The following is a 72,089-nucleotide window of genomic DNA, read 5'->3' as shown; positions in this document are numbered from 1 at the left end:
CGATAGGTCTGTAACCACTCTGATAGGTTTCCCTTTGTATGTGAGGGCCCTTTTCTCCCTAGCTGCTTTCAGAATTCTCTCTTTATCTTTATATTTTGCCAGGTTCACTATGATGTGTCATGCTGAAGGTCGATTCAAATTACATCTTAAGGGGGTTCTTTGTGTTTCTTGAATTTGAATGTCTATTTCTTTCCCCAGATTTGGGAAATTCTCAGTTATAATTTGGTCTAGCATCCTTCAGGACCTTTCTCTCTTTCTTCCTCTTCAGGAATTCCTATGATACGAATGTTGTTCCGTTTGATTGTATCACTCACTTTCCTGCTCCTGGATCAATTTCTCTCTTTTTTTTTTTCAGCTTCCTCTTTTGCTATAACTATGTCTTCTAATTCACCTATTCTTCTCTGTGCCTCTTCAATCCTTGAGGTGGCTGCCTCCATTTTATTATTCACCTCATTTATAGCCTCTTTTAACTCATCACACCTATTATCAAAGTTCCTAGTCATTGTCTCAGTTGCTTCTCCGATGCTTTTTTCAACCCCAGTGATAAATTTTAATAGACAAGTTTTTTAAAACTTCTTGTTCAGGTATGTTGTTTAGATCTGTTTTGAGCAGTTCTGTGGCTGTGACTTCTTCCTGGAGATTCTTCAGGGGAGATTTCCTTCATTTTGTCATTTTGGCTAGTTTTCTATCTCTTGTCAGTTTTAAAAAGCTCGTTGTGCACTGTGCACATGTGAGTATTGCTCTGTTAAAGGAGACTTATTGACTGTCCAGGGTCTGTTGTTTCAGGAAATATCCTTTTAATGGTGTCTCTCAGTTTCTCTTGTTGTGCCTTTGATTATTTTATTTCCCTACTCAGCAATATTTGGGACACACCATCATGTGCACTTTGGCTTGTTTCTTGGGGTAGCCCTGAGAAGGAAAACAGACAAGCACAGAGGGAACAGAAGCATGCAAACACACTGACAAATGAAACAAACAAACACATTAAAAGGGAGAAAGGAAGAAAAGAAAAGGGAGAGGGAAGAGAAGAAAAGAGAAGAAAAAAAATAAAGGGGGGGGCAGAGACAACAAAGGACAATGGACAGTCTAAAAATGTATAACCAGTTGAGGGGAGAGATAAGGATGAGATAAGGGAGAATATATCTGGATGGCAAGAGAAAAGAAAAAAAAAGGGGGAGAAAGGAAAAAGGAAAATAAGGAGTAAAAATTAAAAATATTTTTTAAAGTACAAAAGGTAATAATAATAAAATATAAGTACAAAAAAAAAAGAAGCAGCAACTCCCCCTCACAGATAGGCGTGGTTTGGTGTATGTAGGTCTTGGGGGATGCTCTTAGAGGCCCTGCTGTGGGGGTTGCAGAGGATGAATGGAGGCACCCCAAGCTCCACTGGAACTAAGCGCTGCAGGCCACTCTAATGAGTCTGATCTCCTTGTGCTGCAGCTGAGCCAAGCTGTGTTTTCCAGGCCCACCTCATTTCAAAATCCTAGTCCATGCACTTTTATGCTACCACAGATGAGATGTACTTGCTTTGGCAGCTGGCTTCTTAGCCCAATCTCATAGGGGGAGGAAGCAGTTTCTCTTGGCGTGGCAGAGATTTGTGCTACCCCTGCAGGAGGTGAAGTGCGCACCCCCACAGACACCGCCACCAACTCCCATCCCCCAGCAGTGTCAACAATAGCCAAATCATGGAAATAGCCTAAATGTCCATCACCTGATGAATGGATCAAGAAGATGTGGTATATATATACAATGGAGTATTACATGGCAATGAGAAAGAATGAAATATGGCCATTTGTAGCAAAGTGGATGGACCTTGAGGGTGTCATGCTAAGTGAAATAAGTCAGGTGGAGAAGGACAGATATCATATGTTTGCACTCATAGGTCTAACAGGAGAATAGGAGAAACCTAATGGAGGACCAGGGGAAGGGGAAGAGGGAAAGAGAGTTGGGGAGAGAGAGGGACGCAAAACCTGAGAGACTATTGAATTCTGAAAACGAACTGAGGGTTGAAGTGGGAGGGGGAGGGGGAAAAGATGTGGTGGTAATGGAGGAGGGCACTTGTGGGGAAGAGCACTGGGTGTTATATGGAAACCAGTTTGACAATAAACTATTTAAAAAAAAAAAAGAACACAGGAGTTTGAAAAAAGCCATTAGGAACTTCCCAAAGTGAAATGCAAAGACAAAAACAGTGAAAAAAAATCAGAACAGATTATTCAAGAACTACGAAACAATTTTAAAAAGTATAATATGAGCATAAGAGAAGAAATAGAGAGCAGAGAAGAAATATTTAAAGTAACAATGTGTGAGAACATTCCAAAATTAATGACAAATATCAAATCACAGAAAACAACAACAAAAAGTTATACCAGGAGTATCATATTCAATCTGTAGAAAACCAAAGAGAAAATCTTGAAAAAAGCCAGATGGGAAAAAAAAACCCACTTTATTTGTAAAGGAATAGGATAAGAAGTAAAATATGTACATCAGAAATATATAAGTAAGAAGAGAATTAAACAAAATAAAGTATTAAAAGAAAACTACCAATCTAGCATTCTATATCCAGATTAGAATTATCCTTCAACAGTAAAAGATATGATAAAAATATGAAATTGTTCCTCAAAAGTAAAGGAAAAATAAATACTTTTTTCAGACAAAGAAAAACTGAGGAATTTCATTTCAGTCAATCTGTTCTATAAAAAAAGTTAAAAGAAGCACTTCAAGAAGAAGGAAAGCACATTAAATCAGAAACTCAGATCTACATAAATAAAAAAAGGACATCAGAGAAAGAATAAAGGCAAAAGAAAATATTTTTTTCTTATATTTAGTTGATCTAAGAGATAACTGTTCCAAGTAATGATAGATTAATTGTAAATGTGTGTTGACATTTCTAGTGCAATCACCTATCAAAAAAAGACATAATTAGTACTCTTAACACACACACACACACAGTTGTAAATGTGTGTTGAAATTTCTAGTGCAACCACCTATCAAAAAAAGACATAATTAGTACTCTTAACACACACACACACACACACACACACACACACACACACACACACACACAGGAAGCCTGGGTGGCTTAGTCTGTTAGGCATCTGACTTCAGCCTATGATTTTGTAATCCACTGTTGGTTTAAGCCTTGTGTTGGGCTCTGTGCTGACAACTCAGTGCCTGGAGCCTGCTTTGGATTCTTTGTCTCCCTCTCTGTGCCCCTTCTCCATGCTCTCTGTCTCAAAATAATATATAAATATAAAAAAAAATTTAGTACAGAAAATGAAATCATATAAAATTCTCAATTAAATTCAGGAAAGGCAAATAAAGAAGGGAATAAGATAAAAGCAACAAAGAACAAGAACAACCAATAAAAATAGACACAGATATGGTAGATATTAATTTAACTGTACCCAAAAATCATTTTAAATGTTAATGGTCTCAATAAACCAAATAAGGACAGAAGATGGTCAGAGTGAATAAAAATCAATATCCAGCCATGTTGTCTATAAGCACTTTAAATACAGAGTCACATAGGTTAAAAGTAAAAATTGAAAAATATACACAATGCTAACAAGTACTATAATCAAATGAAAGCTGGAATGGCCATAGTAATTTCAGACAAAGCAAACTTCAGAGCAGAGGAATGTCTCAGAAATAAAGAGGGGCATTAAATAATGATAAAGGGGTCAATTCTTCAAGAAGACATAACAGTTTTTATATAGCATGAATGTAACATCAAAGCATCAAAATATACTACAAAAATCAATAGAACTTTGAGGATAAATAGACCAATCTACTATTATGGTTGAAGACTTCAATACCTTTCTTTAAGTTAACTGATAGAAAAAGAAGGCAGAAAACTAATGAGGATATAGTTGTCCTGAACAGCACTATCAATCAACGTAATCAAATTGGCTTTATAAACTACATTCAACAACAGCAGAATATATATTTTTTCAGGTTAATATATAATACTGTATACAACAAACCATATTCGTGGGCATAAAACACACTTAAGAATTTAAGTGAATAAACTTAAAATGAATTTAAGTGAGTAGAAATAATATAAAGAATATTCTCAAACAATGATGGAACTAAATGAGAAATCAATAATAGCTAGAAAATCCACAGCTTCTTAATTGAAAAGCCACTTCTTAATAGCACATGGGTCCAAAAAGGAATCTTAAGAGAAATTAAGAAATACATTGTTCTATGTGAAAATGAATTTGACGAATGCAAGAATACAGTGCTTAGAGAAAAATTTATAGCATTAAATTTAAATATTATAAAAGAGGAAATATCTAAAATCAATATGCTTTCACTTTATGAAACTAGAAAAAGAAGAACAGTTTAATTCTAAATCAAACAGAACAAGAGAAATAAATTAGAGTGGCACCTGGGTGGCTCAGTCAGTTAAACTTCTGACTCTTAATTGCAGCTCAGATTATGATCTCAAGGTTTATGGGATCAAGACCTGCATCAGGCTCCCTGCTAATAGCATGGAGCCTTCTTGGGATTCTCTCTGTATCTCAAAATAAGTAAAATAAACTTAAAAAAAATAGAGTAGAAATCTGCATAATAGAAAACGGGAAAAGAGTATTGGCATACTCTAAACCTACAAACTCTAAAAACTGATTCTTAGAAAAGATCAATAAAGTTGATAAGCCTCTGTGCAGGATAATAAAAAATAAGAGAGAAAAAGAACAAAAATTACCAATATCAGAAATGAAAAGTAGTCATCATTACAGATCTCATGAAGCTTAAAAAGATAATAAATAGTAACTCTACACTCACAAATTCAATAACTTAAATTCCTTGAAAGTCACAAATGATCAAAGTTAATGTAAATAAAAATATATAATATGAACAGGCCTACATTTATTAAATAAATTAAACCACTAATAATGTCCTAAAAAAGAAAGCAGCAGGCCTACATGATTTCACTGCTGAGCTCTATCAAACATTTAAAGAAGATATTATGTCAATATTAACTCTTCACTATTGATTCCAGAAAATAAGTGCTAAGGGAAACTTCCTAATTCAGTGAAGCCAGCATTACCCTAATACCAAAACCAGCTATCAGCATCATTAGAAAGGAAAAATGGATATTTCCTATAAACGTAGATGCAAAGATCCTTAAGAAAATTTACCAAATCAAATACAAGGATGTAAAAAAATTATACCAAGTGGCCTTTATTTCAGGTATGTAAACTGAATTAATATTCAAATATAAGATAATAGAATATATCACAACAAGATAAAGAAAAAAATAACATCATTGTATCAATAGATTGCAGAAAAAGCATTTTACATACTTTTATCATTTTAAAAATACCAAAAGTTTAATCTATGAAAGAAATATTGATAATTAGTATGCTAAAAAAAATCTTATGATCGGGGAGCCTGGGTGGCTCTGTCAGTTAAGTGTCTGACTTCGGGCTCAGGTCATGATCTCATGGTTCGTGGGTTCGAGCCCCACATCGGGCTCTGTGCTGACAGCTAGCTCAGAGCCTGGAACCTGCTTCGGATTCTGTATCTCCCTCTCTCTCTGACCCTCCCCTGCTCGCACTGTTTCTCTCTGTCTTTCAAAAATAGATAAAAAACATTAAAAAAAATTTTTTAATCTTATGATAAAACTCTCTGAAAACTAGGAATAAGGAGAAATTCTATCAACTTGATAAAGAACACCTACACAATACTACAGCTAACATTCTACTTAATGGCAAGAAGTAGGATACTTCTCTGCCACCTAAAATGGGGAGTAAGATCAGGATATCCCCTCCCACCACTATCCAATACCATCTTGACTGTCCTAGCTAGTGACACAGGGTAGAATATAAAACAAATAAAATTAAATAAAATAAGGCATAAAGATAGGGAAGTAAGAAATAAGCCTATCTTTACTCACAGATGACAGGATTGTCTACACAGAGGGTCCCAAATGGACAAAAAAATCTCCTGGAACTAATAAGTGATCATTGTAAAGTCAAAGGATTTAATTGCTTTCCCATATACCAGCAATAAACAGAATTTGAAATCTGAAAACATGAATACAATTTACAATAACACTGTAAAGAGGGAAATAGTTTGGTACAAATCTAACAAAATATGCACAGGATCTGTATGCAGAAAACTACAAAATACTAATGAAAGAACTGAATGAAGATATAAATAAATGGAGAGATATTCTATAATCATTCATAGACTCAATATTGTTAAGATGTCAATTCCTCCCAAACTGACCTATAGATTGAATCCAAGTCTAATCAATGTCCTGTCAAACTGTTTTGTAGATATCTATAAACTGATTCTAAAGTTTATATAGAGAGACAAAAGATCACAAAAGCCAAAGCAAAGCTATAAGACTCACACTACCCAACTGTAAGACTTGCTACAAAGCTACAGTTACTAAGACAGCATGGTATTGACAAAAGAATAGACAGAGAGATAAAACAGACAGAATATGGAACCCAGACCACATTCACACTGTAGTCTTTAATACAGGAGCAACACAAATCTTTGACAAAGGAGAAAAGGCAATTGAACAGAGGAAGAATCCTACTATAGTGCTGGAATACTTGGGCACCCATATAAAAAAAAAAAAAGATAAATTAGACATTAATCTAGGACTTTTCACAGATATAAATTCAAAGTGGATAATAGACCTAAATATACAATGCAAAACTATAAAGCTTCCAGAGTAACACATAAAAGAATATCTTAATATTACAAATTTAATGATGAATTTTTAGATGACATTGAAAGAATGATCAACAAAAGAAAAAATTGATGTTAGTCTTTTTAAAAATTAAAAACATGTTTTATATGAAAGATACTAAACAGAATGAAAATGAAAGCCACAATCTGGGAGAAAACGTCTGCAAAGCATATCTGATACATTTGTCAGATGCATTTATCCAAAATATACAAAGAACTCTTAAAACTCAACAGTAAGAAAAAACCAGGTCAATTTAAAAAATTGACAAAATACTTGAACAATGCACCAAAGAAGAAAAACAGATGATTAAAAAATAAAAGCATAGGAGAAACATGATTTATCATTAGAAAGTTATAAAACAAAATAACAGTGAAATGTTACACAGCAATGAGAAGGGCTAAAATTAAAATATTAAAAATTAAATAAAAACAAAAACCATGAAACTGAAAATACTGACAAGTATGCAAAGCAATAGGAATTCTTACTCGTTGGTGGAAACACAAAAAGGTGCAGTCACTTTCAAAGATAGTTGATAGTTTCTTACATGGCTAAACATAATTTTACCATATAATCTTGGCAATTGCCCCCAGATATTTATCTAATTCAGGTGAAAACTTACTTTGAACTTAATGAAAACTTAATCTTTATAGCAGCTTTATTGATAATCACAAAGAACTGGAAACCACCAAGATATCCTTCAGCAAGTGAATGGATAATCAAAATGCAGTATACACATACAATGAGATATTATTTAACAGTATAATGAAGTGGGCTATCAACCCATGAAAAGACACGGATGAATGTTAAATGTATATTGATAAGTGAAAAATACCCGGCTGACAACGCTGTATAGTACATGATAACAATTATGATATTCTCTAAAAGGCAAAACTATTGAGACAGGAAAAGATCAGCAATTGCTTGTGAGAAAGGAGGAGAGGAGGGTTGAGTTAGTGAAGCAACAAGGGAATTTTTAGTGCAGTTAAAGCCATCCTGGATGATTCTGTAACGGCGGAGACATAACATGACATGCTTGCTATAATCCATTACACTGCACAATACATAGAAAGCACTTAAAAAAAGTGATTTATGAAGTTCCCAGAGAGGAATGCAGATTGGGTTAAGAGAATCTAACTGTATTCCAAATGCACGAAACAACCTCACTGAGGAGAGTGGAGGTAAAAGGTTTTGCCATAAGTAACTTTCAAAATGAGTGGAATCTGAAAGACGAAAGGCAAAAAGAACTACACAGAAGCATAGTCCTGTAGTTGATAAAATTGTTTCCCATGGAGATATAAGTTAACAATTCTGATACTGCTACACATACATATTATAAAAGAAAAATTAAGTAATCAAATAGGATATGAGAACTATATTTCTCACTGTTAGAGTGAGAGTTTATAGATAAGCAAGAGGAAGAGGCTAGAATAATTCATGTGTTAATGGGTTAAAGTTGGATCCTCTTATTTAGTTTGATATAGATACAGGTAGTTACATATAGAAATATTTATAGAAATGCACAGATATTTTTCCTTGGTTTGTCAGCTGAGACAACCTAAAATAAATGACTCCTGAATAGCAATGAACACACCAACACCTAGATCTTGGCTTCTAATACCATTCTCCAATAAAAGGAACCAGAGATCCTTGGAGGAAAGGCTAAGGCTGGAACATGAAATATACAAAATAAACTTGGAGCATCTTGTCTTGCCAGAACATAAGGAAGTACTCAAAAAAACAACTGCCAACAAAAAACTTACACTAATGGGGGTTACATCTGAGAGACACAGCTGTCATCTGAAAGAACTTCTAATAGTCAAAGCTAAAACACTTTGAACAAAAAAATAACGTAGAAGGGGATTATAATCCCAAAGAATTAAATAAATAGCTATGAGTCCATAATGCTCTGAATAAGTGATTGAAAAATAAATAATGGGAAAGAAAAACAAATCTCCCACGCAGAATTCCAAATAATTCATGTAGATACTTCGCTCTCAAAAAGGTGGAACAAAACTCCCCACTCTTCAAATGTGAGCTGCATGCAGTCTGACTTACTCCAAAGAGTACAGGTTGGAAAGGAGGAAAAAGGAGTAACTTTATAGGAGAGAAACCTGACAAACATTACCTTAGCCAGGTGATCAAGGTCAATATCCATAGTCATAAGTCATGTTGATTTTCTGTATCATCAATGATGTGATGAAAGTGGCACCTCGCCTTTGTACTCTTCCCTCCCCAAACCAGTAACTCCTATTTAGTCATGAAAAAATATCAGATATTTTCCCTCAAACTTCCTCAAAACTGTCCGGGTCATCAAAAACAAGGAAAGCCTGAGAAACTGTCACAGACAACAGGAAACTAAGGAAACATGGTAAATAAATGGCATATGTTGTCTTGGATGGGATCCTGGAACAGAAAAGGGTCATCAGGTTAAAGACTAAGAAAATATTCATAAACTGTAGACTTTAGTTAATAACAGTGCATCAATACTGGTTCATTAATTTTAACAAAAGAATAATACTAATGTAAGATGTTAATAGTAGGAACAATTGGGTATAGGTATATGAGAATTCTTTATACTCTCAATTTTTCTGTATATTTAAAATTGTTCTAAAGAAACAAAATCTATTAAAACAAATTGCATGGAACTTACCATTTTGTGAAGTAGAACGTGGAGTACAGTATGGAACTGGAGAAATCCAGTGAGGATTTGAGAAAAGTGATTTAAGACTGGCTGGAGAACAAACTGGTATCATCAAGAGTAACTGAAATTAAGTCAGGTTGGGAATGAGTATGAAGGCCTTGAATACAAAATTAAGGACCAAGGGCTTTGTTTAACAAGTGACAATTTCTGAGCGAGGAAAGGAAGGATACTGGGTGGTTCTAAAAGAGGGATCTGGAGATGGCAGCATGAATGGAAGAAGGGGAAAGGTTATTTATATGGTCATTTTATGTCCATGGGGTGAGCAAGAATATGGGAAAGGATGGCACAGTGAGGTGGAAATTGTGGAAGGAGATAAATGAGGGAAAGAAAAATCAAGATGTGCAGGCAAGGGAGAGGTAACAGGCTGTGACAGGCACTGCTTTATACTAATATTGATTCTCTCTCATTTTCCTTGTTAACTGCAAACCTCAGTTTTGTTGAGGGTGACAATGTTTTCAGTTAAAAATACTTCTCAAACTCCTTTGCCTCTGGGAGTGCCATGTGATCCAGTTCTAACCAACGAGATGTACGTAGAAGTCTAACAGGAGAACTTGGGGTTTCGTGATAAAAGACCATTTCTGCTAGCATCTCCCTTTTGTCTCCCCCTCTCCACCTCCCTGAATTCCTGAAAGGAACAAAGCCTAGAGTCAAAGGAACAAATGCCTAGAGTCAAAGCAGCCATTTTGCAGACCAGAAGAACAATGCTGCATACCAAGAAAGGTAGAAAGAGATAGGTTATCAACACCATTTTACAGCTCTCTGGACCTCATTTTACATACAGGACAAGAAAATTTTTAAGTAAACCAGTGTGACTGGATTTCTTGTACTATCCTAATTAAAAAAGTTAAAGGCCACCCTAAGGATTTTAGCTCTACCAAACTGGGAAATAATGCCTTGTTAATTCACAATCCAGAGTGACTGGGTAAGAAGTAGAAGAGGGTTGTACTCTTGGGAGGGGAATCCTCAGGAATACGGAGATCACAAGCAGAATTGGAGCTAGGTCGTTGTGAGTCCTTAGGCACACTTTCACTCAGGCTGGAAGAGCCTGAGAGAGTTCTGTGTGTGCGTGTGTTAGGTCCACTGCTCTCTAGAGGCTGCCACTTCTCAAGCCACTGCAAAATTAAGCGTGCTATCATTCTTCCATCTCCACACAGCAGTGGTGGGGAAGTGGGGGCCTCCTCTCTAGGACAGCTAGGTCCTCTCGTTCCGAACAAGCAGGCCCATGAGAACAAGAACGGTCTGTGTGCCTGACTGCTGCATCGCCTGGGCCTCACCTCTGCCGGCCACCACAGGCCGTCAGTACGAATTCGTTCCAGGTGTGCACCCTTCAAAGGAAGGGCACACAGAAGGTTTATATGAATCTAATTCAGTCCACATTTTCTTTCACTTGAGCTTCTGGAGTCCAGTAATAATCATCATTACTGAACTCCCTGACTTGAGTTCTCAGTATTTCTGATGGGAAAAGGAGTATAACCTGACATCAGCCAGCAAGCTATCTCTCACACAAGCTGCCTTCAATACATTGAAAGAGATTTTGCCTATTTTGCAATACTATTTCCACCTGTGGGGAGTAGAGAACTGGGCAGGTGAGATACAATACATACCAAAATTATTAATTACTTAATTCAGTAAGTATTGATTGAATGCTTGCAATTTTCCTGGCACTATTTTAGGGGCTGATGGCACAGATGTAAACAAAACATCCGAGAATCATGCCTTAATGGAGTGGATATATAGACAGGTAAGATAGAAAATAAATAAGTAGGTAAAATACATAGTGTGTCAGAGATTATGTCTCTGAGAAAAATACTATGAAGAGAAGAGATAGTGAATGCTGAAAAAAAGGAAGAATGGATAGTGCAATGTTAAATGAAGTGGTTGCTTATATAAACCATATCTTTGGAAAAAAGGAGGAAGAAAGGAAGAGAGAATTAAGGAAAGAAGAAAAAGAAAGAAAGAAAAAAGAAAGAAAGAAAGAAAGAAAGAAAGAAAGAAAGAAAGAAAGAAAGAAAGAAAGAAAGAAGGAAGGAAGGAAGGAAGGAAGGAAGGAAGGAAGGAAGGAAGGAAGGAAGGAAGGAAGGAAGGAAGGAAGGAAGGAAGGAAGCTGTTGGATACGAAAATCTCCTGAGAAGATAACATTTAAGTATTATATGAGGGAAGAAAGGAAAGGAGTCATACAGACAGCCAAATATGGCAAATTCCTTATGAACTTTCCTGAGGAAGCAGTCATTTACTCTTTCCAACAAGTCAAAGGATTAGACTGACACATTTACACTGGAAAGCACATTGGCGTTATCTTGTGCAGAAATTATTTCTTATTTCATACATGATATTAAAGATACACAACACTGTAGCAAATGACTTCAAGTTTAAGTGCATAATATAAGATTGTGTCATAATAAGAAATAAAATATAAGTAACATGGGAAAATACAGAGATATTTTAGTGTAAAAAAAGCTGTGCACAAATACATAATTTTTTATGAGGCAAATAATTTTTTTCTTAAACTCTTCCTGTAATGACAATGATCTGATATCATAGGAAAAGAAAAAGCCTCAAATTGTTAATTCCATTAAGTAAACTGTAGAAGTAAATTTGAAATCATCACACTTTATTTAAAGCTGGTAGAGTGAGTCGTACACTTCAGCAGGATGGAATCCTCTGCATGTAGCTTTTATTTGTCACAGCAAATCTGTAAATAAGCAGAGGCAACCATCAGCAAGTTCATGAAGTCCATGGATTTTTGTCTTCAGAGGTTCAAGGCTCCGATTTCTAACTTTTTTTTTTTTTTTTAAGTTTATTTATTTATTTTGAGAAAGAGACAGAATGAGCAGGGGAAGGGCAGAGAGAGGGAGACAGAATCCCAAGCAGGGCCTGCATTGTCAGCGTGGAGCCTGCCTGTGAGATCATGACCTGGTCAAAATCAAGATTGGACACCTGACCAACTGAGCCACCCAGGTGCCCCTCTAACTTGTTTCTTATTTATATCACAAGCACTTATATAGCATGAACTATGTGCCAGGAACTAAGTGATTTTCAGTGACAATGGTGGTGGTGCTGGTGGTAGTAATGATAATGGCTACTGTTTTGGATATAATGCTTCATTTGATCTCCTTAACAGCCTAATGAAGTAGGCAGTAACATTTTCTCATTTTCAGATAAAGATACTAAAATTTAAATATGTTATGTCACCTGCCAACAATGACAGCTGGGAAGTACTAAAAGCGATGTGCAAAACTAGATCTGTCTGATAATACTAATTTCAATCATATATATGAGAAGACAAAGTAAAAACATATAGGATAAAGGGCACTTAAATTATATATTATGTAAGGCCAATCTTGGAAGTAAACTGGAATTAGCCATTTGGGGGTAGTTTGTGTTTGAGGAAGAGAGAGCAGAGAGATGTGGGATACTGGAGTTTCCAAGCTTTGTGAGGACAGTTGAGGCCCTACCCCATTTAGCCACTGGGGTCTGTTCTCAGGACTGTTTGGTTTAGCTCAAGGTTGCCCAGCTTTCCTCCCCTCCCTCACATTTCCCTTTCTGAGACCAGGTCAAACTTCTGTCCCTGTCTCATTATGGTAAGGCTCCATGTATGAGTTTTCTATTGCTGTTGTAACAAATTACCACTCAATGGCTCAAAATAACAGACATATATTCTATTATAGTGCTAACGGTCAGAAATCTAAATGGGATGCACTTGGCTAAAATCAGCGTCAGCAAGCTGTGTTCCTTCTGGAGCCACCAGCGAAGAATGTTTCCTTTCTTCTGGTTTCTAGGGGCCACCTGCATTCCCTGATCCATGGTTCTACCTGAGTCTGACATTTGCTTCCACTGTCACATCTTTTCTTACTCTTCTACCTTCCTCCTTCTCTTATATGGACCCTTGTGATGACATTAGATTTACCCAGATAATTCAGAATAATATCTTGGTCTCAAAAGCCTTAACTGCCAAAGTCATTCTGCCATGAAAGGTAATATATTCACAGATTTTGGAGATCAAGAAGTTCATGTCTTTAGGTCATTATTCTGTCTACCACATTCTTTCTTAGTGGGTTTCTTAGTTTTTGCTTTTGGACACAGTTGACATTTTATTGGAAATGTAGTAATACTTCCAAGAACATCCTGGGTCATTCTCCTATTTCCGACTCTTGGTTATGCTGTTTTAGTCAAGTGTACTCCAATAAGTTTGCATTTAAATGCTCTTGATTGATGGCTTTTTAAAGGATGACTTCTCTAAAAAAATGTTTGTGTCTCTTGATGTATTACCCTGGAAAAATCAAATCCATGCTTAATCACCAGCAAAATGACTTTAGTTAGGTTAAAGTTGTAAGTCAAACAAATATATTTTGTCTTGTGATCAATCATTTTTAGATTTAGCACAACCATACTGCAACTGAAATACTCACCAAAAAAAAAAAGTACAAGAAGATATTATGTGTATTCCAACTGAAGAGAGGAGAGAAATTCTTCACACCCTAAAATGCACATATATATTAAAATCAAGGTCACTAACCACACATCCAGGTGTATAAGAGGTGTGTGAGCATTCAGCCAAGTCCTGCCATCAACTCTGTACACTGGATAATGGGACACATCTGAAGCTTCTTAGTCAAATTATCGGAAGACATGTGCATGTTCTTGATAGGTAAAAGTTCGGTGGTAGAAATGGAGTTTAAGAGTCCAATGTGAGGGTGCTTGGGTGACTCAGTCAGTGAAGTGTCCGACTTCAACTCATGTCATGATCTCATGGTTAATGAGTTTGAGCCCCATGTCGGGCTCTGTGCTGACAGCTCAGAGCCTGGAACCTGCTTCAGATTCTGTGTCTCCCTCTCTCTCTGCCCCTCCCCCACTTACACTCTGTCTCTGTCTCTGTCTCTCTCTCTCTCTCTCTCTCTCTCTTTCTCTCTCTCTCTCTCAAAAATAAACATTAAAAAATGTTTAAAAAAGAGTCCAATGTGGAATGAAGTATTGATGTATGTAACATGGGTGAACCTCAGAATCATTAGGCTTAATGAAAGAAGCTAGTCACTAAAGAACACATACTGTATGGTTCTGTTTATGTGAAATGTTTTAAAAAGGCAAATCTGTAGAGATAGATAGTATATTAGAGTTTCTTAAGGCAAGGAATGGGAATGGGGAATGACTATAAATGATCACAAGAATTCTTTTTGAAGTAATGGAAATGTTCTAAAATTAGGTTGTGGCAATGGTTGCCCAGCTCTGTAAATATACTAAAAATCATTGAATTGTACATGTAAAATGGGTACATTTCAAAATATGCAAAATTATACCTCAATAAAGCTATTAACAATGGAAAGTTTAATATGTTACCTGCATACCCAACATTTATTTCGAAAAACATTTCATCAAAAAAATCTAATATACAATGATATTTGGTCTTATATATTCTATAATGGAGTTATAGAGATATAAGCAGCTCAGTATTTGACAACAGGGATTAATTACATATTATGGTAAAATTATGTGATAATTTGCTGTGTAGAAAACGATGAAATCACATTTGGAAGACCAATGAAATGAGAAAATGCTCATGGAATGTTGCCAAATGAAAAAAAACAGTTTTGAGAATCTCTATGTTTTATGACCCCAAGCTTTTAAATGATGTAATTACAATATATTTGTGTCCACAACAGCATGAATTGTTAACCCCTTAGATTGTTTCCATTACTCCTCTCAATGATCTAGACAGCAGGAAGAACCTGTTGTTGTGACTATTACAACTGTTCTAATTCTAAACAAATTGACACAAGTGATCAAAAGAAAACACCTTGCCATTTCCTAGCACAAAATCTTCTAACAGCAGCAGTGAGTAGAACAGATGAAAATATGTGAATTTTTAATTGCTAGGGTTATTGGCCCTGGTTGAGACAAACCACTGGGAGAAACAAATGCCCACCATATTGAGAAGTTCCCTTTCATGCAGGTCTAGTTAAATCAATTTGTACACAACAAAAAATCCTTCCCCAAAGATCTCTTACTCCAACTATAGCACAGATTCTTCTCTGCCAGCCACGATGTTGTTTGCTTCTACCATTTGTTTCATTTGCAACCGTTTGTTTTGTTTTGTTTTTATTTTCCCATTAAACATTATTATAGTATACTAGCTCCATTGTTAGAAGCACGAGAAGTAGGACATGAATGTTTTAGTCACTCCAGACACTTAATTCTACTCAAATCCTTCAAAGTATGATCTTAGCCCCACTCTCCTTATTTCTTCATAAGTTCTAATTAACCTATGCATTTCTGTTTTAAAGTTACTAACTTCTCTCACGTAATTTGAACAAATTAACCTTGATCACTTACCCTGCTCCAAAGCACCAGATTCCCCATCTGACTAACAGTGCTTTCCCAATTTATTTGCATAAAAATTACTAGAAATAAAATTTAAAATTTAATAGTGGTTACCTCTGGATGACAGGACTACAAATGGTTTTTATTTGTTATTTATACTGCTTTTATATGTCCAATAAATTTGCCTTATTTTACAACTTCTAAAACTATGTTTTCCATTTATAATTTAAACAGGAATGCCAATTCATTTCTTACCCATATTTCTTGTGCTTCTCAACATTCAAAAGAAATCTACAATCAATAATGGTCTAGTACATAGTTTCTTAATCCCAACACTCTTGAAATGTTGGGCTGTATAATTCTTTCTTGTGGGGGTTGCCCGGTACATTGTAGATTGTTTAGCAGCACCCCTGGCTACCATATGCTGGCAGCATCCTTCACTTGTGACAATTACACATATCTCCAGACATTGTCAGGTACTTCCTGGGGAATGCAGATAAACCCATCTGGGGAGGGGACAAAAATCACCTCTGGTCGAGAACCACTGTTCTAATGGTTTCTTCTATGTCCCTTCTACACCATTTTCATTGTTTATTTTTCTTCCTTTAGTTTCACCCTGGATGTGGGATGTGGAATCCTCTGAGAAGAACCTGGAGTCCCTAGAAGGTAGATGTCCTTGTGGGCCCCTTGTTGTGATCTTCCAGAAGCCTAAGAACTTGCAAAGAACTATCTGGGTAAATATTCAGAGCATAGGAAACATTCATAACTAGGTGTCTCCTGCAAATAATTGGGCTACACTTGGTCAATGATGAGGATTAAATTATATCAATAATGTCAAAAATCAGGAATGCGGTTCTTGTTGCAAACGACAAGTCAGACAATTCACTAAATCTGTAAAATATATATAATTTATATAATATATGCATATATAATACACACACACATATATATAAAATACCATAAACTAGGTGGCTTACAAACAACAGTAACTTATTTCTGACAGTTCACAGACAGATTTTAGCACCTTCTTCCTTTGTCCTTGCATTTTCTTCCTCTGTTGTTTACCCCCATTCATTTGGCCCTACAGTAGACAAGGCAAAGGAGCTCTCTGAAGTTTCTTTTATAAGAGCACTAATAATCTCACTAATTCCATTCATAAAGGCACAGTTCTAATGGCCAGATCACCTCCCAAAGCCTCTACCTCCTAATATTGTCACCTTGAGGGTTAGCATTTCTACATATGAATTTTGAAGGGACACACACACATTCAGACTATTGCCAGTACTTATCCTTAAAATCAATTCCTATGTCCTTGGCTTCTTTTAGACAATGGTCTTTCCATTCCTTTTTCATATGAAAATTATTACTTTAAGGTTCTAAGGTTATTATGAATTTTAGGGCAATTAATGGATAACTTTTATTTGTTATTTGGGCATTCGATTAATAACAATATTTTTTCTTGCCAAATATAAATAACAGGTTTGTTCACTCAGATGCATGAATCATAAAAAATAAAATGCTTATAAATTTAGTTTTAGCAGTTTTAAAACTCAATTGCTTGCTAAATCAATAATTCACAGTACATCTGTAATAATCATTGCATAATGAGCCACAAAAAAATCTGTCTTCAGTTATGCACTGATTTTAAAAATACTTTCAGCATCCAATAATACAAATGTTAGGCTAAATTCACTTCCTTTGTAAATACAGAAATACCAGATGCTTTCTTTAACTAAACAAAAGCATAAAACTTGAATAATTTATCACACGAGGCACCTAATTTTCATAGTTATATTTGAGTATTGCAAAATGATAATGATGACTTCAGATCTACTATTTTCTCTGCCCAACACATCCTTCCCCCTTGTCTCTGGCTGGCAAAATCTCTCTTCAAGATGCACCTTTAATTCTCTTCTTCCTTTGAAGTGAATTTCTCCGTGACTCCCTGGAATAGTTAGTGGTTCCCTCTGAAATTCCTACAGCTTTTTGTAGCTATAGTAACTCTTAATATACTGTATTTGTACATTTTCTTCCTCTGTTGTTTACCCCCATTCATTTGGCCCTACAATGTATCAGAGGGCAGAGATCTGGAATGTTTTCATCTCTTTCATCTCATTTATTAAACACCAAATTTGGTGCAGGCACCATGCTAGTGGCTAGATATATGGAAAAAAGTTTCTACCTATAAATTGCTTACCATTCAGGAAAGAGATAGAAAAACAAGTATAATACAACCAAAAAAGGGCCATGATGCAGTGGACAATAGGATGTATGGGGGCATACAGGTTGAGCATCTCCTTCTAGACAGGGATTCAGGGAAGGCTTACTGAAAGGAGCAGCATCTGGATTGAGGTTTGACAAATAAGGAAGCATTATCTGAACTGGGAGAGAGAGTGACTACAAAGAAAAATTATGTTGGACTCATGGACAAGGGCCAGAGGTAGGTGTTTTATGCACGAAGTGCTGAGTATGGGGAGCTGTGCTGGTGGTTGCGGACCTCTGCTTCATCTGTGCCTCCTGATTCCTTGTATCCTTACAATTATTAGCAAGTTTTATGAGGTATAAGAGCTCTGATTCATGTGAGTCTGATTTGACAATGTGATTGTGTTATTTCAAAATTGAAGACAGGCGGGTAATAATTGGTTTAGAGATTTAGTACATGCTGGAGGCGAACACTGAGGAAGTTACTGTTCAATAAGAGAGGAGGTGAAGATAATCCCGCAAAAGTAATTCATGAGACGAGAAAAGCTATGAAGTTATACAGTAACTCTTGTGGGAATAGGAAATGGATTGACTGGAGATATGCTTGACTGGACAAGCCTGGCTGAAGTTACATAGGGTGTCTGGACCCCCACTCTGTACTGCGTTTTCTCCAATGGTACTATGCAGCCTGTATACAGGAACAGAAAAGAGAGATGATTGTACTGATCTAAGGTGTATCACATCAGTGTAGCATACCTGTATTCTGTAAAGATAACAACCAAGAAAACAGTGAGTATTGACAGACATTAAAAACCAAAGTTTAAGGGCACCTGGGTGGCTCAGTCTGTTAACCATGTAATTTTGTCTCGGGTCATGATCTCACAGTTTGTGGGTTTGAGCCCCGCATTGGACTCTGTGCTGACTGCTCAGAGCCTGGAGCCTGCTTCGAATTCTGTGTCTCCCTCTCTCTCAGCCTCATCCCTGCTCATTCTCTCTCTCTCTTTCAAAAATAAACATAAAAAACTAAAAGAAAAAAAAGTCCACTCTATTCCTTTCATTTACCACTCCCTTCCTCCAGTCCACTAATATGAAATATAAACACAGATTGATGCTTATGAAGAAACAATTCTATCTTTAATATACAGTGATCAATATTCCTATCATTTATGAGAAGATTAGCCAATGAACTTCTTCATTGAAAGGAAACAATGACTTTAAAGGTCACTGTAAGTATGGGTGGATCTCCTCATAAATAATAGATGCATTCCCCCAAATCATGAGCAAACTTAAGGTTTATCAGGAAAAACCTTAATTCATCAGAAATGCCTACTATTGAATACCCTCCTATTTGAAAATAGGTTGACAAGCATTGTTTTTAAAGATCCAGATAGTAAAAACTTTAGGCTTTGCAGGCCCTATTATCTCTGTTGCAACTACTTAATTATGCCCTTGTATCAAGAAAACAGCATAGACAAAATATAAATGAGTGGACATGGCTATATTCCAATAAAACTTTATTAATAAAAACAGATGTTAGGCTGGATTTAGATTACAGGTGGTGGTTTACTAACCCCTGATCTAAGCTAATTTTATTTCTTTATTTTCTGTAAAATAAGTAGTCACATTCTAATTTACTCTTAAATAAATCTTTATGTTGTTTGCTTAAATTAAGACCTACCTGTATTTTTAAGTAATGTATTTCTCCAAGTAATTACAGAATTAAAAAACAGAGATGGCATAATTCAGTAACACATAATGAACAGAAATGTTCATAGTTAATCATTAGCAAAATGCTTTTCTGAATCCCTAAAATTATATCTGGAAGGCCTATACAATAACAATTAGCAGATATAATAAATTTGAAATGACTAGGTTTCCAGATGGAATACTACTTCTCAGATCTATAGAGAAATGTTTTGTGGAAGAATCATAATTACAGATATAGTGTATAACATTCCCCCAATTTTTAGGGAAATGGTCCTTAGCATATAATGACAGCTTGAATATGCTCCTTCACAGAAGAAACTAGAAGTTATTATGCTTTACAGTTAGCTGCCATAGTTTTTGTATCTTATGTGGGAATAATTTAAATAACAATTCAATGATAGTTATATTATTGTAATTTTAAAAATTGTTTATTAGTATGCTTTATCTTGATTTATTCTATGATAGTCAGAGCAAGGGTAACCAAATGTCAAGGCAGGAGAGGGGCTGATTCCTTCAAAAGATGATACAACCCCAGTTCCAGCAAGCCTAGTGCTGAAGGGTATGTGTGAGGTCCTTGGGGAGTCTTCTCATAGAGGCAATGCAAGTCACAGATCCCTGGAAGCAAAACAGAAGCTCCCTGGGACTATAGTCATCATCAGCTTGGGAGAGGCTGAGGGTGAGAAAAGAGACTCCTTGGGGAAGGCTTTAGGAGGCAATATTCTCAGAAGAAAACATACCTGAGACTCAAATATCTAAACACATGCCCTGAAGTCCTAGCTGAGAGGTTAACTGTTCTAAGACCCCAGCCACACATTGCCCTAATGCCAAACTGTTTTCCTTAAATTGTATCTTCATGGAATTTAATGTATTAAAATAATTCCTGAATTTTTCATTTCAATTATGAGCTCTTTTTTTCTCCTCTTACATGCTATACCTATAAAAAAAAGCAGGGATATAGGCATTCCCTAAAAAGAAAAACTAAGAAACACTAAGACCACATCTTACATGACAGCTGTGTTTTCTTTCTTTTGCATCTTAGCCATTTATTTCTTTTATACAGTGATATACACAATATAGTCATGGTGGTTAGGAAAAAAATACCTCCTATCATGAGATCATATGGCAGGAGCATTAGCAGGTATTACGCAATACTGTTTGAAATTATGAACTGGGCCAATATATCTGATGTCTATACTCGGCTTCTTCTCTGGTCACTAAACCACTGCCAATATAGATAAAGTGTTGCTGTTTATATGGAATGGTGATAGTTATGAGGAATCATTGTTTTAACATACTGCAAGCGTGTAAGCTTTAAGATATGGGATACTCTACAGAAAGCATTATTGTGACAATTCATTTTCAGGGAGATGGTGGGAGCCATGGTGAGTCAGTTATAAGGGACTAGAAGGTTAGGATAGACCTGTTGCAAAAGAAATCATAATGTGCTTCCATGGGATAGTGAGGGGAAAGAAAGCAGGTGGTGGCAAGGGTGGTAGGTATCTGATTTTTTAATAGCAGACACAGTGCAAAGTCATTTGTAATATTACTGATTAGGCAAAAATAATCATAGAATAAAAAGAACAATGGAAGAAAATTACCAGGTTTATTTTTAAAGATTTAAATTAATAATTCCAAATACCTAATGAGAAGATCTACTAAAAACCTACAGTTGGGGTGCCTGAGTGGCTCAGTCAGTTAAGTGTCCGACTTGGCTCAGGTCATGATCTCGAGGTTGGTGAGTTCGAGCCCCACGTCGAGTTCTGTGCTCAGAGTCTGGGGCCTACTTTGGATTCTGTGTCTCCCTGTTTCTCTGTCCCTCCCCTGCTTGTGTGCTCTCTCTCTCTCAAAAATAAATAAACATTAAAAAAATTTATAAACCTACAGCTAACATCCTAGTTAATAGTAAGAAACTAGAAACTTTTTCACTAAGATCAGGAACAAAGCAAGGATGTTCTATTTGACACTTATCTTTCAACATTGTACTGTTAGCCCTAGCTGATTAAATAAGGTAAGAAAAGGAAATACAAGACATATGGACTGAGAAGAAAGATATTAAACTCTCAGATGACATGATTGTCTATGTAGAAAATTTGAAAGAATTGCCAAAAACAAAACAAAACTAAACTAAACTAAACTAACCACCTCCTGGAACTAATGAATAGCAAGTATAGCAAAGCTCCAGAATACAGAGTTAATATACAAAAGTTAACAATTTTCCTATATACTTCATGAATCAGTAGAATTTGAAATTAAAAACACAGTACTATTTACATTAGCACCCCCAAAACTGAATTGCTTCAGTATAAATCTAACAAAATATGTGTAAGATACATATGAGGAAAATTCATTCACTACTGGTAGGAATGAAAAATGGTACAGCCACTTTGGAACACTTATTATAATAAGTATAAGTATTAGAATAATAAGTATTATAATAAGTATAATAAGTATACTCTTATTATAGGATCTAGCAATTGTGCTTTTTGGTAGTTACCCAAAATACTTGGAAACTTATGTCCTCACAAAAACAAGCATGCAAATGTTTATAGGAACTTTATTCATAATTGCCAAAATTTGGAAGCAACTAAGATGTCCTTCAGTGGGTGGATAAATTAACTGTGCACATCAAAATAATTGAATATTCAATGCTAAAAGGAAGTGAGTTATCAAGTCATGAAAAGACATGGAGGAACTTTAAATGCATATTTTTGAGTGAAAGAAGCCAGTTTGAAAAGGCTATGTGCTATATGATTCCAGCTATGTGGTATCTGGAAAAGGCAAAACTATGGAGATAGTAAAAGTATTATATGTAGTTATTGGGGGAAGGGATAAATGAATAGGCAAAGCACAGAGAGCTTTTAGGGCAGTGAAACTATGCTATGTGATACTGCAATGGTGGATGAATGTCACTATACATTTATCAAACCCATAGAATGTATACCCAGTATGAACCATAATGTAAACTATGAACTTTGAGTGATAATTCTGTGTTACTGTAGGTACATTGATTGTAACAAATGCACTACTCTGGTGTGAAATTTTGGTAGTGGGGGAGTCTGTATATACATGGGGGGAAGAGTATCTAGAAGAGCTCTGAACCTTCTCTTCAATTTGCTATAAACATAAAACTGCTGTAAATAATAAAGTCTACTTTTTAATGGGCAAAGGATTTAATGGATATTTCTCCCAGGAAGCTATACAAATAGCTAATGAGCACATGAAAAGATGCTCAACATCATTAGTCCCTGGGGAAATGCAAATCAAAACCAAGAGTTATCACTTCACACCTACTAGAATGGCCTTAATGAAAACAAAGCAAAACAAAAATGAAAAATAAATGCTGGCAGAGATGGGAAGAAACTGGAACCCTTCTGTATCGCTGGTTGGAATGTAAAATGGTGCAGAGATACTATAGAAAATAGTTTGGCAGTTCCTTAAAAAGTTCAACATAACTTACCTTATGATTGAGCAATTCTACTCCTGGATGTATATCCCAGAGAATGGAGAGTGAGGACTCAAGCAGAGAGTTCTATATCAATATTCATTGCACTATTATTCACAATAGTCAAAAGATGGTAAAAGACAAAATGTCCATGAAGAGATGAATGGAAAAAGAAAATGTGGTGTATATATAGAATGTAATATTACTCATCTGTAAAAAGGAATGAAGTTCTGATATATGCTCCAATATGGATGAACTTGAAAACATTATTGCTAAGTGAAATAAGTCAGTTACAATAGGACAAACGATGTATGATTCCATTTATAGGAAATATCTAAAATAAGCAAATTCTTAAAAATGGAAACATCAGAGATTACCAGGAACTGGGAGTAGAGGGATTATGGCTCAATGGTTATAGGGTTCTGTTTAGGGTAATAAAAAATTTTGGAAACAGATAGTGGCCATGGTTTTATAACATTATGAATATACTTAAAATAAATGAATTTATACTTAAATTATTAAAATAATAAATTTTAGGTACAAATATTTTACCACAATAAAAGTTCAAAAAATAACTGCTCATTTTGGCCTTTCAAAAGAGGGGGAAACTACTTTTCTCCCTTTCTTAAAAAGGTATATCTTATTTGAAGAAAAGTGAGTCTTTAGAAATAAATAGCTCAAGGAAAAGTTTTCTGAGAACCACAGAAAATGATTTAAAATGTTTTCATTTTTAAGTTTTTTAAATGTTTATTTCTTTTTGAGCGAGAGAGGGAGAGACAGAGTGCGAATGGGGGAGGGGCAGAGAGAGAGGGAGACACAGAATCTGAGGCAGGCTCCAGGCTCTGAGCTGTCAGCCCAGAACTGGACACAAGGCTCGAACTCACGAATCATGAGATCATGACCTGACCCAAAGTCAGACGCCTAACCAACTAAGCCACACAGGAGCCCCAAATACATTTTCAATAAAGTAGACAAAGGGGGACATTCCCAGTACAGAGACATCTCCTAAATCCTTAAGCCATTATGACTTTGAATTGCCTTCCTCTATTTGTAGAACACTTAAAAGCTCTTAAATTGCATGAAGTTCATTTTTTAATATGGCTCTGATTTTGTATATCAGGCTTTATAATTTGTGCCACTCAAGATGCTATTTATTTAATGTTTATTTATTTATTTTTGAGAAAGAAGGAGAGCCCAAGCAGGAGAGGGATAGAGACAGAGAGAGAGAGAGAGAGAGGGAGACACAGAATCTGAGCTGTCAGCCCAGAGCTGGACACAGAGCTCAAACCCACAAACTATGAGATCATGACCTGAGTTGAAGTTGGATGCTTAACTAACTGAGCCACCCAAGTGCCCTGCTAACTACTTTTTAAAAGATCAGCTGATTGCAAAAATATTTATAAAATTAAAATATCAATTTTTAATCCCTGCCCAATTTATGTAAAAAGTCACATGTGTGATACAAAATGCCTTAGCAAAGAAAGTAAAACTTAATAACCACTCAGAGACAACGTCCTTTGCCTGAGAAAAAGTTGCTTTAAAAATCAGTTTGGTATCATTTTAGATGCATTGTTTACATTTTTTCCTCTTTCATTTTCCCCCTTTTCTCTACCAGAAGTAGCCAGCTGTTTAAGTCTTCAGGAAGCTGTATGACAGGGTGAAAAGCAAAAACAGTATGTAGTCATTGACTTTTGCTTTCCAAAAGTCTAAGCTCTTAGAAGAACTGAGAACATTTTAAGATACTAAAAAAGGAGAAAGGGATTTGCAGACATAGAATGTGTAAAGAGATATGGAGAGAAAAGTTTAAAAGAAGGTTTTCCCAGTTTGATAGGTAGAAGCAAGACAGAGGTCTATGGGTCTGAAGATGGTAAGAGAGAACCCATGTCTCCCTCCCCCAAATTAACTTTTGGTTACAGGAATCTTTGCAGGAGGTCCTTGGGTCCCAGTAGATAGACAATCAGCAGAATTGAAGATGAGAGATGGGTACAGAAGCCATTTATAGACACCTGCTGGACCCAAGATGGAGGACTAGGTACTGTCTCTTGGCCCACTCCCCATCAAAGTCTTGGTACTGTATGAGACCTAGAATTATCCCTACAGGGACAAATGTTCAATTTTCTGCAAGTTCTGTAATACGGTAGCTTGGGTTCAGGTATTAATTTGAGTTTTGAAAAAGTAAAAAGTGACTTGCACAGCTCAATTGGTAGACAGTGATTTATGCTCCACCACAAAAAGCAAACACATGCATGCCCTACTTAATTACAAAGCTGAGTAATTGCTTAGGTGGTGAATCCAATATATTAGTGCCTGCCATGTGTGCAATAATCTTTTCAATAGAAATATATAGCACATGGCAGGAATAATAAATTCTACGTGATTTTACGTGGCTATGGACGTTATAGTATGATGTCACAATCACAACTTATTTCAGAGTAATTTAAGGTCTCTAGCAATAAAACATTTTTTCTTTCATTCATTCAACAGATATTTATTGAGTACTGCTGTGTAACTACTACTAGAATGACCTTAATGAAAACAAAGCAAAACAAAGATGAAAAATAAATGCTGGCAGAGATGGGAAGAAACTGGAACCCTTCTGTATCGCTGGTTGGAATGTAAAATGGTGCAGAGATACTACAGAAAATAGTTTGGCAGTTCCTTAAAAAGTTCAACATAACTTACCTTATGATTGAGCAATCACATCTAGGTTTGGGAATATCTAGTAAATAAAACAGACAGATAGCCCGACCAAGTAGAGGAAGAAAGCTAATAAATGATAAACGTAAAAAATGCCAAGAAAAGTATACATTTAGAATGTGGTAAGTGCTACAGAAGTTACGGGAGGGAGGTTGGACAGGTTGTAATGTTAAATAGGATGGTCAAGGAGGATTCGCTGAAGAGGTGAAGGAGTTAGTAGAAGCCTGAAGGTGGCACAGGGCATCCCCAGAAAAGGACTGGCTGGAACAACGGTCCTAACTGAGCTGTGCTTGCGTATCTATGGAGCAGTGTTGTGTCTAGAGCAGAATGAGGGTAAGAACAGTGTGGTAATCAGAATAACACTTCCTCCCCAAGATGTCTATGTCCTAATTCCTGGGGCCTACAAATATATTAAGTTACATGGCAAAGGGGAATTGAAGTTGCAGATAGAATTAAGGTTGCTACTCAGCTGAACTTGAGACGGGGCATATACACTGGATTATCCAAGTGGGTCCAGTGTAATCAGGAGGGTTCTTTAAAGTGGAAGAGAGAGACAGAAGGTCAGAGTGCCGTGATGTGAGAAGGACTCAATCAGGCCTGGCTTGCTTTGAACACTGAGGAAGGGGACCATGAGCCAGGGAACGTGGGATACCACTAGTAGCTGGAAGAAGCAAAGAAATGGACTGTCCTCTCCAGCCTCTAGAAAGAATGCAGTCCCGCTGACACCTTGATTTTAGCCCCTTGAGGCCTACATCAGACTTCTGACCTAAAGAATTCTTATAGTTCTTATAGTATCTTATATAACAAATCTGTTATTTTATTTAAAAATTTTTAATGTTTGTTTATTTTTGAGACAGAGAGAGCCCGAACACGAACAGACGTGGGGCAGAGAGAGAGGGAGGCACAGAATCTGAAGCAGGCTTCAGGCTCCGAGCTGGCAGCACAGAGGTGGACGCGGGGTTGAACCCACAAACTGTGAGATCATGACCTGAGCTGAAGTCAGACACTTAACCAACTGAGCCACCCAGTCACCCCAGATCTGTTACTTTAAACCACTAATTCTGTGGTAGTTTGTTTCAGAAGCAGACAGATAATCAATACACATAATGAAAAGTGATGTGAGAGAAAAATGAGAGAGTTAGATCTTGAAGAGTCTTAAAAGGCATAGCAAGGATAAATTCCATACTAAGTGAAAAGGGGAGAGAGACGTTGTAGATATTGAACAGAGGAAGGATATGCCCTGAGAAGTTTTAAAGGATCCTCATGGCTGCTGTGTTGAGACTAGACAGAGGAGGACAAAGTAAAAGCAGAAGACCTGTGGGAGCTACTACAATGATCTAAGGAAGAGATGAAGGTGGCTCCTACCAGGAGGGTAATTTTGGAGATGGTTATAAGTTCTTGGAGACCATGTGGAGCCAATGGGATTTCCTGACAAGCTGAATGTTGGGTGAGCAAGGGGGGAGGAGACAAGAGAAGTCAAGAATGACACCCAAGTGTTTGGTTTGAACAATTAGAAGGAAAGAGATACCATTACTGAGATGGGGGAAGCTTCAAATGGAGAAGATGGTCAGGATTTCAATTTAGAACATGTTCAGTTTGAGATACTGGTCCAGTATTCAGGTGGCAATGTTGAATAAGCAGTTGGATACATGTGTAGTTAGAGTTCAGAAGAGAGGTTTGTGCTGGATATATAAATGTAGACATTAGAGGCTTAAAGACGTATTTTGATTCAAGAGGTCAGGTGATACTATCAAAGGACTGGTGTCGATAGAGAAGAGGAGAGATTCAAGGCTTGGGATTTTTGGTGTAGAATCTATTCCTAGGACTATGAATTTCTACTTGAGAAATTATCATGATGAATAATTCCTTGACTTTATTCACTTTGCACAGGAGTCTGTTCAAATTTGTGTCAATTAATCAGCTTGCCAGGTAGCAAAGGTGAAATGACAAGAGGAAACTAACATAACACCATGTCAACAGCTACAGATTTTTCAGATAGAGATTTCAAAGAACCCTGCCATTGAAAGTAATAAAGATACAGAGGCCAAGGTTTAGGCCTTTGGTTCCAAACAACTAGTGTCAACATGATTTTTGCAGGTTCCTGCCCTTTCCCTCACTTCTCTCCTGCTTCCTGTACTCCTCTAGGGGCTCTCGATCCTGTATTGATTTGCCTGTAGCTTGCATGTGATGCTTAACACTGACAGCAGTGAATTTCACTAATGTCCATGTATGAAAAGTTCGCCTGGAGAAAAACTGTCAAGGATGAACAAATTTTCCAATTTTCCAAATAATTTTATCTTAATAATGAAATTTTAGTATTTGATGGTGAATTAAAATTAATCATATATATATATTTATAGATATATAAAACCTGTGAGGAAGAGAGTAAAGTTTTATGATTGAGGATTATTATTGTAGTCACTGAAATACCAAAAATAGGTGGAAAGCCCTTGGTTTTTCTGATATTTTTGTATTATATCTTTTATACAATTTAGTAATTTTATGAATTGATTAAATTGTTAAAAATGCAATTCAAGTTGTCCTTTTTCTTTTTAATAATTACATTTATGGTCATCATATGGGAACATTTATAATTTGTAAGACAAAATTTTAAAGCATATATGTAAGGAACAGGATTTTCACTTAAAATATTCTCCAAAATAAAGTAACAGTTTATGACTAAAACATAAATTCTGGAATCACAAACTATTATGACTATACCCTACAAAACATTAATGTTTTTAAGTCAGACTTAAGGGAAATTTCTCTCTGTACCCAGTTGCTTCGATAGACATGTGAGCTTTCTTGCGTTACAATGTGACAGTAGGTCTGGTTTTAAATGCGTTAACAAGTTGTTTTGCAAAACGCACAAGTATACCTTATTGACGCTTTCATCAAACATGTTGTACAAAAAGAGAATGCTCTAGAGTAATTCAGTGTGAAGTAGGAGGATATTTAATGGCAAAGTGTTGTGAATGCATTCCAATAAATATTTATGGACACTTTATTTGAATCTCATATAATTACAATATCAAGAAATACTATTATTCTTTTGATTTTTTTCTCAACCATTTAAATATGTAAAAACCATACTTAGGTCACCAGCTGTAGAAAAACAGGTGGTGGGCTGGATTTTGCCGACCCCAGCTCTAAACATTGAACCTCAGGCCTTGGAAAAATGTCCTATTTCGTAAATCCTTTACCAATTCCTTTTCCAGCCACAGGCTGGGTCCTTTAATCAGCCTAAACCAGGCTGGCAGATTCCTGCCAAGCCAGCACCAACGTGCACTGTCACAAACATTGTTCCCTTCTAAAGAGCAATCCCTTAATATGGACAGACTTATTAGAAGAATAAGCAAAATGAAAAGAAGTGTTCTTGGCCTGCCTGTCAGTGTGAACTTATGCTAAAAGCAGTGACTAGATAGCTTTTAAACCCAAAATTAGTATAGGTCTATGCTCTCTGATTTTTTATTAGCTAAACGCAAAATGTTATTATTTTAGTTAGCTACCATTTTAACTTATTGTTTGTATCGTGTTCTTTTAAACTTTTTATTTTGCCACTTAGCATGTTAGCCACCATCCTAATTCTGTTGTGTCCAGATGTACTAAGCATGGTGTGTTTATCTTCAATTAAGTTGTTGATGAAATAGTGAATATGCAGAGCCAAAGACAGAGTTATTTGAACGCCTTAAACAAGACCATGAATCAGCTTCACAATTAATGTCCATATGTCCACAAAGTACTCATGGAGAATTTTCCAAATGCTTCAGAATACACTATATTTTCAGTATTTTAAAAAGGAAATAAGGTTAATTTCGACAATATGAGTTTCTCTTAGAAAATTCATGATGATTCCAGTGAACTCCTTTATCAGTATTCACAAGCCATCTGCCTAATAAACAGTTCTAGTATTTTACTGAGAATTTATGTTAAACTCACATTATTTCCAGCCAGAATCTCATATCTTCCTAAACTCTGAAAACTGAAAGTTTGTAAAGTTCTTATATTCTGCTGCCTCTTCCTTGATCCACAGCTCCATATAATTACTAGCATTGATTATATAATCATATCTGTAAGTAATTTCAGTACCTTGAAAATTCATCAAAGCCTGGAAAATTTGAACTTATTTAAAGAATCTAGGCACATTTTTGTTTTTAACAAAATCAGCTGATAGAATCCAAGATTATTCCAGATCTGCCTATAATTCTCAACGTTTCTTGTTGGTATCTAGTCAAACTGTCTCTTCTCTTTTAAATCTTTGCAAAACTACCTCCTCATTTCTCAGAGTGATTTCAAAATTTACAAGATCAGAACCTTTAAAGTTGTCAAGTGGTAACATGTGTTGGTGAAAATGTGGAGAAAAGGGAACCTTTGTGCACAGCTTGTGGGAATGTAAATTGTTATAGTCATTAATGGAAAACAGTATGGAGGGTTCTCAAAAAATTAAAATAGAACTACTGTATAATCCAGCAATTTCACTTCTGGGTATATATCTAAAGGAAATGAAATCAGTATCTCAAAAAGACATCTGTCCCCACCTTCCGCATGTTCATTGCAGCATTATTCATAATAATAATAGCCAATAGCCATGATATGGAAATAACCTAGGTGTCTGTCAACAAATGAATAGATAAAGAAAATGTCTCACACACACACATGCACAAACACACACACACACTGGAATATTATTCAACCACAGAAAGGAAGGAAATATTGTCATTTGTGCCAATGTAGATGAACCTAGAGAACATTTATGCTAAGTAAAAAAGCCAGACACAGAAAGACAAATGCTATATGATCTTATGTATATGTGGAATTTAAAAAAGCCAAACTCATAGAACCAGAGAGTAGAATGGTGGTTACAAAGGGTAGTGGGTGGGGAAAATGGGGAAATGTTGGTCAAAGTATACAAAGTTTCAGTTACGCAGAATGAATAAATTCTGGGGATGTAGTTTATAGTATAGTGACTATAGTTAACAACACTGTATTGTCTTCTTGAAATTTGTTGGGAGAGTAGATCTTAAATGTTCTCATCACACACAAAAAATGGTAAGTATGTGAGGTGATGGATGTGTTAATTAACTTGATTGTAATAATCATTTACAAATGTATATGTAGATTAAGTCAGTATACTGTACACCCTTAAAAAAGTAAAAGTAAATAAATAAAACAACAATTTTCTTTCCTTCAATATACTCTGTCAAATATAAAATAAGCCATAAAGAAAATTTCTCATTTTAGTAAAATTATAATATGATTTTATGTTATAGGAACATAGGAACATAGGAATCTCTACTTCATCTATGAGTGCTCTGTGATAATCTCTCTGAATCCCATAACATGAAAACATCATTTCTCGTAAGTTTTAAATTCAACATGTTGGCATGCCTTACCTGCTAGCAACACTTTCTGTTTCTAGGCTACTGTGGACCTCCAGAGTTCCCAATCTGGCTCCTGACAGACCATGGTTCAAGGACACGACCAAAAGAGAAACGAGAAAACTTCATAAATTTAGGCTAACCACAATCATCATAATCTCATGAACATTTGTGATATGTAAAACCAAGATGGAGGGTTTTAAATCCACACTTTTTGAGACAGGACCTGCTAAGTAAATTATTAATATTATGTATAAACAATATTCAAGAAACTTATGTCAATGACGTAGAACCAACTTTAAAAGCACTTTATAGGCATTTACTTAATTAGAAAAATATTAATGCTCTAATTATAAACAATTCTTATTTAATGAGGCAGGTCGATTTGGTTTAATTTGATATATGCTCTTGTAGTAGTGAGCTATATTTTAAAAACATTATTTCAAGTTTTGGGTTTCCACAAAATCTCAACTATTTTTTTTCCTAATTTACTCTAGGTATTGTAAGTACATCAGTTATGAACAGCTTTGTAAACACTTGTTAAATGTATCTGACCTAAGATGTATCAATATCAATACATACAACTCGTTTTCACTAATCCCTATACTTCAACAATGTATCTCCCCTCCTATTTTCAAAAGCACATCACTTTGATAGATTAAACTACCCTATTATATCTACAGACATATTCTTAAATTTACTGACATGCTGGTTTCCATTGGTCTCACAACCCGTCACTTATGCTCTGACCACCCAAAACGTAATCCCTAGGGTAACGCAGGCACAGCCGTATATCAACATGTAGATTCAATTCTGATCACCTTATGGAGAAGCCACTCTTACTCTCTACTTCTTTTTACTACTTTTTTCCTTATTGAAACCTGCACTTATTTATCTGATTAAGTTTTACAGATTATCTGTTTTGTCCATAAGAATGTGGGTGCAGAGAAGGCAAGGGCTTTGTCTTATTCATTATCTTCAATGTGCAGAATAGAGCCTAGCACATAGTAAGCATTAAATAAATATTTGTTCAATGACCATATGACTGAGTTGAAGACATAGCAGGGAGCTGAATTGAGCCTTTCTTCTGGGTAAAAGATCCTCTGAAGATAGTCTCTGTTTTAAGTGTTTTGATTCACACTATGCCAGGGGAGATAAGACACATTAATGGATTTCTAAATCCCTGCCAAACTCATTTCCTCCCTGAGCATATACACCAGGAGTCTCACCTTAATCAGTCTGGATCCTGCCAGGGAAGCATATGCTGAAACAATGCCTATCCCAGGATATCCTTGAACAAATGGAGACATTAAAGATCCCCGAGTAAGCATGGGCTTATAGGATGAAAAAACCTGCCCTTAATAAATTGCTATTCATGACTTAAAGATATGCTGTTTCCAGGGTTCCTACTTAAAGAAGCATCCCGAATTCTACTTCCACTTAGGATATGAATATGGATATGGATATGGAAAACCTCAAGAAAATACTGCTTTCATCTACCTGCAGAGGTTTTGCCTACTGCTTTTGCATTTCAGTCTCTACTGATTTAGAGGGTTTTGTTTCTAAAGAAGAAACACTTCCATCAGCAGATACCAAAAAGATCCCAGCAAATAGGAAACAAATAGGTCCCAGGAAATAGGAAACAAATGTAAGAAAGCATAAAAAGCATCTCACTGATGCAATATAATGGGCTGTTGGGCAATTTTATAACCAAACTTTCAGCTTACTACATTCATTTATTCTCTTAAACATTAAAGATTTAAGTTAGTGGTCAACAAAATGACTTGATGACAAATCTGGCTCTTCTACATGTTTTTGTAAAGCCACGGCACCACAGACAAGGTTAGGGCTAGGAACTGTGGAGACCAAGCTAGGGAGTTCCGCCCTGCTCTATTCTGCTTTTATTCCTGTCACCTGCTCCTTCAGAAGGCAGCCTGCCATGTCACTATTGGCCACTTCCAAGCAGTGGAATCCCAGGCCGGGAGTCTGCAACTCAGCTAGTCAACTTGCCTCCAGTCAAGGGCCCAAGTTGAGATAGCCAGGCTCCCAGTATAAACAGAATGGTTTTATATAACTTTTTAATTTAAATATGTAACTTGATACCTTGTAATTTATATAAGCAAGTTAAATTAACATTTAGTGAATAACAATACAAAATTAAGTGTTATTAGCTTTTTGATCTCTAGAGATTATCTTGAATTCATACTTACCCCTGTATTGAATCTAAATAATTATGCTTACTCTTTTTGTGGATAAAGCACAAATATATATACAGTATATAAACAGACATACAAACTGTCTGTGCTATTAAAATTTGATGGAGTGGGTGATTAGGAAAAGATAGCTAAAAAGTTTTCTTAGAGGTGCAGTAATAAAAAGGCAGCTGAGGAACTGTTTTGAGGCAACTACTCAACGGCAGTGTCAACAGTAATCAGGAGATGGGGTTTGCCCATTCACTTATCACGGTTTCTATTCCATTAGAACCTGAGACAGTTTTTCTAAAACTAAAAACTCACTAAATAAACCCCTGGGATTTTTGAATATGGAGGTTTGGGCACCTGAGATAGGGAAAAATAAAAGCCTGTAGCTGAGAATGAGATGTAAATTCTACACTTTGAATTTGAATAACTGAATTTTCATCTCTGCCAGAGCTGAACATATTAGTGCCATCAAGTTCTGCTTCATGAATTATAGCAAAATTCATTCATCTTAAATATACTATAGTACTTTATTGTAAGTGTGTGCTACAATTTGTCCATTTTACTTTCAATGTCATTCATGTTGTTTATATCTGTTCAAAATGTACTACCTTTATATTAAGGCCACAATATTGCATACATTCTCTCTTTCCTTCCGAATTTAGTGATCTTCTAACCCCACTCATCTCATAAGCAGGTTCATATGATGCATACTGAATTCCTTCCTTATAAAATCCCCCAAATCAGAATCAACTAAATATGTTAACACAGCTCTCATAGAAATCTTTCCCTTTGGAATAACATTGACATGGCTAATCTCATAATTAACTTCTTGATAATGGAAACTTTTTATAGGAATATATTGGTTCAGAGTTCAACTTCCTTCAAAGTTGAACCCATAACCCATATTCCTACCTATAACCCATTTTCCTGAAAGATATTCTGAGTATATAAATCTGGTTGACGTTTATAATATTCTCTCAGCACATTATGCCATTGGTTCTAACACTGGATGTTGCTGTTAAGAAGTCAGCTAACACTCTAAATGTTTTGGGTTTTTTTTTTTTTTAGTAAAATAATCAGATCTTTCCTTCTGACTTTAAGAGGTTTTGCCTTTGGTGTTACTTAGTATAAATTTGTTTTTTCAGTTAGCTTACTTCTAGGCTTCAGCCAAGTTTTTTAAATTTTTATTTATTTTTATTTTTTGTCTATTTTCACAATTGCTTATATATTGCTCCTACTCCAAATTTCCTTTCTTCAGTTCTGGTTTTGATTAGATATATATTAGAATTCACATCATCCTTTATATCCTTAACTGTCTTCCATATTATTCACTTTTCCTCTTAAAAAGTTTTTTTTCAATGTTTTATTTTTGAGACAGAGCATGAGCAGGGGAGGGGTAGAAAGACAGGGAGACATAGAATCTGAAGCTGGCTCCAGGCTCCGAGCTGTCAGCACAGAGCCTGATGCGAGGCTTGAACCCATGAACCGAAAGATCATGATCTGAGCCACAAGTTGGATGCTTAACCAACTGAGCCACCCAGGCAGCCCCCAATGTTCCTCTTTAGATTATATTTGGATATGACTTTGGTTTCTATTTCAGTTTATTAATTCTCTCTTTAGCTCAGTTAACCTTATCCAGAGAATTTTTATATTCAGGTTATGATCCCAGGGTCATGGGGTGGAGCTCTGTGAAAAGCTCCACGTTGAGCATGGAGCCTCCCTTAGATGGTCTCCCTGTCGCCCTCTGTCCCTCTCCCCTGCTTGTGTGTGCATTCTCTAAAGTAGAATAAAATAAAATAAAATAAACTTCAAAAATGAAACAATTTGTGGTTAAAAAGTCAAAAGAGAATATTTCACTCCCTTCAATCCCAAGACTTGAGACAAGTAATTTTTCTTATAGTTTATAACAGGTGTTGTTTCTATTTCACCCCTACACAGGGAAACTTTTTGATACCAGCTTGTTATGAGTGTTTCTTTTTTTTAATGTTTTATTATTTATTTTTGAGAGAGAGAGAGAAACAAAACATAAGCAAGGGAGGGAAGAGAAAGGAGGAGTCAGAATCCGAGGCAGTTCTGAGGTGTTGTCACAGAGCCTGACAGTGGGGCTTGACCACAAACCGTGAGATCATGACCTGAGCCAAAGTTGGATGCTTTACCAACTGAGCCACCCAGGTGCCCCTTATGAGTATTTCAGATGATGCTTGCAATGGTCTTTGTCTCTAAACCCTGTGCTTGTGGGCCACAAAAAAAAAAAATGAATCTTAAATTTAGCTCCTTACCTGGCCTATTTATTAGTGACTCTCAACAAATGAATTCCCTTTCTTTTCTGTCTAGTAACATGTTTTAAGTTTTACTGCACTTTCTAGAATTATCTGCCTTTTTAAAAAGTTTTTATTTATTTTTAAGAGACAGAGCATGAGCAGGGAAGGGGAAGAGGGAGAGAGACACACAGAATATGAAACAGGCTCTTGGCTCTGAACTGTCAGCACAGAGCCCAAAGAGGGGCTCAAACCCATGAACCATGAGGTCATGACCTGAGTGGAAGTCGAACGCTTAACTGATTGAGCCACTCAGGCGCCCCTGGAATTATCTTCCTTTTAAGTCAGAGTTCAGTAACTGTTTCTTTGAAAATATATACTCTTTCTGTCACTATCCAATACTGGCACTACTTGAAATGAGTGAACTTAATAAAAACAGTTTTATTGTTAATATATCTGAAAAATATTAATACAGAAAGTTGAGAAAGATCAGTTCACACTTTTCAAGAATATACTCAGCATTTCATGTTTAGGATTGAAAATCCAGTAAACTACTGTCATTTTACTTTACCTTACTGGCGTTTAGAAATAAACTTTTTGGCCAGTATATCACATAATTTCTACTTAGTTATTTTATATAATATTATGGTATTATGCTATCACAAACAAATATACACATATTTTCAAAAGACATACTATTGAAAAATATCAGCCAAAAAAACCTCCTAAAATAAAAGACAGTGTTATTAGCAAAACAGACAGGTTAGGGATTAAAGGGATACAGCAATAGAATGTTGAAATAATATGAAAATAAATCATCTCAAAAAAGTATGGCTTAAAAGGTAACATTTGTAGCTTTAGGGTCTTTTCAGAATTATGTTCACATAAGGTGACAAGTCTTTGGACCAGAATGTCCAGCATTCTCCTCACTTTTTCTGACCTAAATATATGTTGAAGGCACTGGTATTGAATGCAATTTTTAAAAAGCTGACTATCCAGTCACTACAGTCACCTACATGTTGGAAATGACAAATGAGTCAGCCTTACCTAAAACGCTATCAAGAATAAAAGGAGAATTGAAATAATAGTCACAAGATTTTTTTATTTTATGAATTACCCTATTGCAAAACATGCATTTGTTGAGCCTTATTGTGCCTGAGACATTACGAGACATTAAAATTGAATATCCAAGGTGATATACCATAGATTCTACTGTCAATAATAGTGTATTATATGAAATGAAGAAGTGATATACACACCCATCTGAATCACTAGCCTCATGATAATACACTATAAACTCTATATTGCGTAATAATTAAAAAGTACTTTAACAAATATCATCATTTTTTTGTTTCATCTATATAAAACTCTGTTGAGTAAGCATTATTACCCTTTTTTGTACAAATTAGAATACTTTCCCTGTCTCTCTGACCTGCTCATGCTGTCTCTCTCTCTCTCAAAAATAAATAAAAACATTAAAAAACTTTTTTTAATAAAGGGGGTGCCTGGGTGACTCGGTCGGTTAAGAGTTTGGCTTTGGCTCAGGTCATGATCTTGCGGTTCGTGGGTTCGAGCCCCATGTTGGGCTCTGTGCTGACAGCTCAGAGTCTGGAGCCTGTCTTCAGATCCTGTGTTTCTCTCTCTCTCTGACCCTCCCCTGCTCATGCTATCTCTCTCTCTCTCAAAAATAAATAAAAACATTAAAAAAATAAAAAAAACAAATTAGAAAACTGACGAATTGCAACAATATGTAATGTCTCAAAATCTCACAGCTAATAAATGACAGCAAAAGGAGAATGCTGTTTTTCTTTGGCTTCAGACTTGAATATATGGAGTCTAGGAGCATGGAAGAATTAGAATATGGACATAACCAAGACTGGGGAAGAGAGAGGAGCTATGGCTCTGATCTCAAAGAGGATAAAGCAATAGAACTGTCCCCTAACAAATTCTGAAAGTGGTTATGATGGAAATATTCAATTAAGTATGTAACAGTGAATCTGGTTAATAGGCAACACTTAAGAGGTATATATTCAAAGAAAATGAAAATGGAATATTTTAAAGATATCTGCACTGCTATGTTTATTATAGCACTGTTCATAATGGACAGGACATACAACAGCCTGTCGGATGGATAAAGAAGATGTAGCGTGTGTATACACACACACAGCCACACACACACACACACACACACACACACACACACACACAATGGCATATTATTCAGCCATTAAAAAAAAAAAAAGAAAATCCTGCCATTTCCAACAACACGGATGGAGCTTGAAGGCATTATGCTAAGTGAGAGAAGTGAGATAAGCAGTCAGAGAAAGACAAATACTGTATGACGTCACTTAGAATCTAAAGTGTAGAATCTAAAAAAGCCAAACTTATAGAAACAAAGAGTGGAATGCTGGTTATCACAGGCTGGAGTGGAGGGTGGGAGAATTGGGGAACTGTTGTTTAGAGTACAAACTTGCAACCAGTAGATAAACAAGTTCTGGAGATCTAATGAACAGCATAGTGATGTTAGTCAACATTATTTTGTTGTTTTTCTTTTTTAAGTATAATTTATTTTTGAATTGGCTAATATACAATGTGTAAAGTGTGCTCTTGGTTTTGGGGGTAGATTCCCATGGTTCATCGCTTACATAACAATTTTGGAGTTGTTACAAGACCAGGTCTTACTTGTTCTCACTACACATGAGAAGTGATAATTACACAACATAAAGGTAGCTAATGTTGCAGTGGTGATAATAATGTAATAATAAATTTATGAAATCCTCATGTTGTACACATTAAACTTAAATGTTATATGTCAATTGTATCTGAATAAACAAATGTTAGATATACTACAACCACAGATTTGATATCTTCATATAGCTGAGATCCATGCAAGGAAGTAGGAGATAGAAGAAATCAACTCCTAGAAGGAATTCAAAACTATAAAGACAAATATTGGCCCCAGCTAAGTGAACTTCAAGTTACTTGTTTCTGATCAATAAAGATTTTGTATTACTCAGAAAGATGGTCAAGTAAGGAATCAGAACAGAATCTGAGACTGACAGTTTGACAGAAATCATGGAATGTTGCAATGCCAGGACTATACACAGGTAAGAGGCTCAACTTAGTGCACTGGATCTTGATTTTTGTTGGGTAAAGGAAGACTTGATTGGAAGGAAGAAGAATCAGGTGGATCTAGATCCGTTCTCAAAACTGGGGAATGGTCTTGATTTCAACTGCACACTCTCATCTCTTATCCTATGTAAGGTCAGGATTTAAAAAGTGTGTTGTTGATAAAAAGATCCCCTTTGGTGATTCAGCTACAGTTAATCTGATAGTTCATAATCCCAAGAAGCATTCTGGTATTTACTAAAGAAGTGAATGTGATATGATTGTGATTCCACAAGGTTTTCATATATTTTGCACAATAAAGTATTTTTCAGAGAGATCAACTTCCTGAATCAGATAGGTGATTTTCTTCAGCCATGAAGTCTATTTTGTACTTGGATGTTTTTACTCAGTAAGAGGTCATATGTTGGATCTAAAGTAAGAAAATTGATTTTGAGGGTCAAAATGGAAGACCTGGAGAATAAATGGAAACCTGACTAACTGAAGGGATTTAGCAAAACATATGGATGACACATAGTTATTTCCTAAATGTTATATAGGTAGATTTCAACATTAGTGAATATGACCATAGTCATAGGACTATTGCTGAAGTGCTACTATCTTTGTAGAGCTGGTCAAATTATATTCAAACTTCTATTGGAAGTTCTGAGGTGTAACAGAAAGCTTGTGTGAGGGCTTACAACTTCTCACTCCTTACAACCTTTATGGATGGGGGTAGAGTAGACATGGGCATCACTCCTCCAATTATAGAAGCCAAAGAAGAATTTCAGAAAGATGGAGATGTGCTATGAGTTTTAAATACTTCTACAAAGACACCAAAAAGCCAACTAGATTTTTAATGGCAAAGATTACTACAATGACCCTATAATTTATTCTCAAACTGGAACACTTTTGAGATTGAAACAGAATGCTTTTCATCATTATCCTGAGATAAGAGGTATATACTGGGATTGTCCCTGGCATACTTGGAAATATAGTCATTTGAGGCGTTCATGATCTTTGCTAGTGCAAGATTCAGATGATGGGTTAGAAAAATTATAGGCTAATTGCAATGACTATACCTAGTACACAGTAAGTACTGCTTATTGTCTTAAGTGCTTTACATAAAGTATCTCATTTTTCATAATAATACTATGAGTTAAGTACCATCATTGTAGAAATTTTACAAATGAAAATATTGTAGCACATAAAAATTAAACAACTTAAACAAGGTCAGAGAGCCAAGAGCTGGAAGATGCAGGATTAGACCCTGGACTATCTGGCTTCAGAGCCTACATTCCTAACCACTATGCCACACGCAGCTTAGTTAGTTATCATGGGTTGGAGAAAGATGAGGTAGGGTGGAGGGTAGTAGAGCAGTTGATGTTATCCTACCCTTTTGTTTGTTTGTTTCCTTTTTTTGTTATCTTTTAATAGTGTTTTTTTTTCAGAGAATAAAAGGAAAAGAATAGAGAGGAATATGGGAGAGACAAGCATATTTATGTGTTGAGGTTAAGGATCCAGGAAAGAAGCAAAGTTATAAAATATTAGAGAGAAACAGATCAAGTTCCCATTTCAACTGATCTCCTCCAAGAGGTGGACCAAGTACTCAGATGGGAGTATTCTTCATAGATCAGAGGATTTTCCACATGCCCTACAGCTACGTATTCCCAATAGTAACAGTATCAGTAAGTCACTACTTATTATCATGGTTACATTTATACTATAAAGTGTCTGGCCTATAAAATGTGCTTGTCAAATGTTTGTTTAATGAATAAGCTAAAAGTAACTTTATGAATTTTCACTAAGCACTAAGGTTTTAGACATTTTCTCTTTTATACTTGACTATTCTTAGTTAAAAGACAATTCCTTTTTATTACAGAGACATAAAATAATCTCATTAAGTGTTATTCAAACAGATATTCAGTTAATGAAATACAGTCAAATATATTGAAAGTGTATGTATATACCAAAACACAAAGCTATCTTTAAAAAACTATTTCATGAAAGGTATTTCATCCTTCCAAATTATCAGAGGAATTAGTGGTATCTCATTATTGCATGTAAGATATCATTTTACTTATATAATTTATTTTCATAAAAATTTAAAACTATTTGTTTACTATTTAATTAACAATAATGGACAGAATATGTTCAATAAAGTGAGAATCATTCGTACATTCATTCAATAAATATTTAGTGACTACCGAGTTCCATGTTGTAGTGAAATGGCAATTAATCAAAAAAGCCAAGTCCCTGCTCTGCTGGAGCCTATAGTCTAGAAGGCAATTAGCAGCAATAATAAAATTGGTGGATTTGCAAATGTATGTCTATGCTGTCCAGTACTTATCATGCCTAGTAAAGGGAAGAAGACTTCTCAATCAGGTCATCCATAGTATCATAACACAGGGCAAGATAACACCTATAATATACCTTATTAAATGCTGTGTAGGCCCTGGTTAGAGGTTAGTCATTTCTTCTTCTTGAGCAGTCATATAAGTCCACACCCTCACCCTCTCCCCTAATAGGGTTCTCACACTACAGCACACTACACCTTCCCTCTAAGAGCCCAGGTACCAGACATCCAAGAACAGCTCCTATATGCTTGCTCAAATTTCTCAAACTAGCCAATGTTAAATCTGTTAATCCTGCTTCACACATTACTTCCCACAGAAACTACAATAAAAACACTTGTCCACAGTTCCCTTTATCCCTCTGGGTGGTGACCAACTTCAACAGCCTGCAATCCGAGTGGCTTGCCCTGCAAGGCATACCGTACTTTCCCCAGGGAACTGTGGTAACAAAACTGTAATACTCTTTCTGGATTCTTTCTCTTGATCTGCATCTTGACTCACTATATCTCATTCAAGGTAATATGGTTAAAATGCTATTTCATGTTGCATTTTCATGTTGCATTGAAATCCCTTTGCCTCTTGTAGACTGCCCAGATGTAGTCCATAGTCTAAAAACAGACTGATGGCTATTAGCATCTCATGTAATTAGACTTAAAAATTAGTGCATAAAGAATTGTAACTTAAAATACTTGCTACTTGTATTTAAAAATATGTTTAATTTCATTTTTGGCACACACACACACACACACACACACACACACACAAAGAAGTTGGTTTGGTCAGAATCAATAAGAGCTTCTGGCCTTAAAACAAAAAAGCATTTTGAAAGGAAAACAAAAATAAAATCTCTGTGTAACTCTCCCCAAGGGGGTAATGGGAATTGAGACAAAATAACTTCCTATGTATCTTCCCTGCTAACCAGTGACCTCACTCTACGTCTAGCCTCATTCTCCTGTAGCTTCCAGCATCCCAAGGTTGCTTTTGGTAGTTTGGAGATTCTGCCTCTTTGACAGTTTCTCTATATTTATCATTTAGCCTTGTTCATTTTTCTATAAATTCTTTTATTATGCAACAAAACAAATACTGTATGATTGACACTGTTTTGAAATGCTTATTATTCAAATGATGAAACAAACTTTCCATATATCTGATTTTCATTCTTCACTTCATCTCTAAGTTTCCCTTTAATATTTTTCTTATATTCAGTTACCCATCAGAAGGATTTATTCCAGGGTTATTTTTAGAAACACTAAACATTCAAGGAATCATTGTAATCCAAGCCCAGATTGCCCTGATTTAGGATTATAAATCAGTCTTAATATCTGAGAAAGTGGCAAATTAGTATCAGGACTTTAAGGTGAATAATTCAGATGGATGTAAGGTGAGCTTTGAAATAAATGGATTTGGATTCACGTTTGAGTTTATGGAATATCAGACTTAGCTTTACCACCCGTGGTGGTATCTGTCCACAAAGAGTTCATCTACAGAACAGATTGAGGAGGAATGCATTGATGTTCCCTAAAACTCCCCCTTCTTTCAATCTCCGCACATCTTTTTCTTTTGCTTCTGGAGAACTTTTACATCATGAATTATGGACATAGATGGCCCATGAAACTGAAGGCAATGATTTTGGTGGACACCTCAAGGCTGCCTTGCTACATACTAAATAACTTACTAAAACTAATGAAATAATAAAATTATAACACTAAATACTAGTATTTTAAAAATAATATTAAAATAATAATAGGAGTAATAAAAGTAATAAATAAAAATACTAATAAACACAAAATTCATGTTTAGAGAACACGAAATGCCAGGTATGTAGTGCTCATGGTTGTAAATTAGCTACCTAGATTTCCTCTGGATCCTGTGCAGACATTAGTATTTTCTGATCTGTCAGAGCTATTTGAATGAAGGGCAGTAGGGGTGCCTGGGTGGCTCAGTCAGTGGAGTGTCCAGCTTCGGCTCAAGTCATCATCTCTCAGTTCGTGGGTTCGAGCCCCACATCGGGCTCTGTGTCGACAGCTAGCTCAGAACCTGGAGCCTGTCTTCAGATTCTGTGTCTCCCTCTCTCTCTCTGACCCTCCCCTGCTCATGCTGTCTCTCTCTCTCTCTCTCCCAAAAATGAATAAAACATTAAAAAAATTTTTTTGAATGAAGGGCAGTAAGAGTGACTTCCTTCTAAGTTGGGGATTCTCTGTTGTGGTGAACTTTTCAAAGGGACTTAAAGGAGTTCTGCTCTATTATTTATAATAATAGCCATCAGGTGAACAGTTCATAGCTTTTCCAAAAGAGGTTAAAATATATATGGGACACACATTTTATCAACAAGTCAGTAACTAGCAGAGCAGGGGGAATTCTTGTTCTCTTGTTATAAACTTTCTTGGGCAAGGACTGTGTATTTCACTTTTCCATAATCGTATTATCCAAGCTTCTTAGTACCTCTTAGAACCATAATTTCCATATAGTAGGTTTTTAATATGCATTTGTTGGATAAATCATGGGTTCAGAAAATACACTGAATTCTTTCAATAGTGATAGTGTAGGATATTGAGTTTGTGCTTTGGATCAAAAACTGTTCAGTTTTTCAACAATTAGTTCTTCACCTTTCTAAAGTCAAAGGTAAAAAAAAAAAAAGACTACCTCACAATCGTTCTAATTTTCAAATTTTGCCACAATTTAACATACGAATTTCAGTTGACAGTTGGTTTGTGTTTTATATCCTGTTCATTGCTAGCTCTTTAAAAGGTGATATCCAAAAATACAGAATTCAATAAAAGATGTGTGAAAAATAAATGCCACTTGATTTCAGTATTTACTTTGTGATGGAATTCTCACTTTTTATTTCTTGAAGCAGATTCCATTTTTCAAAATGTTGCATTCCCAAAATAAAGACATAAACAACAAAATGAAGATGACAAATGTACAGGCTGAGAGTTGGAGAATACTAAAAAAATGGATACTCCAGTTTAGACATGAAGGACTCAGTCTTGAGCTTACAGAAGCATGTTTTGCTTCCAGGTCCTTGTTTCAAGTGCAAGTGTTTTCTTACATTATAGATTTGTATACATTGCATACATTCTTCCAAAATGCAGACTTATTACAAATATGGTAACAATACATTGGAAATTTGAATGTTCACAGGCAAAAAAACACAAAGCAAAACACACATTCTTCCCCTTATGCTGTGCCCTTATGAGAAAGAAAAGAAAAACACAAGGAAAGACAAGACAAGAAAAGAAATGAAATTAAAAAAAACAGGGAGAGGGAGGAATGGAGGGAAGGAAGGACGTAGGCAGGCTATTTCTGAGATACATGAGGAAAAGCCTATGTAAAAAATAAGCCTCGCCTAGCTATTTTTCTTCTACCTTCTGGCTAAACAGAGTGTCTGCCTCAATATTTTGCCCTAACACTGCCTTCTTAGAGTACTGCCCTATACATCAAAATTATTCTTCACATCCACTTAAAGTATTTGGAAAGAACATTGAAAGGCTTGGCCGAACATGTGTGGAGTGGGAATAGGGTTGAGGCAGCTGGTGAGCAGGCCATCTTCATATGTATTTCAGTCTTTCATAATAATTTTCTAGAGCACTTACTTCAGGCCCCACAATTTTTCATACTTTATAATTAGCATATAAAAATTATATAAAGTAAAACAAATCTACAACAGTACCTAAATCAGTGACTACCACACAGTAGACACTCAATAAATATTTATTGAATCAGGAAATATTCATGGGAAGGATAGGTGAATAAAAAACATATATGAGTGGAAATGCTTCAGATGGCCCAGTATGGTGGTGTTAGCAGAAACAATGAAGCATTAATTCCCATTGGTCAACATTTGGTGTATGTATTTCATCTCTCTTTCAGATACAAATTTTTATGGGATTTGTGACAAATGTCACTTACATTTCATGGGAACATATTTGAGTCTTTTTCTCCTGCTGAAAAACTTAGTATTCCAGAATTTCAGAGCTTAAAAAACTTTATAAATCATGCTGTTCACACCTTATTTTATCCATTAGAAAATTGAGAACTAAGGTCTCAGTGCTTAGTGCTAGAGCCAATACTTGCAGGCACTTCTCCCAAGTGACGGTCTTGAAATTTTTTAGTGCTACATTAGGGCAACATGAAAACACAGACGCCATAATTCAAAGATACATATATAGGATAAAGAGTACAAAAATGGAATTCTGGAGCTCACTAAGTGTATTTTATCACCTACCAAGTTTATTCAAGTTTTGCACTGCACATACAAGTCCAGTTTTGCCTGGCAGCCAATCCAGTTTAGCAAAGTTGTTAGTAAATTAATGCAATAGTGACTTTATGCATATGAATAAATAGCCGGGGAGAGAAGGTGTTAACTCAAAGGAATGAAGGTATCAGTAGCTCACAAATTACATCACACAGTTACCACTAGATGATCTAGTCACACTGTCAATCTGTTCAAATGTTCCCTTTGAATTGGATGCTGATAGGCCCTACTAGCCTTGTATTTTATGAATAATTGAGACATCATAGTGTAAGATAAACTTCAAATTCTAGCCAGGGGCTATTTTTCTCTCAGTTCTCTATAACATTTCTGGCAATACTAGGTTCATAACAGATCCTCAGAAAAAGTTAAAAATAGCAGTATAAAAGCCAAAAGGGTGATTGTTGAAATCTTCCCTTTGCCAGTCAGAACTTTGATATTCTATCTGACAATTTGGAAGAGACAGAAGTCAGCTTTAATACACATGATTCTAAAGACTTAGGCTTTGCTAACTTTGGACTAGGATCATGCTTTCTGAGAAAATGCATGATGCCCTGCCTACAATTTGATAAAACCAAAAGATACCAATGAAAGAATAGATATCTGCTAGCTCAGTGGTTCACGGTTATCAGTAGCTTTATAGTACACTACTCACTTTCATCTGCTTTTCATATTGAGTTTCCAAGTAAGAGTTTACTTAAACAGTAAGTTTGTACCAACTAAGTAAAAATAAAGATACAAAGTATTACTAAAGTTTCTCTGCAATAGATATCACTGAAAAGGAAAGATATAAATGTGATAAAAACTGAACTCACCTATCACATGCCTCCTTCTAAATACGATCTTGACTGTGGCCAAGAAGGATACTGATAGATTGCGTCAGAGAAGGTCCTCCCAGAGTTATGTTTGCCCTAGCAAAGCAAAACACATTATTTAAATAAGTGTTTTCATAAATACATAGTATAGAGAATGTTGCATTTTTGAAGTACATAAATACTAAGTTACATTTTAAAAATCGCTGTGCCTGCATTAAAATTATAATTTATTATTGAGAAAATTGACTTTGTTACAACTTATTAAAGATAAAATACCAACTTGTAAAAAGAATCATATTACATTTAGAAAACAATGGTCACTGTCATTTTTGACTAGTGCTCAACATTTTTTCATTCAAAGTTATATTAGCTTTAAGAAAACTGAAAAGTTATAAATAAATGCTATAAAATTGAGAAAAGAATTGTGTAATACTAAAGTTGACCCCTGAACAATGCAAAGGTTAGGGACAACCCCCCACACACATATGCAGTTGAAAATCTGTGTATAATACATGACTCTCCAAAAACTCAACTACTAATAACCTATTGTTGACTTGGAAGCCATACTGAAACACAACTGATTAACACATATTTTTGTATGTGATAATGTATTATATGTTCTATCTGTACAATAAACTAAGCTAGAGAAAAGTAAGTGTTATTCAGAAAATCATAAGGAAGAAAAATGCATTTATTGTCCTATACTGTATTTATTGAAAAAAAACCTGTGTATAAGTGGTCCCATGCAGTTCAAATCATGTTGTTCAAGGGTCAACTGTATAAAAAAGTTGGACTATGTAGAGATTTCTAAAGAAATTTCTAAAGAAATGCCAAGATCATTATGGACATAAAATACTTTTCTATGAATCAGAAACCTTAGATTTAACTAGTAACTCAACTACACGTATATAGTAACTTAAGTAACTTAATTATACCACAAGTGTGCATTAATATCAAGGGCACAGCTCAGAGATTTGACAAGTTTATACATTATGCCACATGTACCATGAGTATAACTACCATCACTCCCATTATAGTGCTACTACAATATCATTACCTATATTCCTGGTGCTCTGTTTTTTATTCCCATAACTTACCATTCCATAACTAGAGGCCTGTATTTCTCTTTCCTGATCACTGGCAACCATCAGTTTTTCTCTGTATTTATAATTCCAATTCTGCTTTTTGTTTATTATGTTTTAGATTCCACTTATGAATTGAATCATGTGGTATTTGTCTTTCTCAATCTGACTTATTTCCCTCTCTTATTTCACCCTTATGCACCCTCTAGGTTCACCCATGTTGTCTCAAATGGCATGGTCTCACCCTTTTTATGACTGTATAATATTCCATTGTGTGTATATACCACATTTTCCTTACTCATTCATCTATTGATGGACACTTAGCTTGATTCTAGGCCTTGGCCATTTCAAATAATGCTTCATTAAGCATAAGGGTACATATATCTTTTCGAGTGAGTATTTTTCTTTTCCCTGGGTAAACACCCAATAGTGGATTGGATCATATGGTATTTCTTTTTTAAATTTTTTTTTAAGAAACCTCCATACTGTTTTCCACAGTGGCCATGCCAATTTACATTCCCGCCAATAGTGCACAAAGGTTGCTTTTTCTCCATATCCTTGCCAACATTTGCTGTTTCTTAGCTTCTTCATTTTAGCCTCACAGGCATGAGGTGATATCTTATTGTGGTTTTGTTCTGCATTTCCCTGATAATTAGTGATGAGCATCTTTTCATGTGTCCGTTGGATATCTGTATGTCTTCTTAGGAAAAATGTCTATTCAGGTGCTCTGCCCATTTTTTTAACTGGATTTTTTTGGGAGGTTGAGTTGTAAGTTGCAAGTTATACCTTCTTCTTATATTTTGAATATTAGCCTCTTACATTATATGTTATTTACAAATATTTTCTCCCATTAAGCAGGTTGTCTTTTTTTTTTTATGGCTACCTTCACTGTGCAAAAAATTTTCATTTTGATGTAGTTCCAACAGTTTATTTTTGCTTTTGTTTCCCTTGCCTTAGGAGACCTATCTAGAAAAATGTTGCTATAGCTAATGTCAAAGAAATTACTGCCTGTGTTCTCTTCTAAGATTTTTATGGATTCAAGTCTCACATTTAGGTCTTTAATCCATTTTGAGCTTACTTTTGTGTATGGTGTTATAAACTAGTCTAGTTTCATTCTTTTGCATATAGCTGTCCCGTTTTCCCAGCACCATTTACTGAAAACACCATCTTTTCCCCACTGTATATTCTTGCCTGCTTTATCATAGATTAAGTGACCACATAAAAGTAAGTTTATTTCTGAGGTGTTCCACTGATCTATGTGCCTATTTTTGTGCCAGCACCATATTGTTTTGATTTCCTTTTTTAAACATATTTTATGCACTTAATTAAGCATTAAAAATTTTTTTCTGTTTTTTATTTATTTTTGAGAGACAGAGAGAGACAGCATGAGCAGGGGAGGGTCAGAGAGAGAGGGAGGCACCGAATCTGAAACAGGCTCCAGGCTCTGAGCTAGCTGTCAGCACAGAGCCCAACACGGGGCTCAAACCCATGAACGTGAGATCATGACCTGCGCCAAAGTTGGAGGCTCAATGGAATGAGCCACCCAGGAAGCCCGATATCAGACTTTCTACTGGATCCAGAGTTCACCCATATTACCCAACTTCATAAAAGCCCCTATTGTTTTGATTTCTATAGCTCATAGTACATCGTGAAGTCTGAGATTGTGATATCTCCAGCTTTGTTTTCCTTTCTCAGGGTTGCTTTTGCTATTTGGGGTCCTCTGTGGTGTCATACAAATTTTAGTATTATTTGTTCTAGTTGCACAATTGTGCACATTTAATTAAATTATTTAACAACTGGGTACCAAAGCAGAAAGGACAGAGACTGTATTGATTTAGCTTTAAGGATTGGTGGGATGAATATAGTGGAAACACCAACATTTTTTATGAATGTGGAGATGAGACCATAAATTTGTGGATACGTTTGAAGGAGCAAGGTGGTGGAGGGGAGTGGAGTGGAAAATGGATGTAACTAATGAACCGAGTGTTGTGAGAATTTCTACACAGTCAGTGGTGGACCCACACACTGGCCAACTCCGTTTCACCCTCTCTAGTTTTCTCCCAGAATCACAGAAGCAATTTGGCTTCTCTCTTATACCAAGACATTTCACCAACTGTTTCAGTAAGGTAACTGATGCGTTATTTATTGCAGAAACCTTTATATTCTCAGTTCTTATCTTCCCTGACCTCAGGAAACCCAGGCTCCCCTCATGTAGGCCTGAGATTTATAGATAAAGTTTCATTAAGAATGTTTCATCTTAAATGTTTGAGAGTTACCTCAAATTCTCCAAAACTCGGCCTGACAAACTGGACCATTATCCTGCAATTTTAATCTTAGGAAACAGAATAACCATTAATGTAAGCACACAGCCAAAAATTTAGATTTTTCATTACCCTACACATTCAGCCAGGCCATAACAACCTGTAAATATCACTCAGTCTTTTCTATTCACTCTTAAACTGGTTGCCATATATTTACTCTTAAATTGGCTGGGCACTATTGATAATTTTTCCTTAAAAGCTAAATTATTCTTAACCTCCATTAAAAATACTCTATTGGTTAGCTTCCTTTCTTGAGCACTTCTTCTCTGACCCTTTTCGAGGACCCCTTTTTAAATCCATCCCTTAAATGAAGATTCCTAGGCCTTCTGCTCATCTAAATCTTACATATATTCTCTGACTAGACATTAACCTCCATGTCTTTCATTACAATTTATGTTCCTAAATATATATTTAAAAGTTACACTGGCTTACTGAGCTTCAGACCAACTTCCTATTGGTCACATTAGGTTTATCACAGGCTGTGGAAACTCAATACTTCCAAAACTAATATAGTTGTCATGTTTTCCAAATCTGCTTCTCTTCCAAAACCCACAATTTTACCACCATCTCTTTCCTACTATCCTGTTGTAACTTTTTAATTGGTTTTCTTACCTCTAGTTTTTCCATACTTTAGCTAGAATCACTTTTCTAAAATTCAGATTTGATCTTGTCACTATCCTCTTTTCATTAGCTTAAGCAAGTCACATGGATTATCTGAAGTACAAGGACATGTGGATTTGTAATAATTTCACATATTCAGCAATGGGAAGAGAATCATTAATACTTATGAATTTTAGTAATGTCTACCCTAGAAGTCTGATTAAAGCAAATCTCAGAACTGGAACAAAAAGACAAAGAGATAGAGGAGAAAATGCCAGAAAATGCCAGAAGAATCTAAAAGGTTCAGTGTCTATACGAATCAGGGTTATCCAGAAAAATAGAATAATAATAATAATAATAGATTACATGTAAACACACACACATTCACACACACACACATATGTGTGTGTGTCAGAGACAGAGAGAGGTGAAGAACTGGTTCATGTGTTTATCATGTATTTATGGCGGCTCAGAAGTCCCACTATCTGCTGTCTGCAAGCTAGAGACCCAGAAACACCAGTGGTGTAATTCAGTCTGAGTCCAAAGCCTGAAAATCAGGGGAGTCAATGATCTGAATTGCAGTATAAGGGCAGAAAGAGATAACCCAGCTCAATCCGTGAGGCAGGAAAAAAATATGACCACTGTTTCATTCTTCTGCCTTTTGTTGTGTTTAGGGCCTCAACAGATTGGATGATACCCACCTACACTGGGGAGGGTAATCTACTTTACTGAGTCCTCCATTTCAAATGCCAGTGTTACCCAGGCACCAGAAACAATATTTAATCTGGGCACTCCATGGCCAATCTAGTTGACACAAAAAATCAACTATCAGAGAGTCTAACCAAAAGGACATCCACAAAACAGAAACAGAGATGTTATCAAGAAATAATACAAAACATTTCCTGACCCTGAAAGTTATGCATCAGTAAATAAAAATGGTCCTCCAGAGCCAAGAACCACAAATGAAAAAAAGAAAAGACACCAAGACAATGGCATCATGAATTTCACACACACACACATACACACACACACACACACACACACACACACACACACACACACACGACAGTGTCCAGACTGAATAACATTGATTACATAGAAAAGAATAAAAGTTAAAATGACCTCAGGTTTTCAACATCCATATTGAGAAGTGGATGGCAATAGACTAATGTTTTCAAAATTCTGAGTAAAGTCATTTTCACGTTAGATTACTGTACACAATTAGACACTTAAAAAAGTGGTAGTGTTCATAGCAGCACTGTCAACAATAGCCAAATCATGGAAAGAGCCTAAATATCCATCACCTGATGAGTGAATCAAGAAGATGTGGTATATATACACAATGGAGTACTACATGGCAATGAGAAAGAATGAAATCTGGCCATTTGTAGGAAAGTGGATGGACCTCGAGGGTGTCATGCTAAGCGAAATAAGTCAGGCAGAGAAGGACAGAAACCATATGTTTGCACTCATAGGTCTAACAGGAGAACAGGAGAAACCTAATGGAGGACCTGCAGGAGGGGAAGAGGGAAAGAGAGTTGGGGAAAGAAAGGGATGCAAAACTTGAGAGACTATTGAATGCTGAAAATGAACTGAGGGTTTAAGGGGAGGGGGAGAGGGATGGTAATGGAGGAGGGCACTTTTGGGGAAGAGCACTGGGTGTTATATGGAAACCAATTTGACAATAAACTATTAAAAAAATAAAATAAAATAAACATTAAAAAAAAGTGATAGTAGAATGGCTTTAGATTTGCACGACCTCAAAATTGTATCTCCCATGCATCCTTTCTCAGGAATGAACTCAAGACTGTGAGCTACAAAAGCAAGAGAGCTAACCAAGAAGGAGGAAGACATAGGATTCAGGTATCAGGGAGTTCCACACAGAATACAGGCAGAGGGAACGTTCTGGATGCTGGCATAAAGAAGTCCTAAGACAACATCTGTGAGCACACGTGAGGAGTCACCAATCTACACTGAACTGGAGGACTCAGATTTTTCAGGAGGAAAATCTCTAGAAATATTTTAAAAAGAGAATATTTGACTTTATGGCAAATTACAGTGAGAAGTTTTACAAGGCTGTGGAACAAAGGAGTGATCATTACTAAGGAAATTGATCAAATCACAAAACAAGGGAGGTATAAACTTGAGGACTGACAAAAATTTGTACAAGGAATAAGTCATAGTGAAATATTTGGCCGAGTAAAAACAACATTTACAAAGTTACAATAATTTAAACACAGAATATTGATTTGCCTTACTGGGAAGGTGGCAATGCAGAGAAGAGGCTGTTAGAGGCCTAAATCTTCATCACCCTTCAAATAGGCAGATAACAGCTAAACTTCACTAACAAATAAACAGCACAATAATAATACTAGTAGAAAAATGAAGGTAAATGCCAGAGAAACAGCTGAAAAAGTTGAACATCATTGTTTCTGAGGATCAAAACTAGGAAATATGGCAAGAGTAGGACACAAGACTGCCATTTAGAGCACATCGGCTTTGTATATTGGTATTAGTCTGGCAAACATTAAAAAATATAAGTTATTTTAGAAAGAAATGGAATATGTGATGCTAGAATTAATAATACAAATGATAATGAATTCTTTGTTATAGCAGCACTTATATCTGCAAACTGAATTATTCAGGCCCTTCTCTGCATGGAAGAGTCTCCATTGGGCCTTTCTATTTGCTTTGACAGCCTCTAAGTTCTTGTTCTGGAAAAAGTCTTACTTGAACCCTGTGAAAGCACTGAGTAGCTTACCAAGGTCAGAAGCCTGTGTGGAAGGGCCTTCCAGATTCAGAGAGGAAAAAGGGAATTAGCAAACTCCCAGAACAAACTGGGGGCACTAGAAAGCCTGTAGCTCAGAGAAATAAGAAATTGGATTAAAAATTCTTCATTGAATAAGTTAAACCTCTCAGCCATCACACTTCAGTGTCACCTGCTTTAATAAGATCACACTATGTGAGATCAGCCCTGTGAGTGGGAGTTCTGCATGTGAGAGGAGTGGCGGTGGGGAAGGAGGGAGGGAAGGAAGACGAAATTTCCTTGGGACAGATTTCTGTTCTCAGATAAGCCACCTCCTTTTCACTGTGCTCTTTCCTCCTCCTCCTCCTCCTCCTCCTCCTCCTCCATCATTTCAGACATTTATTACAGGATCATCAGGGTTACTGAGGATTCCCTTTATGGGTACCCACTGGCACTTAATTCAGAATTTTAATTTTACAGTTGGCAAATCAAAGAGCCCACTAGTTACACCCTCCCTGAAGACTTACTCTGAGTGAGTCTCAACGGTGTTTGCTTTTCTGAATAAATAGCAACAAAGCTTCTTGTTTGAATTCTCTGTTGCACATAATGGAAGCCATGCAGGTCGTCTGCACAAGGTCAGGCAGGGCAAGGCTTCTAGGAAATCAGGTTCAATGGTATCTCACTGAAAAGCATGTCCTAGTTCCAAATGTGTGTAAATGGAGAAACAGGGTTTGATATGAATGATTTTGCTTCATAAGAAGCCTTAATGGCGATAGAAGGATACAGTAAAGATCTTATCATTATGTGAAGTAGCGGAGAAGCAGGTCATGACAGCAAAGGCACAGTGAGGAGCTTCAGAATGACTGATATAATAATACTCCTTTAGAGATGAGAATTAACTATTTTCAGTCCTTTACTTTTCTATTGAAGAGCGTGTTTTTGAGTGTGCAATACACTTTTCTCCTCTCTTTTAGAGTTGTCTGTCTGGGGAGGAGGCCTTGCAGAGACGACTGCCATGGAGAGCTCTTAGTTGCTCCTAGAAGGTGACTGGAAAGCTCCTTTGTTGGCTCATGATGCTTGTGGAAACTGCAGGCTGGATTCTCATTGTCGCCACTGCCATGCAATTGTAGCAAGGGTTCTTCCTTTGAGCCAGAACCTTCCTTTTGCAGTGCTGAGTCAACCTATCATCCCCCAGTATTAATGACAAAATTTGTTGTTACCTTATTCAGGGGTAGAGTGTTTAATTTAGAACAAGAGAGAGGGCCAAGGATGATTGGATTTCCCGCCCTGATTTATGAGACTGTTGTTTTTGGATTAGAAGGTCCCACACAGCCCCATCAAATCTGAGATTTTTTTTTCTGATAATGCATATAAATGTGGCTACAAAATTTATCAGTGTGGTGTCTCTCTCATGAGAGGCATTTAAAATGTCTAAAATTCAAACTTAAAGGGAATAGTTCTCTTTGAAAAATTAAGAAGAATGCTTATTTGGTGGGGTGGGGTGGCTTTTATCATCAACTCAGACAAGATTTCTTGAAGTATCAAATTTAGAGTTTAGAATGAAGTTCAGACACAAGTTAAAACTTACTGAAGGAGCAGAGAGAAACAAATCTAAGCATAAAGAATATTGTGAGCAAAATTTCAGCAGCATAGGTGACCCATGTAATACAACCACCATATAATATCCAGGGCCAGCATTTTACAACTTCAAAGAAGATGTCATAAATACTGATGAGCTGGCAGCAAGAGCATCCTCAAGTGGCCTCTTCAAGGTCTATGTGGCTTCAGATCTCCCTCTCTGCTCACTTTCTGCCTCACCCATTCAATTTATAGGCTGCAATAAGTCATTCCTCACTCCTTTATGCCCCCAAGTAAGTGGCCCTTATGACCTTCTTAGGAGTGGAAATCTAAGTCAGAGAGATGAATAAAAAAGTAACAGAATTAAGTACATTTATATAAGTATTATGTTCATAACTTCCTGCTATTGAAATAGATTTAGTCTTGCAAATAGATAATCACAATCACCCCAAAATAAAAGAGCAAGAAATTCTGTTCTTTAGCATAAGATGAAAACATAATAGATCTTGTGGTTATACACAAAAGAATATGCAATAAAAATAAGTGATATGATCATCCTACAAGTGGCATTGAGACCAAGATCTTATTTAATATATGGATGTGGCTTTTGATGAAGAGGATCATAAAATGAAGACTGCAGATCAGTGTGAAGTGCAATGTGCAATGTATGTCTTTGTCACCGAGGACTTCTCTAATCACCTTTAGAACTAAAGGTAAGATATGGGTAAAAATAAATGGAAAGAAAATGTAATTTCTATTATCCTTTCTAACGCTAATACAAGCTTGTAAGGCCCACCTCACTGCTGCAATCTGCCCTGCCTCTTAGACAAAGCCCAAGAAGCGACCTGCTTCCTGCCTTTGCTAGTGGCAGTGCCATGGGGGAAAAAAAGGACTTGATCCACAAAAGCCGGCCAGGTCATCTAAAGCATCGCCTTTCAAAAAGGACACATACAAAGACTGTTTTATAGTTTCATATATTTTTATAAACAGCAGGATATTTAAACCTGACCCATTTTTCTCCCTGATACAATGAATTGTCGGAAATAGCTATACTAGTAGAGACAAAGTTACTTTTATTCCTTGTAAGAAAAAAAATAATTTGGTCTTTAACTTTCCTTCAGCATGTCAACAGTTTAGGGGTTCACAGATTAGCAGTGTATTAGTTCTGTTACACAAGATTCAGCCTATAAAATATATATGTATTGGTCTTTTTTTTTGAAGTCAGATTTATATTGGCTCCCAAGTACAGAAGTTTTCGATATCCTCAAAAGAAGAGATTATAGCAAAAAGAGCATTGGATTCAGCTTCATGTGACCTGAATTCAGAGTCTTAGAATGAAGTGAGATCTTTGAGATCATCCAGTGCCAACCAAACCCCACATTTTACAGAAATAAGGAAAGTGGAAATCCAGGGACTAAAGTGGGAGAGACAGAGCTAGAATCCTGTCTCTCAACTCAGTACCTCCATCCATGAAGCACCCTGTTTCCCTGGCCCTGTCTGTCACCCTTCTTAGATACTTAGCTGTAAACAGAGGGCTGGGGAGACGAGATTCAGATGCTACAAGGGGTTAGGACACAACAACTTGCATATTGTATCTTATACAAGGGTGTAGAAGAACATGAGGAGAAGTGCCCAGCCAGAACAGAATGTAATTCAAATTAAAGCAACACCAATATGAACAATAAACATGTGTGCTGGCAGCCCCCACACTTGTCCCTGCTACCCAATGAGCACCCAGAGGCCAATCTTCCTTCAAAGCCACAGTGCCTTATCTAGATTTTCCAGTGAATGTTCTAGGTCTACCCAAATAGCTGCTATGAAAAACAGCCAGTTATGGAAAGTTTCCAGTTACGAAAAATTCTGTGGTACTACAGTACAAAAACACCTCCCTCTCGTTTATATTGTCCTGTTTCATTCATTTGTACTTCCCATCTTTTTTCTTTGGAAAGTAGCAGATAAACAAACAAACAAAACCCCAGGCAACTCCTCATTATGCTGTTAAAAGTGAAAACCAAACAAACAAGACTTCACTGACCTTCTTCTCAGTGGCAGATACTGTTAAAACATGTTTTACACGTATGATCTCAGTAAATTCTCAATAGCTGTGTGAAGTAGGCTCACTATGTCATTTAATGTATGAGGAAACTAAATTTTAGAATGATAACAATTTTTCAAATTCACTTACCTCAAAAATGAAAAAAACTCAACTTCAAACCCAGATTTTTTCTTAGCTCAAATGTTTTCTCACTAAACCATAACTGAAGTTTTTCTAGAAAGAGCAGATGAAAAGTATACCTACAAAGGTGAATGCAATGAAGTGAGTTCTCTACTCTTGCTTGTTTCCATAATGCTGGACATAAATATAAGATTTAAATAGGAAGATCAAAAGTACTGGTATTTGTAGGTTTTCCATTCTGTTATGTTGAATGATACAGATTTAGTGTTTTATTACCTCACAGAAGGTACACCTGCACACAACCTTATGTGATGCATTAGTTTCTGAAGTCGTGCATAATTGCTTTTGTAATATATTAAGAAATATTCTTCTAAGAATGATAGTAGTGATTCAGTTTCTTTCTGAATTGTTGACACAAGGAATTCTGACCTGGAAACCTGGGAAGGTTTCACTCAGGAAGTGAAATTTGAGTTGGAAATTAAAGAATGTTCAATTACTTATAGTTCCCAAACTGTCACCTTAAATTTTCTGGCCCCTTCCCTAGGTAAAGCTCTGTGAACCAGAATTTTATACCAAAACAAAAACAACAAAAACCACATCCAGTGGAATCAAATAATACATTATTTGTAATATTAATATTTAAAATATCTCTTTCAGAATTGAAATAGTTATTCTCATTTTCCATACTGAAAATATGAATCTTTGCACATCTGTTCTTAAGAAAGTGGGGCACATCTGTATCATTGGAGATTGTAAATATAAATATGACATTTAGATAAGGAACAAGACACTGAAGGAGAATGTGTCTGTATCAAAACTAAACACCAACTTTGAAGGTAGCTTTGTAATGAGCAGACTGATTATATATTTAGTCCTCAAATCATAATTTAATTGAGATTCTTAATAAAAGCTAGGCTGGGCATGTGGATTATAGCCTGCATAAATAAATAAATAAATAAATAAATAAATAAATAAATAAATAGAAGCTAAAAGTAAAGAGACATGACAGTGCTAGGTTCCACCAACTTTAAAGCCCCTGAAGGTATCTTCCCTGATGGTCCTCTGATTCTCTGGCTGATCCTCTGTTCCTCCTTCTCATTTGGAATCAGGCATATGTTAACTTTTTTCTTTTCTTTTCCTTTAGTCCTAATTCTCCCTGTCTTGCTGTCTCTGAACCCAGGCTGGTAACTTGATTTTGACTCTGGGTCGCATCCTTCGTAGGATAATCTGATTTGAAGAATCCTAATCTTGGTCTGTGCTTAGTGTCAGCCTAAGTGGCTCAGTCAGTTAAGCCTCTGACTTCAGCTCAGGTCAGATCTCATGTTTGTGGGTTTGAGCCCCGCATCAGGTTCTGTGTTGACAGCCAGCTCAGAGCCTGGAGCCTGCTTCCAGTTCTGTGTCTCCTTCTCTCTCTGCCCCTCCCCCTCTCATGCTCTGTCTCTCTCTGTATCAAAAATAAATAAAACATTAAAAAGAAATGAGGAATCCTAATCTTGGCCTGTGCTTAGTCTCATTAATTCAGTTCTTGTGATTCAATAGAAAAGATATCTCTCTTTTTCTGATTGCTCCAATTCAGGTCACGATCATATTTCTAACCCTAGAAGCAGTCAGGCAAAGCTTTACATATTTTTTTTCTTGGTTGAAATATATACCGGGTTATAAATATGATATAAAGTAGAGTAGGCATTCAATAAAAACTGGTTAGACTTTTTGTTTTTTCCAGGATCTTGAGGTTTCATTACCCTGCAATAACCACTATCATCACCATGGTCATTATTTTGGCATTCAATTAAATTATTCTCTAACTATGTTTATTGAATACTGAGGGAAAATTTTTTAAATGTGTTTTATTAGGAGTACCTGGATGGCTCAGTCGGTTAAGCATCTGACTCTTGATTTTGGCTCAGGTCATGCTCTTCCTGTTCATGAGTTCAAGCCCCATATCGTGCTCCCTGCTCCTCCCACTAACCCTCCCCAGCTCTGTCTCTCTTTCTCTCTTAAAATAAATAAATAAATAAATAAACTCAAAAAACATGTTTCATTAAATGCTGAATAAAAGAGTAGATACAGTCATAAAGTATATAAGATGGACTCTAACTTCAAACAGTTTAGTGTTTGGTGAGGGTAACAGTTGTGAAAACAAATCAATTATAATTTAAAAATTTGAAAATATTATAAAAGAAATGCATCAGAGTGCCACAAGTAGGCAGATGAAAACATAATTAATTTTAAGGGTTTATGGAATTTTTTAAATGTTATTTTTATTTTTGAAGGAGAGAGAGACAGCACATAAGGAGGGGACGGGCAGAGAGAGAGGGAGACACAGAATCTGAAGCACGCTCCAGGCTTTAAGCTGTCAGCACAGAGCCTGACGCAGAGCTTGAACCCAGGAATGCGAGACCATGGCCTGAGCCAAAGTCAGATGCCCAGCAAACTGAGCCACCCAGGCACCCCAGGTTTATGGAATGTTTAATCAAGGAAGTGGCATTTGAGTTCAAACTTAGAGAAAGACAATCCTGTAACGGGCATGAAAAGGTTAAAATCCATGTATCAGATTAGGTGAGGAGTCACTGGGACTGACCCAGACAGAGGAGCAAAGGGCTTTGGGGGCTCTAGCAGGAAATGTGTCCAAATTGAGTGTCACCTCTGTTCTGATGCTGGCGGACACAAAGCAACCAGAATGAATGGCCTGCTTTGTGGGGTATATGGCACATCAGGGAATATCTATTACATTGAATCGAGCTATATCCTTTTTCTGGCATGCTGTAAATTGCAGGCACTTGTAGAATGGGGTTGTAACCCAGGAGCTCCTTTGGGGCCACTTTTTCCTTTTTCAAAAGTGCAGACTTTGCTAACTGACAAGAAAATCAGGACTTTGGTGTCAAGTCTTTGGCCTAGGATGTCTCTGGAACATTTTCACCAGAGTGGTAGGTCCTCCTGCATGTGCTGGCTTCCCTGTGGGTACTCTCCAACATGGCGTATCAACCCTTGTCTAGAGCCACAGTGCATTTGCTAATCAATTCCCCAGCTCACTTCATGAACAGAAGCCCAGGGAAGAAGGAATGGATCAGAAAATACCTACTTTTTTGCACCATATCTTATTGATCTCCATTAGATTAATACTCCAGCTGCACAATCACATATAAATATCCTTCCTGGTGGGATAGAAGAATTTTAGAAAGGAATTTTGATATAATAAAAATTGAGGTGAAATTTCTAGTTGCCACAGACTTTCTCTTAAACTTCAAATCCCAAACAATTTGGAATAATATTAAGCCAAGTGAGAAGCCTCAAGAGAACTCTTTAGAGAGACTGGGAAAGGTGTTTACAAATGAATAGTTCTTGGTCCTTAGCCTAGTAGCAAGCTCTGAATTTGATACCCAGAATGGGTCATATTTTAACAATCTATCTCCTCAGTAATAATCATAATATGAAACTATCAATATAAGCCAGAAAATAAATGCAGACTGTGAAATTTTTTATGGAGCTTCATAGCCATGAAATAATATTTTAGTATAAGAAAATGCAATTAATTAATAATTAATACATATTTTGAAATATATATTTAAAAAAACCTATGTATTGAGGTATCACAGTAATGATTAATATTACTAGTTTACATAATTAAATAACAAATAAGCAATTTTAAAAGAATAAATTTCAATTTTAAAGATATTAGAAGGCAATAAAGTATTTCATGTGTGAACCAAAATTTGTATTTACCAAACAAAAATATTATCTTTTGCAATTTGTATTGTGTTTCACTGTTTTACATTTGAAACACAAATATAAACTCCAAATGGTCACAGTGAAAGACAGAACTGAAGTAACTCGTGAAGTTTCTTTGCCATTATGGTCATTGTGGATCAGTGGTTTTTTTTTTTCAATCTGCTATTTAAATATAGGAACATGTACCTGGAGACACAAACCATACTTGAAGTGATTTGAAAATTTTTCAAACTATTATAAAGTTACTCTCAAAATTAATCAATGTAGCTGAATCTATGTCTGGCAAGGGGCAGCTGTATAAATAGGAATGCCCTTATAGAATATAACGTTTGCTAAAGAATAAGTTATAACAATGTGCTATTTTGAAGCCTATCCATGTATTATTAATACTCAGAAAGAACTGCAGCAAATTAATTAAAACTTAGACAAAAGATTTTTTCACGAGGAATATTTTATCACTGACACTGTTTAGAATTGTCAGAGCCTGGTGATAATTAAGAACCCACTGACTTTTGTTCAGGTAAAGTATTGTTTTAAGATTTCCTACACAAGGTGCTCTTTCTTGTCTGTACCCTCATAGCTACTGTCCTAGCTAAGTGGCTACTGAGCTGCAGAAATGTGAATATTCTCTTGAGCTGGTCATAGTGGAACAAAAGGAATATTGGGAGAACTTGAGATATGCACCCAAGAATAATAAGGCTATATGTGTAGATGGGGACTGGGGTCTCCTTTTCACCTGGGGTGCGTGAGTTTTCTGGGGTTCAAGTGGAGGCCACAACATTGAATTTGGTTCATCTGGAGTGACTGTAGCCAGGAATGTGTTTTGTGTAGGAGAGAGGACTCCAGGAGAAAAAGGCAAGATGTGTTGCCAGATGTAGGAGGTTAGGTAACTGGCTGAAGAGAATGTCATCCACACTGGAAAAGAAGGCAGTGTGGAGGTTCCCAGAAGTGACCTTTAGATGCCCGATGGAAGGACCCATATTTGTCTATCTACCATGGCATGGCAGTCTTCAAGAAGGAATTTCAAGCTGCACTGGCTAAATAAAATATTATCTTCCTTCTTCTTTCTCTTTCTTCCTGGCTCTCCTCCTCCAAATTTAAAGAAGTCAGAGAAATAGCATAGTGCTTGGGAGAGGATGAAGTAAAGAAAGGATGAAGGTTGAAATTGTTAGACATCCTTACTCCCTCTTCTTGCTGCTGCTCCCCTTGCTTGCTCCCCAAACAGTAGATTAAGCTTGGGTTCTGAGGAGGAGATAATCTGAGACTGAATTTATATTAGGCTGGAATTTTACTGAAAATGATCTTTACATTAGACCTGAAAGTGACCTACAAATCCGTCAAATGGCCAGAGATCTGATGGAACCTGCTTAAAGACAATGGTAAAGAAAAATAAAGTGGTACTGCTGAGCTCAGCCCATCAATAAAAAGCTTACAGTAAAATCTTATTCCTAAACTATACTAGTATGTGGATGATCCAGGAGGCAGACAAGCCTTCGTTGCTTCCCTGAGACCATTATTATATCTCTGTTTATTCATAGCATTTGCGGATATAGGAGGTCTTCCTACTGTGAGTCTCTTAACCTCTGTTCCACCAATGCAACCTTTTATGTCTTTATTTGATGTTTAACTTCCAGCGTTGTTACAATCAGATTTGGGGGGCAGGTAGTGCTGAAGTCTCCTAGCTCTGTGCTCACCTCCTTAATTACTCTGAAAACCCCGGATGGCAGACAGAATGGGACAAGGGGGACTTATTTCCTTTCTCCCCTCTTCCTTTTCTCCCTTTCCCAGTCCATCCCATGCATGGCGTCCTGTCAGGCCAACAGTTACTTCTACTTCCCTTTCAGATCGGCTCTCCCTGTGAGCCCACACCTTCCGCTCCAGGAGCGGCTGTGCAGAGCCAGGCTCAGCTCTCTCAGGAGGCAGCAGCTAAGCCTTCAGCCCACTTTTCCCTCCCTTCTTACTAACGCTTTGCTTAAGCTCATCTCATTTCCTCTTCTGCCTTTGCAACACCTGGAATGTTTTCAATTATCTCAAGGAGTATCATGTAATTCTCAAAAAATTCTTCAGGCCAAATCAAATTTTAAAGCTCTTTAAATAATAAATCTATGCTTTATGGCATCTTAATGAGAGTAGTATACTGCAAAAACAGTTTGAGGGGTGTTATGACACAAGCGTGGATGCTGATCTCTTTATATTGTTACCGCTTCCAAATTAAAAATTACAAAAAGCCCAAATTCTCTGATGGGTACATGAATGTTGCAGGAAGGGGTTTGGAAGATATTTCTGGCCCTGCAGAGATGAGTGATAACACAGTGTGCGCATAATGGGGACAGAGAGAAGGGAGGGACAGGTGAGACCTTTGTTAAATTGTGGGAACTGTTTGGAGTTTAGATGAAAATTTGCTGCCCCACAACTTTTAAAATTCAGTATTAAAATTAAATTTAAAATGTAAAATTCATTATGCTTGTGAAGTATTCTTCTAACGACTCTGTGTAGATTATTTTGTTTAATATGTACAACAGTCTTATGATGCATATCCAGGTATTACCCCTACTTTACAGATGAGGAAATGGAAGTTTAGAATGCTCATCTGAGGAGTAGCTTGCAAAGGCAAGAAATTCTGATGCCTGCTCCTTTGTACTGCGAACTAGATCTTTCCATAACACATCCCTTCTTATTTTTAATAACAAAGTAAAAGCATTTCTCGTGAAAGTTAGGGTATGTGAAAGTTAGGGTATTTCTCATGAGTTTATGTTCCTTAGTAAGGGGAATGGAGGAATTATGCAGCTTGTAGCTACCCTTTATTTAGTACTTTTTTTTAGTATTTTCTTACTTCACCGATGTAATTTCTAAGCACCTCAACTGCTTTGTAGTTAAAACAAAGTGTGATGGAGCCAGTTCATACCAGCTCAGGAAAATAAATTATTAAATTTTCAAGACATTTTATGAGCCAGTTGATTAATATTTTTATTATTACAAATTAAATTCCATAAACTTATATTAAAATACATTATATTTAGAGCAAAAGTAATAAATATTTTAAAAACCCATGACTTTTACGTATTTTAGTACATTTAACTATAAATTACACTCTTGAGGTTATTTGTGTTTACTGGGTCCATATGGTGGAAACACTGTATAATGGGTAGCCACTAAGGCTTCTCTTCTCTTCCCAACTCCCCATTCAGCAATATCACATAAAAGCCTTCAAATTGGCCATGATTGCATATAAGGCAGGCTTGAAATACTGTTTGTTGATCATCCAGATCTAAGTGATGTCTTTAATGTAGATTAAATATAACAGCATTCAGGGGCCCCCAGAGTGGCTCAGTCAGTTGAGCCTCGGATTTCAGCGCAGGTCATGATCTCATGGTTCCTGAGTTCAAGCCCTGCATGGGCTCTGTGTTGGCAGCTCAGAGCCTGGAGCCTGTTTCAGATTCTGTGTCTCTCTCCCTCCCTCCCTCCCTTTCTCTCTCTCAAAAAAGAAAATAAACATTAAAAACAAATTTAAATGTAACAGCATTCAAAGTGCTGTTACAAGCTATGCTTTGCCTAATCTCCATTAAAATGGGAAACAGACAACCATTTCTTGCTTCTGTGTGCCTGATATACTGTAAATAGGCCAAGAGGTTTGGGAAACATTCTTTCAGTAGTCAAAAACTATTATTGGACTCAGCAAAGGAGTTATTCATATCATTGACAAATGAGTGAAATTCTAACCTAAATCTTCATTGTTTCATTTTTTTCATACTCATTAACATAAGTGATATCAGCTAACATTCATGTCAGACCTACACTTGTTTGTCAAAGATATGAATGATTTCTTTGCTGAACTGGATATTAATAAAGCATTTATTCATATTCTGATACTGTGATACTGTTATTGATATGATTATAAAATTATGGATTTTTTATATAAAGTCACATGGAAATTATTATGGTTGCTTAAAGTTTGCAAGAGGGGATATTGTATATCTTATTATTTATTAGTTATCCACACCAAACACTTATAATAATCTTATATGTATAATTATGCAAGCATTTTCCCCTGCGAGCCTACTGTTAAATACCTATGTCCCTTGGCTGTGAGAATTACTTCCTGTGTTTTACAGATTAGGAGACTGAGGCTCAGTCATCATTTACCCAATAGTTAGTGATAGAGATTGGACCAACCAGAACTCAGTACACCCGGCTTCAAAATAAATACTCTTTTCTTCAACGTTCTGATTCAGGATTGATAGTTAAATGTGCTATCCTGATGCCTTCACTTTTAGGTTTGGATCTGCCAGGCAAAATCACTTTACATCTCTCTATATCCATCCTGAGAGTCTTCAGATGAAAGGCAATCACCACCTCACACAGATAGGCTTGGCTGGTTCACTGTCTCTTTGTGCCCTCTCCCCATGATCCCCAGCAGACGAGAAAAATCAAACGACCATGTAAAAAGAGAAAAGGCATCGAAATAAAGAGGGATTAACTTTCAAATCTTCATTTGACCACCTCCTAATGTGTGATTGATTTTGAGCAAGTTATTCTGTAAGCTTTACTTTCCTGCCTTTTAGGATTGCTGTTCTACACATTACATGTGAAAACCCTTGATATATGTCCAGGTACAGGTAAGAATAGCCATGAATTCAGATGCATCCAGGGATCAGGTAAGAGAATGCAGCTAACCCTGAAAGTCAGATAACTGAGTAGTAAGGATAGACATGGCTTAAAAAGCACAAAACTGAAGAACCCATGGCTCACAATGACCTTGCCTACAGGTCAGAGTATAGTTGGTCTTCTGTGACCTCAATAAGCCCAAGAAGATAACAAAGTAGATGTGAGCTTTCAAAGATATATAATTTAGAAAGGGATCCTAAGAGAACAAAAGCCTAAGTAGGATTTAGTGCTATTAGAATCTGCAAATTGTCATCAATTTTTGCTTAATTCAGTTAGTTTTTTTTTTCTTTTCCTCTTAAACAGAGAGAATGGCCTCATTCTGCTACATATTTTTAATTGATGTGAACATGTTGGGCTCTTATATTTCTAAGCCCATAATTCGGTTACCTTTTTGCTGCTACAGACTTCCATTAACCTAACCATTAAAGCAAGAAAAAGCAGAACATTTACAAAGTTACTATTTAGCAGTGGCCAATCCTCAATTGTTATTTCAAAGTCTTTATGTGACTCCCTTATTGCTTCCTCTCCCAACATGCAAAAGAAGGAAAACATTGGAAAATATCCTAGAATATGCTAACCTGTTTTTAAACCATGATACCTTTTAAAAATAAGGACTCTATAGTTTTTTAAAAATCTCATTAAAAACTGTATGTAAAACATCACATACATATAAAAAAGTATAAAAGTCTATTGTATAATTAAAATAAACAATAAAAAAACCCCAAATACCCATGAACCTTTTGGCCTAGATAAAGGAAAAGGAACGAGATTTGTACTCTCTCCTAAAACAAGCAGGAAAAAAAAAAGGACAAAATATTTTAAAAGCCTGGACCAGAATCTGGACATCAGAAAGTGAAGGACTCTTATCCCGAAGAGAAAGGAGACAAGTGAAGTAACCCTTCTACTTGCTCCAGTGTACTGTGTTGAGAGTCAGAAGGCAGCTGGTCCCAGAGGATTCTCTGGGTCGGGGAGATGGAGATGAAGGTCCAGGGAGACCAAGGTGATCAGAGTCCGCAGAATAGAGCACCAGAGCATATTGCAAATGAACAAAACATGACATTTTAAAAACGATTCAATTTATAATGAAACAAAAAACAACAAATAACTAGGTATAAATCTAAAGAAAAATGTATCCTTAATTATTCACTGTAAACTAATATGAACTATTGAGAAAATTTAAAAAGTACACACATGAATGGGAAGATATGCCATATTCATTAATTAGAAGACTCAATATTGTTAAAATGTCAAGGCTACTATAACCAGAATGACTAAAAAAAGAAAAAAGAAAAATGTTTACTTCCAAATGTTGGTTAGACTGTGGAGCAATGAAAACTCATGCATAGTGGATGAGATAAAGTATTAAACAGCTTTGGAAAAATGTTTGGAAAAATCTACTAAAGCTGACCATGTGCATGCCTGTTACCCAGCAGTTACACTCCAAGATATCCATTTAACTAAAAGACATCTATGTGTTCTCTAGAATATGTGTCTTGAAATGTTCTAAGAACTATGCATAAAAGCCAAAACCTCAAAACTACACAAATGCCTATCAACAGTAAAACATACAAATGAATTGGAGTATACTTCCATGATGGAATATTATACAGCAACTAGAATGACTAATCTAAAACTACACGGACCAATATGGATGAATCAAAAACACAGAAGGTTGAATGACATAAAAGAAAATATGTATGTGGGTTCACATCTTTAAATAGGTAAACACAAAATGAGTCTGTGCAGTTTCCTTGGGTGCCAGTGACTTAGAAGGGAACATAAAGTCATCTGGGTGCTGCTGCTCCATTTCTTGATCTAAAGGCAGGCTACACAGATGGTTTTTGTTTGTGAAAATTAATGGACCTGTGTGCTTTAAATATGTGCACGTTTCTGTATGTTATACTTTAATTAAAATTTTAAAAATATTTGCCACCTAAAGTATCAGCTTTACAACACTCTGTAGAAAATGCTACATCTCTAAAACTCTAGAATTAGAAAATGTTTCATAACCAGAGAACAAAAATAAATAAAGCGAGCACAATTTTCTAAATAGCATATTTTAAGTTATTTGCTACAATGGTTGGTGCATTGACAAATACAATTTCACAAACTTACTTCAGTTTTTTGACAGCTATTTTCTCTTTTCAAAACTGGATCTTTTCTAATTATAAACTTATTTTTTAATGTTTATTTATTTTTGAGAGAGAGAGAGAGAGGGAGAGTTCGAGTGAGAGAGGGGCAGAGACAGAGGGAGACACAGAATCCGAAGCAGGCTCCAGGCTTCGAGCTGTCAACACAGAGTCCAACAGGGTGCTCAAACCCACAAAAGATGAGACCATGACTTGAGCCGGAGTCAGATGCTTAACTGACTGAGCCACCCAGGAGCCCCCGTATTTATAAACTTATAAAATGCTTATTATAGAAAATTCAAAAAGGTGTGGAAAGGTCATGGGAAGATTATAGAAATAACTTACACCAAGTGCAATATTTCTTCATATACATCGTTTCAAATACCTCTCTATATATATTACCTTTTTATAAATACATATAATTCTGGTTTTTTCCTCCAAATATTACATGAATACTTTATGTCCTATTTTGTATACTGCTTTTTCATACCAATTATGGCATGACTATATAAATGTAATTAAAAATTTTTCCAAAACACAATTTTAATGGATATATAATAATCCATCATATGACTACACTAAATTTTAGTTATCCATTTTATATCTGGGAGAATTAATTTGGTTTCAAATGTTTTGTTATTATAAAAAAGTCAGTGAACATATCTTCACATATACCTTTACTAATAGTTTACTTAGAATAAACTTATCAAAGATAAATTAAGTTAAAATATGTGAGTTTTCTAAGACTCTTCAATAAATATCTAAAATTATTTCTGAAGACTTTGGAGCAATACAAATTCTTAGTAACTGTGTATAAGAATGACAGTCTGTAAACCCTTGCCAAAAATGAGCATTTTTTGTGGTTTTTGATATTTGCAAAGTAATTACGATAGGTAAAAACAATATCTCACTGTTTTAATTTTTCTTGATTACTAATGAAGGTGAATATATTTTATATGGTTATTAGCCACCTGTTTTCTTTTAAACATTGTGCATTAAGGTGGGCTAAATTGCTATAATACGCAAAGTTGTTACCGTGTAAAGGCTGAAATAAATAGAGGCTCCTTTGTCACCCTTATCAGCAGGTACTAAGTTGGGGGGGGGGTGGATACCCTCCATATGGCAGTTGAGAGACCCAGGCTCCTTTTCTTTTATGGCTTTGTCACCCACTAAAGCCTTATCGTTGAAACTCGGCCATGCTACACAGGTCTCAATAGGCAGAATGGGCAGGTGAGTGGGTGTGCTAATTCACCGAAAATCCCTGGCCTCAAAGTCGCACATCATTTCTGCTCGTATTACACCAGCAAGAACTTAAATCCATGGCCATGAAAAAATCTGGGAATGAGTCTAGCCATGTGGCAGACTAGAATTCTCTCACCATGGAAGACAGGGTGGTTTCTGCTGGACAGCTGCAGTCTCTGTGATGATGTCCTCTGTCCACCATACTTGGAAGATTTAATGAATTTCCCTCACAAAATCTTTATATAGGAACAGTAAAAAAAATTAGTTGCTTGTGTCACAAACATGTTTTCCAATTTATCGTGTTTTTGCCTTTGAAATGTAATAATGTACCGCACCCTTTACTTTTTATAATAAAATATAAATTATTTCCCTTGAGTGTCCTTGTATTGCTCTTTAAAACAATTTTTTAATGTTTATTCATTTTTTAGAGAGAGAGAGAGAGCCCAGGGGGCGGGGGGCGGGGAGATGCAGAATCTGAGGTAGATTCCAAGATGTCAGCACAGAACCTGACACAGGGCTTGAACCCACAAACCGCGAGGACTGAGCCACCCTGGAGCCCCATCCTTGTGTTGCTTTTTAATCATGCATTTAATTTCTTACCTCAAGATCTGTATAGCAGTCATCTGTACTGTCTTTTTCTAAAGTTGCATTTATTCCACTAACTTTTTAATAGCTCTGAACATTAATGCGGCGAGATCATTTAACTCTATACATATTTTCCCAGGAGAGTTTATAGAATAATCCTTCAAATATTTTGTGATGCCATCATTATCATACACTAAATTCCTATATATGACTTGTCTATTTCTGGGCTATCTAGTCTGCTCTCTCTGAGGTGTTAAGTCGTCTCTCAGAACCACATGTTTCTAATTAATTCAGTTTTTATTTTTATATTTGGTAGGATGTTTCCCACTCATAACAAATTTTTCCCAAAACTTCTTGGCTGTTTTTGTCAAAATAAACTCGAATCTTCAAAGTTTCCAAAACATATCAATATCTCTATCTATATGTCATCTATTTTATTATTGACATTCTTACTAAATTGCTTTCAAAATGTGCTAATTTGAGAAAAATAACATTAAGATTCAATATCTCCGATTAAAAAACATAGTATATCTTTCATTTGTTCAAGTTTTCAGTTTTTTTTTTTAAATATCCCTTGTTAACAGCCACAATCAGCCAGATAAAACAATAAACGTTTATGGAGCACCTATAATGTTTCTGGCACTGGCTAGTTACTGAGATTATGAAAATTGAAAAAGGTGCAGTCTGTTTCTTGAAAGGGTTTGCAGGTCCAGTGGTTGAGGCAAAGATATAAATACATTATTACATATCAAATGCAGAATTACAAAAAAGATGTGTTCAGAAAAATTTTGCAGAATATTTCTTTTTCAACTTTCCTTTCCATACAAACTAGTCCATTCAGCAAGCACTTGTTGAGTGTGTCCAGTGTCATATCCCCTCTTAGATGGTCATGCAACCATCAAATAGACAAGATCAGGACATCCACAACAACCTAGCTCCTTTGTAAATGGTGCAAATATCTCAGCATTTGATAATTGCAAATCTATCCATCACAAATATCAATGGGTAAATATTGGTTTGTTCAAGAGAGAAACTTAAGATGGTAATTATTCTCCAGATACACTACTTAGCCCATTTTGTCCTTGATCTCCACCCCCTTTTTCAATTACTTCTCTGTATCTGATTATTTTTTCAAATTTAATTTTTAAGTCTTATTCTTACCCACTCATTTCTCTATTTCCTATAAAGCTAGTGCTTATTTCTCCTTTTTTAATAAACCTAGTAAACCAGGTAGAGAAAATAAAAGCAAGTATCTGAGAATAGTGTGAGCCTGTATTAAAAAAAAGGAAAAACCAAAGCAGGATCTCTTGCTGCATTGCCCTGCAGGCAGCACGCTGTGAAACACTTCTCGCTCACCTGTGCTGATCCTTGCCCGCTGGGAGGGGAGTTATCTTTCTCCTCCCACTAGCCCTGCTCCAGCTTCACATCTGAAACTGTGACTGAAAAGATGTGATTATGTAGAGTCTCAAGAAACTGAGTTGCTTCCTTTTTGAGATTCTCTCGTCATGAGCTTTTTTTCAGAGCATGTGTTGAAAGACATTGGTCATTTCCATAAGTTGTCTCTAAAATGTTGCTGACAGCCTCAGAAAACTAGAAAACTAGAGCTAATTATTTCATTCAAAGAGGCTGCTGACAGATGGTGACTACAGTTATCATGGTGAGCACTGAGTAATGTAAAGAGTTGTCAAAGCAATACGTTGTACACCTGAAACTACTATAACATTGTATGTCAAAGATACTTTAAAAAAAAAGAGGCTAACCTGGTTAAAACCAGTGTAATTATTAACACCTGCACCTCTGGAGCCAAAAATGAACAAAATTCTCCACATTTTAAAGAGAGGTAGTATTATTCACAGCTTTTATTTATAATTCTTCTTTGATTGTTTTTGTTACCTAAAATATTAGAAACTCTGATGCCCGATTTCTTAAATTAATGCTACCGTTCTGAAAGAGCAGGTCCTATGCCTTTATGGACCTCTGATCTCATCACACCAACTCCTGATCTGGAACTTAGCACGTGCTCAGTAAAATGGAGCTCCATCTTACTAAACCCAGTCACTCTCAATCTCTCAATCTAAAGTTGTCTCCTACAGTTGAAAGCTAACTCTAACCACCAGGGAATAAGTGAACATTTTCAACTTGTTTCATACAAGTGCTTTTAAAACTCTTAATAGTCATACTAGAATTCTGGTCAAAATTATCATTTTTGGAGCTTTAATATAATACACTACCATTCTACCAGTATCTATGATGACAAAATTCTGCAGATAATATATTCTCTACAGTGTATGACATTAATATAGTCTCTTTAGCCTCTATCAGGGTTCATTTAGAATTTCCTCCAGGGAAAAGATGTAGATGTTTCCTGTTTCCTACTCTGTCTCCCAAAGAACATGCCAGTGCATTACAATGACAATATTAGAACTTGTGATATAGCACTAAAGGGATTAGTAACCAGGGAAAAGGAGTCTCTAAATGAGTTGTAATTGAGATCACAAACAATAAATTAGAATAAAGAAAAGCAAACAAACAAAAACCTTCTATAATAGTATCCAGAGGTGGGTAAGTATGATAAGCTAAATTTAATAGATTTTTCTCTTTTAATGTTCAGACTTGGAAAAGAGTAACTAAAAATAATATATATATGGTTAAGTTATCCTATGTTCTCAGATTTCAGATCTAAGTCACCATCTTAAGGTATGGATTAGTACATGTGTCCTTTAAAGGACAGGGGACAGGTAAGACAAAATTCATCATGTCGCAGTAGCACTTTCTCTTCTAAGCCAGCCTTCAGGTACTTAGTCTTTACTTGCCATCACTTATTCTTGATTTCTGTACTCTGCCTCTCAAGACATGACATTTCCTTTCAGCCACTCTCATTAGACCCTAATTTTATCTCTTCCAATAAGCCACCGCTTTCGTACAGAACATATCAAACACTTGGCTACTCTGTTTCTCTGCTTGGCCCTTGAGTGTTTTTCTGGTTTTGTCCTGATATGTGCCTTGTCACCATGATGATACACAGATGATCCAATCATGATGAAGACAACATTTAGACTATAGAGTATTTTGTATATAATTCCACCTAGGAAAT

General features: G+C 36.1%; 1 long non-coding RNA gene across 1 annotated transcript; it reads right to left on the bottom strand.

Annotated features, from left to right (window-relative positions):
* Positions 1-12,003: 12,003 nt before the first annotated feature.
* LOC115295916 lies at positions 12,004-46,236 on the bottom strand. Its single transcript, XR_003910626.1, has 3 exons — positions 46,143-46,236; positions 31,170-31,230; positions 12,004-12,105 (listed from the first exon to the last, which is right to left on the bottom strand). It is a non-coding gene; the product is annotated as an uncharacterized LOC115295916 (long non-coding RNA).
* Between the last annotated feature and the right edge of the window lie 25,853 nt (positions 46,237-72,089).

This window comes from Suricata suricatta, chromosome 7 (genome assembly GCF_006229205.1).
Source record: "Suricata suricatta isolate VVHF042 chromosome 7, meerkat_22Aug2017_6uvM2_HiC, whole genome shotgun sequence".
In the NCBI taxonomy this organism is placed as follows: domain Eukaryota; kingdom Metazoa; phylum Chordata; class Mammalia; order Carnivora; family Herpestidae; genus Suricata; species Suricata suricatta.
This window is presented reverse-complemented; position numbering and strand designations above follow the sequence as displayed.